This window comes from Gobius niger (assembly GCF_951799975.1).
Source record: "Gobius niger genome assembly, chromosome: 2".
NCBI classification, from domain to species: domain Eukaryota; kingdom Metazoa; phylum Chordata; class Actinopteri; order Gobiiformes; family Gobiidae; genus Gobius; species Gobius niger.
In genome coordinates, this window is record NC_136853.1 from 3,679,237 (window position 1) to 3,749,903 (window position 70,667).

The 70,667-nt window shown below is 44.3% G+C and overlaps 2 protein-coding genes across 4 annotated transcripts in view; both read right to left on the reverse strand.

The window, feature by feature from the left end:
* Nucleotides 1-11,042, reverse strand: part of LOC306959907 (uncharacterized protein) — a gene marked incomplete at both ends in the record, with an annotated part of 17,511 nt that extends 6,469 nt beyond the window's left edge. Inside the window, 4 exons of the mRNA XM_079552162.1 lie at nt 708-1,138; nt 10,255-10,452; nt 10,707-10,925; nt 11,027-11,042. Coding sequence (XP_079408288.1) covers nt 708-1,138; nt 10,255-10,452; nt 10,707-10,925; nt 11,027-11,042 — 864 coding nt within the window. The remainder of the gene's footprint in view (nt 1-707; nt 1,139-10,254; nt 10,453-10,706; nt 10,926-11,026) is intronic.
* A 9,310-nt stretch (nt 11,043-20,352) lies between these two features.
* On the reverse strand, nt 20,353-57,444 carry nap1l1 (nucleosome assembly protein 1-like 1). Of its 3 annotated transcripts, XM_079582854.1 has the most exons (16): nt 57,294-57,444; nt 48,543-48,576; nt 45,986-46,074; nt 45,027-45,129; nt 43,269-43,410; nt 40,359-40,451; nt 37,117-37,245; nt 35,685-35,756; nt 35,473-35,612; nt 33,992-34,137; nt 33,808-33,827; nt 33,128-33,250; nt 32,201-32,233; nt 32,070-32,120; nt 30,733-30,765; nt 20,353-26,780 (listed from the first exon to the last, which is right to left on the reverse strand). In XM_079582854.1, exons 1-15 carry the CDS (start codon nt 57,427-57,429, stop codon nt 30,760-30,762), a joined length of 1,317 nt encoding a protein of 438 aa, XP_079438980.1. In that variant the 5' UTR covers nt 57,430-57,444; the 3' UTR covers nt 20,353-26,780; nt 30,733-30,759. The 3 variants fall into 3 exon arrangements, with proteins under 3 accessions (XP_079438980.1, XP_079438979.1, XP_079438978.1); XM_079582853.1 differs by lacking the exon at nt 30,733-30,765 and having other exon boundaries at nt 40,371-40,451; XM_079582852.1 differs by lacking the exon at nt 30,733-30,765.
* Nucleotides 57,445-70,667: the final 13,223 nt, after the last annotated feature.

A 70,667-nucleotide genomic window follows, 5' to 3' on the forward strand; every position in this document is an offset into this window, starting at 1 on the left:
CTGGAGGACTTTAAAGACATGTGGCTGCCCTTTCTACGCCTTGTAAAAGACTTTGATTTGTAGAAAATCATTTTGTTGTAATTGAGTGAAGGGAGGGTTTTAGGGAGGGGGGAGGGTTTTTATTTTATTTTCTTGTGTTTGTGTATGTGTGTGTTAAAATTGAAAATTCCAATAAACATATTTGTAAAAAAAAACACAAAAAAAAACAGTGTGACCCGCTCCACACTTATAACACCAGACTAACCATATACATGTCTGTGTCCATACAATCATTTTAACCATTTTTCATTTAAAATAACTTATATTTGAGCAGCATCAGCTTCGTGGTTATCTAAGCTACGCAGCGGCGGAGTGATCTGCTAGAAAATAGTCCCTCAAAATGTGATCATTCATGTGATGCAGGTCAGTTATATTCCAAACATGACTCTATGGACACAGACATGTATATGGTTAGTCTGGTGTTATAAGTGATTTGCCTCAGGTGCTCTGTGGAGCGGGTCACACTGTTTTTAATGCAGGCTAGCTGATACCATAGACATGCACTAGCCTTGCATTAGCCTAGCGCCACGAAACTCTTCAAATATAAGAACTGCATGAATTACAATAAAAATTATCTCCAGAAATCAGCAACACTGTGGATAACGAGGACATGAGGCCCTATGTCAGAGACCCTGAACCCTCCCTTTAAGCCAGAGCTTGATATTTACTTTCTGCAGGGTTTGTGGACACGGCGGCGCCGGCTTCGCTGAGCGCGCTGCTCGGGGCCGGCGTCTCCTCAGAGGGGCTCGTCCTCCGCGGTTCAGGTTGTCCACTCTGGACTTGAGCTGGTTGAGCAGAGAGAAGTATCCGGAGCCGAGCTGCTCCCCCTCCTCGGTGCGGTCGGCGAAGGTCAGCAGGTAGTTGGAGACGATCATCTTGGCCACGTCCACACAGGCGGAGCGGGTGGGGTTGGCGCAGCGCTGCCTCATGGCGTCCACCACGGCGCGCACCATGGCACGGCGGTCTGCGGCGCTCGCCCGCTCGCCCCGCGACATGGCGAGAGAGAGGGAGGGGCTGATGTGGTCCCAGGGGATCTGGAAGGTCTGCACCCAGGAGTGAGGCACCCGCAGGGAGAAGGAGACGGGGGAAACCTGGAGATCTGACACACAGACAAACACGTGATGCCCTTCCATCTTTATCCTCCCGTTTACCTGAGGCCATGTTTTATTAACCTCTTACCACCCGCCAAAACATAATGCATTCTCTCCTCTTTTCTGCTGGATTTTTGTCTTTTTTTCTGCTGGATTTTTGTCTTTTTTCTGCTGGATTTTTGTCTTTTTTCTGCTGGATTTTTGTCTTTTTTTCTGCTGGATTTTTGTCTTTTTTTCTGCTGGATTTTTGTCTTTTTTCTGCTGGATTTTTGTCTTTTTTCTGCTGGATTTTTGTCATTTTTTTGCTGGATTTTTGTCTTTTTTCTGCTGGATTTTTGTCTTTTTTTCTGCTGGATTTTTGTCTTTTTTCTGCTGGATTTTCGTCTTTTTTCTGCTGGATTTTTGTCACTTTTTGCTGGATTTTTGTCATTTTTTTGCTGGATTTTTGTCTTTTTTCTGCTGGATTTTTGTCTTTTTTTCTGCTGGATTTTTGTCTTTTTTCTGCTGGATTTTTGTCATTTTTCTGCTGGATTTTTGTCTTTTTTCTGCTGGATTTTTGTCTTTTTTCTGCTGGATTTTTGTCATTTTTTTGCTGGATTTTTGTCATTTTTCTGCTGGATTTTTGTCATTTTTTTGCTGGATTTTTGTCTTTTTTTTGCTGGATTTTTGTCTTTTTCTGCTGGATTTTTGTCTTTTTTCTGCTGGATTTTTGTCTTTTTTCTGCTGGATTTTTGTCACTTTTTGCTGGATTTTTGTCATTTTTTGCTGGATTTTTGTCATTTTTTCTGCTGGATTTTTGTCTTTTTTTCTGCTGGATTTTTGTCTTTTTTCTGCTGGATATTTGTCTTTTTCTGCTGGATTTTTGTCTTTTTTCTGCTGGATTTTTGTCATTTTTTTGCTGGATTTTTGTCTTTTTTCTGCTGGATTTTTGTCATTTTTTTGCTGGATTTTTGTCTTTTTTTCTGCTGGATTTTTGTCTTTTTTCTGCTGGATTTTTGTCACTTTTTGCTGGATTTTTGTCATTTTTTTGCTGGATTTTTGTCTTTTTTCTGCTGGATTTTTGTCATTTTTTTGCTGGATTTTTGTCTTTTTTTCTGCTGGATTTTTGTCTTTTTTCTGCTGGATTTTTGTCTTTTTTCTGCTGGATTTTTGTCACTTTTTGCTGGATTTTTGTCATTTTTTTGCTGGATTTTTGTCTTTTTTCTGCTGGATTTTTGTCATTTTTTTGCTGAATTTTTGTCTTTTTTTCTGCTGGATTTTTGTCTTTTTTCTGCTGGATTTTTGTCTTTTTTCTGCTGGATTTTTGTCACTTTTTGCTGGATTTTTGTCATTTTTTTGCTGAATTTTTGTCTTTTTTCTGCTGGATTTTTGTCACTTTTTGCTGGATTTTTGTCTTTTGTCTGCTGGATTTTTGTCTTTTTTCTGCTGGATTTTTGTCTTTTTTCTGCTGGATCTTTGTCATTTTTTTGCTGGATTTTTTTCATTTTTTTGCTGGATTTTTGTCATTTTTTTGCTGGATTTTTGTCATTTTTCTGCTGGATTTTTGTCATTTTTCTGCTGGATTTTTGTCATTTTTTTTGCTGGATTTTTGTCATTTTTTTGCTGGATTTTTGTCATTTTTTTGCTGGATTTTTGTCATTTTTTTGCTGGATTTTTGTCATTTTTTTGCTGCCCTTTTGTCACCTTTTTGTTGAGTTTTTGTCATTTTTGTTGCTTTTTTTGGTCACTTTTTAGCACAGTTTACATAGTTTACATCCTGATTTTCTTTTTTGTCGCTGTTTTGAAGAAGCTTTTAGATTTGGAGAATTTGGAGAACAGGAGAAAACATGTTCAGGTGGGAGTTAAGAGGTTGCCCTTCCATCTTCATCCTCCCGTTTACCTGAGGCCACATGTTTTATTAACCTCTTACCACCCGCCAAAACATAATGCATTCTCTCCTCTTTTCTGCTGGATTTTTGTCTTTTTTTCTGCTGGATTTTTGTCTTTTTTCTGCTGGATTTTTGTCTTTTTTCTGCTGGATTTTTGTCACTTTTTTCTGGATTTTTGTCATTTTTTTGCTGGATTTTTGTCTTTTTTCTGCTGGATTTTTGTCACTTTTTGCTGGATTTTTGTCTTTTTTCTGCTGGATTTTTGTCTTTTTTCTGCTGGATCTTTGTCATTTTTTTGCTGGATTTTTGTCATTTTTTTGCTGGATTTTTGTCATTTTTCTGCTGGATTTTTGTCATTTTTCTGCTGGATTTTTGTCATTTTTCTGCTGGATTTTTGTCATTTTTTTTGCTGGATTTTTGTCACTTTTTGCTGGATTTTTGTCATTTTTTTGCTGGATTTTTGTCTTTTTTTATGCTGGATTTTTGTCTTTTTTCTGCTGGATTTTTGTCACTTTTTGCTGGATTTTTGTCATTTTTTATGCTGGATTTTTGTCTTTTTTCTGCTGGATTTTTGTCACTTTTTGCTGGATTTTTGTCATTTTTTTGCTGGATTTTTGTCTTTTTTCTGCTGGATTTTTGTCACTTTTTGCTGGATTTTTGTCTTTTTTCTGCTGGATTTTTGTCATTTTTCTGCTGGATCTTTGTCATTTTTTTGCTGGATTTTTGTCATTTTTCTGCTGGATTTTTGTCATTTTTCTGCTGGATTTTTGTCATTTTTCTGCTGGATTTTTGTCATTTTTCTGCTGGATTTTTGTCATTTTTTTTGCTGGATTTTTGTCATTTTTTTGCTGGATTTTTGTCATTTTTTTGCTGCCCTTTTGTCACCTTTTTGTTGAGTTTTTGTCACCTTTTTGTTGAGTTTTTGTCATTTTTGTTGCTTTTTTTGGTCACTTTTTAGCACAGTTTACATAGTTTACATCCTCATTTTCTTTTTTGTCGCTGTTTTGAAGAAGCTTTTACATTTGGAGAATTTGGAGAACAGGAGAAAACATGTTCAGGTGGGAGTTAAGAGGTTGCCCTTCCATCTTCATCCTCCCGTTTACCTGAGGCCACATGTTTTATTAACCTCTTACCACCCGCCAAAACATAATGCATTCTCTCCTCTTTTCTGCTGGATTTTTGTCTTTTTTTCTGCTGGATTTTTGTCTTTTTTCTGCTGGATTTTTGTCTTTTTTCTGCTGGATTTTTGTCACTTTTTTCTGGATTTTTGTCATTTTTTTGCTGGATTTTTGTCTTTTTTCTGCTGGATTTTTGTCACTTTTTGCTGGATTTTTGTCTTTTTTCTGCTGGATTTTTGTCTTTTTTCTGCTGGATCTTTGTCATTTTTTTGCTGGATTTTTGTCATTTTTTTGCTGGATTTTTGTCATTTTTCTGCTGGATTTTTGTCATTTTTCTGCTGGATTTTTGTCATTTTTCTGCTGGATTTTTGTCATTTTTTTTGCTGGATTTTTGTCACTTTTTGCTGGATTTTTGTCATTTTTTTGCTGGATTTTTGTCTTTTTTTATGCTGGATTTTTGTCTTTTTTCTGCTGGATTTTTGTCACTTTTTGCTGGATTTTTGTCATTTTTTATGCTGGATTTTTGTCTTTTTTCTGCTGGATTTTTGTCACTTTTTGCTGGATTTTTGTCATTTTTTTGCTGGATTTTTGTCTTTTTTCTGCTGGATTTTTGTCACTTTTTGCTGGATTTTTGTCTTTTTTCTGCTGGATTTTTGTCATTTTTCTGCTGGATCTTTGTCATTTTTTTGCTGGATTTTTGTCATTTTTCTGCTGGATTTTTGTCATTTTTCTGCTGGATTTTTGTCATTTTTCTGCTGGATTTTTGTCATTTTTCTGCTGGATTTTTGTCATTTTTTTTGCTGGATTTTTGTCATTTTTTTGCTGGATTTTTGTCATTTTTTTGCTGCCCTTTTGTCACCTTTTTGTTGAGTTTTTGTCACCTTTTTGTTGAGTTTTTGTCATTTTTGTTGCTTTTTTTGGTCACTTTTTAGCACAGTTTACATAGTTTACATCCTCATTTTCTTTTTTGTCGCTGTTTTGAAGAAGCTTTTACATTTGGAGAATTTGGAGAACAGGAGAAAACATGTTCAGGTGGGAGTTAAGAGGTTGCCCTTCCATCTTCATCCTCCCGTTTACCTGAGGCCACATGTTTTATTAACCTCTTACCACCCGCCAAAACATAATGCATTCTCTCCTCTTTTCTGCTGGATTTTTGTCTTTTTTTCTGCTGGATTTTTGTCTTTTTTCTGCTGGATTTTTGTCTTTTTTCTGCTGGATTTTTGTCACTTTTTTTCTGGATTTTTGTCATTTTTTTGCTGGATTTTTGTCTTTTTTCTGCTGGATTTTTGTCACTTTTTGCTGGATTTTTGTCTTTTTTCTGCTGGATTTTTGTCTTTTTTCTGCTGGATCTTTGTCATTTTTTTGCTGGATTTTTGTCATTTTTTTGCTGGATTTTTGTCATTTTTCTGCTGGATTTTTGTCATTTTTCTGCTGGATTTTTGTCATTTTTCTGCTGGATTTTTGTCATTTTTTTTGCTGGATTTTTGTCACTTTTTGCTGGATTTTTGTCATTTTTTTGCTGGATTTTTGTCTTTTTTTATGCTGGATTTTTGTCTTTTTTCTGCTGGATTTTTGTCACTTTTTGCTGGATTTTTGTCATTTTTTATGCTGGATTTTTGTCTTTTTTCTGCTGGATTTTTGTCACTTTTTGCTGGATTTTTGTCATTTTTTTGCTGGATTTTTGTCTTTTTTCTGCTGGATTTTTGTCACTTTTTGCTGGATTTTTGTCTTTTTTCTGCTGGATTTTTGTCATTTTTCTGCTGGATCTTTGTCATTTTTTTGCTGGATTTTTGTCATTTTTCTGCTGGATTTTTGTCATTTTTCTGCTGGATTTTTGTCATTTTTCTGCTGGATTTTTGTCATTTTTCTGCTGGATTTTTGTCATTTTTTTTGCTGGATTTTTGTCATTTTTTTGCTGGATTTTTGTCATTTTTTTGCTGCCCTTTTGTCACCTTTTTGTTGAGTTTTTGTCACCTTTTTGTTGAGTTTTTGTCATTTTTGTTGCTTTTTTTGGTCACTTTTTAGCACAGTTTACATAGTTTACATCCTCATTTTCTTTTTTGTCGCTGTTTTGAAGAAGCTTTTACATTTGGAGAATTTGGAGAACAGGAGAAAACATGTTCAGGTGGGAGTTAAGAGGTTGCCCTTCCATCTTCATCCTCCCGTTTACCTGAGGCCACATGTTTTATTAACCTCTTACCACCCGCCAAAACATAATGCATTCTCTCCTCTTTTCTGCTGGATTTTTGTCATTTTTCTGCTGGATTTTTGTCATTTTTCTGCTGGATTTTTGTCATTTTTCTGCTGGATTTTTGTCATTTTTTTTGCTGGATTTTTGTCACTTTTTGCTGGATTTTTGTCATTTTTTTGCTGGATTTTTGTCTTTTTTTATGCTGGATTTTTGTCTTTTTTCTGCTGGATTTTTGTCACTTTTTGCTGGATTTTTGTCATTTTTTATGCTGGATTTTTGTCTTTTTTCTGCTGGATTTTTGTCACTTTTTGCTGGATTTTTGTCATTTTTTTGCTGGATTTTTGTCTTTTTTCTGCTGGATTTTTGTCACTTTTTGCTGGATTTTTGTCTTTTTTCTGCTGGATTTTTGTCATTTTTCTGCTGGATCTTTGTCATTTTTTTGCTGGATTTTTGTCATTTTTCTGCTGGATTTTTGTCATTTTTCTGCTGGATTTTTGTCATTTTTCTGCTGGATTTTTGTCATTTTTCTGCTGGATTTTTGTCATTTTTTTTGCTGGATTTTTGTCATTTTTTTGCTGGATTTTTGTCATTTTTTTGCTGCCCTTTTGTCACCTTTTTGTTGAGTTTTTGTCACCTTTTTGTTGAGTTTTTGTCATTTTTGTTGCTTTTTTTGGTCACTTTTTAGCACAGTTTACATAGTTTACATCCTCATTTTCTTTTTTGTCGCTGTTTTGAAGAAGCTTTTACATTTGGAGAATTTGGAGAACAGGAGAAAACATGTTCAGGTGGGAGTTAAGAGGTTGCCCTTCCATCTTCATCCTCCCGTTTACCTGAGGCCACATGTTTTATTAACCTCTTACCACCCGCCAAAACATAATGCATTCTCTCCTCTTTTCTGCTGGATTTTTGTCTTTTTTTCTGCTGGATTTTTGTCTTTTTTCTGCTGGATTTTTGTCTTTTTTCTGCTGGATTTTTGTCACTTTTTTCTGGATTTTTGTCATTTTTTTGCTGGATTTTTGTCTTTTTTCTGCTGGATTTTTGTCACTTTTTGCTGGATTTTTGTCTTTTTTCTGCTGGATTTTTGTCTTTTTTCTGCTGGATCTTTGTCATTTTTTTGCTGGATTTTTGTCATTTTTTTGCTGGATTTTTGTCATTTTTCTGCTGGATTTTTGTCATTTTTCTGCTGGATTTTTGTCATTTTTCTGCTGGATTTTTGTCATTTTTTTTGCTGGATTTTTGTCACTTTTTGCTGGATTTTTGTCATTTTTTTGCTGGATTTTTGTCTTTTTTTATGCTGGATTTTTGTCTTTTTTCTGCTGGATTTTTGTCACTTTTTGCTGGATTTTTGTCATTTTTTATGCTGGATTTTTGTCTTTTTTCTGCTGGATTTTTGTCACTTTTTGCTGGATTTTTGTCATTTTTTTGCTGGATTTTTGTCTTTTTTCTGCTGGATTTTTGTCACTTTTTGCTGGATTTTTGTCTTTTTTCTGCTGGATTTTTGTCATTTTTCTGCTGGATCTTTGTCATTTTTTTGCTGGATTTTTGTCATTTTTCTGCTGGATTTTTGTCATTTTTCTGCTGGATTTTTGTCATTTTTCTGCTGGATTTTTGTCATTTTTCTGCTGGATTTTTGTCATTTTTTTTGCTGGATTTTTGTCATTTTTTTGCTGGATTTTTGTCATTTTTTTGCTGCCCTTTTGTCACCTTTTTGTTGAGTTTTTGTCACCTTTTTGTTGAGTTTTTGTCATTTTTGTTGCTTTTTTTGGTCACTTTTTAGCACAGTTTACATAGTTTACATCCTCATTTTCTTTTTTGTCGCTGTTTTGAAGAAGCTTTTACATTTGGAGAATTTGGAGAACAGGAGAAAACATGTTCAGGTGGGAGTTAAGAGGTTGCCCTTCCATCTTCATCCTCCCGTTTACCTGAGGCCACATGTTTTATTAACCTCTTACCACCCGCCAAAACATAATGCATTCTCTCCTCTTTTCTGCTGGATTTTTGTCTTTTTTTCTGCTGGATTTTTGTCTTTTTTCTGCTGGATTTTTGTCTTTTTTCTGCTGGATTTTTGTCACTTTTTTCTGGATTTTTGTCATTTTTTTGCTGGATTTTTGTCTTTTTTCTGCTGGATTTTTGTCACTTTTTGCTGGATTTTTGTCTTTTTTCTGCTGGATTTTTGTCTTTTTTCTGCTGGATCTTTGTCATTTTTTTGCTGGATTTTTGTCATTTTTTTGCTGGATTTTTGTCATTTTTCTGCTGGATTTTTGTCATTTTTCTGCTGGATTTTTGTCATTTTTCTGCTGGATTTTTGTCATTTTTTTTGCTGGATTTTTGTCACTTTTTGCTGGATTTTTGTCATTTTTTTGCTGGATTTTTGTCTTTTTTTATGCTGGATTTTTGTCTTTTTTCTGCTGGATTTTTGTCACTTTTTGCTGGATTTTTGTCATTTTTTATGCTGGATTTTTGTCTTTTTTCTGCTGGATTTTTGTCACTTTTTGCTGGATTTTTGTCATTTTTTTGCTGGATTTTTGTCTTTTTTCTGCTGGATTTTTGTCACTTTTTGCTGGATTTTTGTCTTTTTTCTGCTGGATTTTTGTCATTTTTCTGCTGGATCTTTGTCATTTTTTTGCTGGATTTTTGTCATTTTTCTGCTGGATTTTTGTCATTTTTCTGCTGGATTTTTGTCATTTTTCTGCTGGATTTTTGTCATTTTTCTGCTGGATTTTTGTCATTTTTTTTGCTGGATTTTTGTCATTTTTTTGCTGGATTTTTGTCATTTTTTTGCTGCCCTTTTGTCACCTTTTTGTTGAGTTTTTGTCACCTTTTTGTTGAGTTTTTGTCATTTTTGTTGCTTTTTTTGGTCACTTTTTAGCACAGTTTACATAGTTTACATCCTCATTTTCTTTTTTGTCGCTGTTTTGAAGAAGCTTTTACATTTGGAGAATTTGGAGAACAGGAGAAAACATGTTCAGGTGGGAGTTAAGAGGTTGCCCTTCCATCTTCATCCTCCCGTTTACCTGAGGCCACATGTTTTATTAACCTCTTACCACCCGCCAAAACATAATGCATTCTCTCCTCTTTTCTGCTGGATTTTTGTCTTTTTTTCTGCTGGATTTTTGTCTTTTTTCTGCTGGATTTTTGTCTTTTTTCTGCTGGATTTTTGTCACTTTTTTCTGGATTTTTGTCATTTTTTTGCTGGATTTTTGTCTTTTTTCTGCTGGATTTTTGTCACTTTTTGCTGGATTTTTGTCTTTTTTCTGCTGGATTTTTGTCTTTTTTCTGCTGGATCTTTGTCATTTTTTTGCTGGATTTTTGTCATTTTTTTGCTGGATTTTTGTCATTTTTCTGCTGGATTTTTGTCATTTTTCTGCTGGATTTTTGTCATTTTTCTGCTGGATTTTTGTCATTTTTTTTGCTGGATTTTTGTCACTTTTTGCTGGATTTTTGTCATTTTTTTGCTGGATTTTTGTCTTTTTTCTGCTGGATTTTTGTCACTTTTTGCTGGATTTTTGTCTTTTTTCTGCTGGATTTTTGTCATTTTTCTGCTGGATCTTTGTCATTTTTTTGCTGGATTTTTGTCATTTTTCTGCTGGATTTTTGTCATTTTTCTGCTGGATTTTTGTCATTTTTCTGCTGGATTTTTGTCATTTTTCTGCTGGATTTTTGTCATTTTTTTTGCTGGATTTTTGTCATTTTTTTGCTGGATTTTTGTCATTTTTTTGCTGCCCTTTTGTCACCTTTTTGTTGAGTTTTTGTCACCTTTTTGTTGAGTTTTTGTCATTTTTGTTGCTTTTTTTGGTCACTTTTTAGCACAGTTTACATAGTTTACATCCTCATTTTCTTTTTTGTCGCTGTTTTGAAGAAGCTTTTACATTTGGAGAATTTGGAGAACAGGAGAAAACATGTTCAGGTGGGAGTTAAGAGGTTAACCACAGAAGTCTGTCCCGTACCACTCCGCGGTGAGGAGAAGCCGTCGTCCTCGTGGTTCCTGAAGGCAGCACCGTCCACGTGTAAACTCCCGGGGTCGTGTTCCCGGTCGCAGCCCCGAGGGTCCCGAGGGTCCTGAGGGTCCTGAGGGTCTTCAGGGTCCGGGACCAGGAGCATGAGCGGGTCATAATCCAGGACCAGGTCAGAGTCCAGCTCCATCTCTGTCCCAGACGTGAAAGGGTTAAAATCACAGGTTATGGATAAACGAACACCTCGTTCCTCTGACGTCCCACAAATCAATCATTGAACCTGACCTGGGCTGAGGATGTCACCATTTCACATTCGGTCGATAATCGATTATTCACGATTATCGACCTAATGAAGGGATACTTAAAGCCGCCCTAAGCGATGTAGTTGCATTGTTCCGTCAGTAGGTGGAGCCGTGAACCTGCTCTAACCCTGAGCCTGGTCTTACCGTTCTCTGGGGAAGTTTCCGCTTTGATAAAAAGTCCGTCCTGCTGCGGGTCCGGGGTTCGGGTTTGCACCGGGGTCAGAAGAACCGGATTCAGGAATTGCTCTCGGTCCTGGACTGGACTGTGGACTCGGATCTGGAGTGGATTCTGGACCGAGGACTGGCCTCGGACCTGCTCCTCGGTCTTCACGGAGACCGTGCAGAGAGATGACCCTTCAGTCCCTGGTTTAAAAAGAAGACACTGTTCAAACGGAGCTGTGACTGTGACTCCTTCAGGCGTCAGCACACGGTCATGTATGTTAAGTTTACATACATGACCGTACATTGTAAACCCAACATAGTAACGTCTCATTCTCTCAGTACTTGTTTGTAAACGTGTGCACAGGACACGATAAAGTCTCAATGTGAACTTCACCTGGAAAACTCAGGAAGGAATAATGTTATCAATGTAAAGTCATTTTGTGCTTTTATTATTTGATTATTGATTTAATCCAACTTTTAAATCAAAATTTAAAGTCTAAGAGTTTAATGGCCGGAGCCCCATAACCCAGAGCTAGCACTAATTTTGTAAAGTGGTTCAGGATAATTGAGAAATGACCTAAAAGTGCTTGAAAAATTAACACTTTGAGGCCGAGCTGTTTCGGGGATTTATCTGCAGAGTCGACAATCCAGACCGTTTTTCATGATATTTGTAGCACCACAGAGTATTCTATGTTAGAGCTGTGGACACAGGCTGTGGCTCGATTTAAAGCTGAGACTCTCAGATCTCTGTAGGTGAAAACAGTTTAATTCTACGTGCCTCGGTTCCTGAGAAATCTAAGCTAAACAGAGGCTGGTTTTGATGCCGTGTTTTATGAAACTCTCCTTTCTGATTAACTCCTCTCTCCTCTACAGACACTAACGTTATGTGAAGAGGTAAATGCTTAAATAACTTCGATTCAAGTAAATTTTTCCACAACAACATTGTTACACGTTCTGAAACACGCGTGTTCTCTTTTTATGGCGTGTGCATTTAAACAGCCTGGTTCTGGATTGAAGACTTTAACAGGATGTTTCTCAGTCGTCCTTGGGCCGATTTTAACCATTTAAAAACTCAGAGAAATATTAAAATCTCAACTGTTTCGATCTATCCATAAGAAGTCGCTCTGCTTTGTCACCACGCCCCCTCAGACTAACACCACGCCCCCTCAGACTAACACCACGCCCCCTCAGACTAACACCACGCCCCCTCAGACTAACACCACGCCCCCTCAGACTAACACCACGCCCCCTCAGACTAACACCACGCCCCCTCAGACTAACACCACGCCCCCTCAGACTAACACCACGCCCCCTCAGACTAACACCACGCCCCCTCAGACTAACACCACGCCCCCTCAGACTAACACCAAGCCCCCTTAGACTAAAAAAGAAGTAAAGAAACATAATAATATATAAAATGTCCAGATGTGACTTTTCACAAGTTTTTGATCCTCACATATTTCTAGTATAGTTATGTCTTTTTGCGCAAAAAAAAAAAAAAAAACGTTTTCCGTTTTTGGCACTCAATGTGTTAAGTATTATGAAGTTCAAATTCATTTATCAAAGTATTTTGCCACAGACTTGTATGTGCACCTTACTTTTAGCGGCGATATTAAGTAGAGTCATTTGCTGACGGTCCCTAAATCTGACCGGACAGTGAAGAAGAGCGTGAGCCGCTTCCCCGCGCGTGTCTGGCGGCCTCACAGCCGCCGCAGCTCCCGCTCTGAACATCTGGAACTTCACTGCGGTGGAGCAGCCTTCAACCCCGAGGCAAGAGGAGGAACAGCCCGGGTCTGCGGCTCCATCCTCTGGACCAGCTCACGGCAGACTTTACCACTGACGTCACTGCGCTGCTCCGTGAAAGTCACGTAGGATATTATCGTAACCCACCTCGGGTCCAGGTCCTGGGGTCTGAGCGGGACGAGTGGACGCTCTCTGCGGGGCTCGGAACACTCCTCTCTGCCGGGTGTGGGGCTCCTCTCTCGGTCAGCAGGTCCAGGCTGAGGTCGCTCCTCTCTGCCGGGTGTGGGGCTCTTCTCTCGGTCAGCAGGTCCAGGCTGAGGTCGCTCCTCTCTGCCGGGTGTGGGGCTCTTCTCTCGGTCAGCAGGTCCAGGCTGGGGTCGCTCCTCTCTGCCGGGTGTGGGGCTCCTCTCTCGGTCAGCAGGTCCAGGCTGGGGTCGCTCCTCTCTGCCGGGTGTGGGGCTCTTCTCTCGGTCAGCAGGTCCAGGCTGGGGTCGCTCCTCTCTGCCGGGTGTGGGGCTCCTCTCTCGGTCAGCAGGTCCAGGCCGGGGTCGCTCCTCTCTGCCGGGTGTGGGGCTCTTCTCTCGGTCAGGAGGTCCAGGCTGGGGTCGCTCCTCTCTGCCGGGTGTGGGGCTCCTCTCTCGGTCAGCAGGTCCAGGCTGGGGTCGCTCCTCTCTGCCGGGTGTGGGGCTCTTCTCTCGGTCAGCAGGTCCAGGCTGGGTTCGCTCCTCTCTGCCGGGTGTGGGGCTCTTCTCTCGGTCAGCAGGTCCAGGCTGGGGTCGCTCCTCTCTGCCGGGTGTGGGGCTCCTCTCTCGGTCAGCAGGTCCAGGCTGGGGTCGCTCCTCTCTGCCGGGTGTGGGGCTCTTCTCTCGGTCAGCAGGTCCAGGCTGGGGTCGCTCCTCTCTGCCCGGTGTGGGGCTCCTCTCTCGGTCAGCAGGTCCAGGCTGGGGTCGCTCCTCTCTGCCGGGTGTGGGGCTCCTCTCTCGGTCAGGAGGTTCAGGCTGGGGTCGCTCCTCTCTGCCGGGTGTGGGGCTCTTCTCTCGGTCAGCAGGTCCAGGCTGAGGTCGCTCCTCTCTGCCGGGTGTGGGGCTCTTCTCTCGGTCAGCAGGTCCAGGCTGGGGTCGCTCCTCTCTGCCCGGTATGGAGCTCCTCTCTCGGTCAGCAGGTCCAGGCTGGGGTCGCTCCTCTCTGCCGGGTGTGGGGCTCCTCTCTCGGTCAGCAGGTCCAGGCTGGGGTCGCTCCTCTCTGCCCGGTATGGAGCTCCTCTCTCGGTCAGCAGGTCCAGGCTGGGGTCGCTCCTCTCTGCCGGGTGTGGGGCTCTTCTCTCGGTCAGCAGGTCCAGGCTGGGGTCGCTCCTCTCTGCCGGGTGTGGGGTTCCTCTCTCGGTCAGGAGGTCCAGGCTGGGTTCGCTCCTCTCTGCCGGGTGTGGGGCTCTTCTCTCGGTCAGCAGGTCCAGGCTGGGGTCGCTCCTCTCTGCCGGGTGTGGGGTTCCTCTCTCGGTCAGGAGGTCCAGGCTGGGTTCGCTCCTCTCTGCCCGGTGTGGGGCTCCTCTCTCGGTCAGCAGGTCCAGGCTGGGGTCGCTCCTCTCTGCCCGGTATGGAGCTCCTCTCTCGGTCAGCAGGTCCAGGCTGGGGTCGCTCCTCTCTGCCGGGTGTGGGGTTCCTCTCTCGGTCAGGAGGTCCAGGCTGGGTTCGCTCCTCTCTGCCGGGTGTGGGGCTCTTCTCTCGGTCAGCAGGTCCAGGCTGGGGTCGCTCCTCTCTGCCGGGTGTGGGGCTCCTCTCTCGGTCAGCAGGTCCAGGCTGGGGTCGCTCCTCTCTGCCGGGTGTGGGGCTCTTCTCTCGGTCAGCAGGTCCAGGCTGGGGTCGCTCCTCTCTGCCCGGTGTGGGGCTCTTCTCTCGGTCAGCAGGTCCAGGCTGGGGTCGCTCCTCTCTGCCGGGTGTGGGGCTCTTCTCTCGGTCAGCAGGTCCAGGCTGGGGTCGCTCCTCTCTGCCGGGTGTGGGGCTCTTCTCTCGGTCAGCAGGTCCAGGCTGGGGTCGCTCCTCTCTGCCGGGTGTGGGGTTCCTCTCTCGGTCAGGAGGTCCAGGCTGGGTTCGCTCCTCTCTGCCGGGTGTGGGGCTCTTCTCTCGGTCAGCAGGTCCAGGCTGGGGTCGCTCCTCTCTGCCGGGTGTGGGGCTCCTCTCTCGGTCAGCAGGTCCAGGCTGGGGTCGCTCCTCTCTGCCGGGTGTGGGGCTCTTCTCTCGGTCAGCAGGTCCAGGCTGGGGTCGCTCCTCTCTGCCCGGTGTGGGGCTCCTCTCTCGGTCAGCAGGTCCAGGCTGGGGTCGCTCCTCTCTGCCGGGTGTGGGGCTCCTCTCTCGGTCAGGAGGTTCAGGCTGGGGTCGCTCCTCTCTGCCGGGTGTGGGGCTCTTCTCTCGGTCAGCAGGTCCAGGCTGAGGTCGCTCCTCTCTGCCGGGTGTGGGGCTCTTCTCTCGGTCAGCAGGTCCAGGCTGGGGTCGCTCCTCTCTGCCCGGTATGGAGCTCCTCTCTCGGTCAGCAGGTCCAGGCTGGGGTCGCTCCTCTCTGCCGGGTGTGGGGCTCTTCTCTCGGTCAGGAGGTCCAGGCTGGGGTCGCTCCTCTCTGCCGGGTGTGGGGCTCCTCTCTCGGTCAGCAGGTCCAGGCTCAGGTCGCTCCTCTCTGCCGGGTGTGGGGTTCCTCTCTCGGTCAGGAGGTCCAGGCTGGGTTCGCTCCTCTCTGCCGGGTGTGGGGCTCCTCTCTCGGTCAGCAGGTCCAGGCTGGGGTCGCTCCTCTCTGCCGGGTGTGGGGCTCCTCTCTCGGTCAGCAGGTCCAGGCTGGGGTCGCTCCTCTCTGCCGGGTGTGGGGCTCTTCTCTCGGTCAGCAGGTCCAGGCTGGGGTCGCTCCTCTCTGCCGGGTGTGGGGCTCCTCTCTCGGTCAGCAGGTCCAGGCTGGGGTCGCTCCTCTCTGCCGGGTGTGGGGCTCCTCTCTCGGTCAGCAGGTCCAGGCTGGGGTCGCTCCTCTCTGCCGGGTGTGGGGCTCCTCTCTCGGTCAGGAGGTTCAGGCTGGGGTCGCTCCTCTCTGCCGGGTGTGGGGCTCTTCTCTCGGTCAGCAGGTCCAGGCTGAGGTCGCTCCTCTCTGCCGGGTGTGGGGCTCTTCTCTCGGTCAGCAGGTCCAGGCTGGGGTCGCTCCTCTCTGCCCGGTATGGAGCTCCTCTCTCGGTCAGCAGGTCCAGGCTGGGGTCGCTCCTCTCTGCCGGGTGTGGGGCTCTTCTCTCGGTCAGGAGGTCCAGGCTGGGGTCGCTCCTCTCTGCCGGGTGTGGGGCTCCTCTCTCGGTCAGCAGGTCCAGGCTCAGGTCGCTCCTCTCTGCCGGGTGTGGGGTTCCTCTCTCGGTCAGGAGGTCCAGGCTGGGTTCGCTCCTCTCTGCCGGGTGTGGGGCTCTTCTCTCGGTCAGCAGGTCCAGGCTGGGGTCGCTCCTCTCTGCCGGGTGTGGGGCTCCTCTCTCGGTCAGCAGGTCCAGGCTGGGGTCGCTCCTCTCTGCCGGGTGTGGGGCTCTTCTCTCGGTCAGCAGGTCCAGGCTGGGGTCGCTCCTCTCTGCCGGGTGTGGGGCTCCTCTCTCGGTTAGCAGGTCCAGGCTGGGGTCGCTCCTCTCTGCCGGGTGTGGGGCTCTTCTCTCGGTCAGCAGGTCCAGGCTGGGGTCGCTCCTCTCTGCCGGGTGTGGGGCTCTTCTCTCGGTCAGCAGGTCCAGGCTGAGGTCGCTCCTCTCTGCCGGGTGTGGGGCTCCTCTCTCGGTCAGCAGGTCCAGGCTGGGGTCGCTCCTCTCTGCCGGGTGTGGGGCTCTTCTCTCGGTCAGCAGGTCCAGGCTCAGGTCGCTCCTCTCTGCCGGGTGTGGGGCTCTTCTCTCGGTCAGCAGGTCCAGGCTCAGGTCGCTCCTCTCTGCCGGGTGTGGGGCTCTTCTCTCGGTCAGCAGGTCCAGGCTGGGGTCGCTCCTCTCTGCCGGGTGTGGGGCTCTTCTCTCGGTCAGCATGTCCAGGCTGAGGTCGCTCCTCTCTGCCGGGTGTGGGGCTCTTCTCTCGGTCAGCAGGTCCAGGCTGGGGTCGCTCCTCTCTGCCGGGTGTGGGGCTCCTCTCTCGGTCAGGAGGTCCAGGCTGGGGTCGCTCCTCTCTGCCGGGTGTGGGGCTCCTCTCTCGGTCAGCAGGTCCAGCAGTCTGCGCTGGCGGGCGATCTCCTGGTCGTACTCCGTGAAGGTTTTCTGCAGGTTCCCGAAGAGCTCGTCCAGGGCCGCGCTCAGATGCTGCTGGACCAGAGCCCGCAGGCCCCGGAGGTTCAGCGCCGCCGCCATTTGTGAAGAAAACGCGGGGGAAGAGTTTCCCAAGAGTCGCCAAAATCAAAACAATAACACAGGAAGCGCCGGAGAGGAACCGGAAACACTTGCGTTTCCCCAGTGAGGCGCGGAGAGCACTACCGCCCCCTACCGTGACACCGAGGGAGGGGCTCAACAGCAAATCATTATATTCATATCTGGAACATTTAGAAGAATATTCTACAAAAACACATCAATAACTGACACAGGAAATGCAGGACTATGACTCTCGTAGAGACCGTACACAGACGCTAGGGGGCGCACAAGGCGTTCAGCAAAAACATATACATCAGAGAAAAGGAAAATAAGAGCTTTTTCTTTAACCTTTAACCCCCGCGCCAGTTCAGCTTTACCCAAATCTAAAAGGTTACAGACCTGTTGGTGAAGGTGAACATTTTTACTGATTTTTTCCACTAAACAAACAGCTTATTTTTTTAAACTAAACATGAAATCCCAAAATCCCCTCTGAAAAAGTCTTGGAAACTCATTTATCAATAAAAAAAAAAACTTGATTAAAATGTAGCTCAGTCCAAAAACATGAACTGACAGGAAACTTGAAATATATTCGTTTCTCACATTTATGTCGTTTCAAATTGATTTGTGTGAATTTAAAACACGTCTCTGTTCACCTGCAGCGTCTAGTGTCTTCCTTTGATATTAGGAAAGTAACTTCTAAATACCTACAAATGAGAAAGTAACTTTACCAGAATACAGTTACTCAAAATGAGTATTTTAAATACGTGTATTAGTTACTCAATATGTGGCGTTCACGATTTAGAATGTGATGTCATAATCTCAGATGGAGGGCGGGGCCAATACAACTCTATAGGAGAAATACAGTTTTTGTAAGAAATCTCCAAAACTAAAATGTACAAACGTTTTTCCTCATCAGTGTTTGATCGTGATTGGATTCACAAACCTGTGAGATTATCTTTATGTCTGAAAGTCCTTTCTATTGGACAACATCACCGTCATGTTTTCGTATTTTGTCTCCACTTTTTAACATTTTTCTGAGAAAATAATTGGACATTAGTTCATATGTGCTGACAGAGCAGACAATGAACTTTGTGACAGTTTTTGTTTCACGTGTCAAAAAACAGACATAAAAATATGTATTTTGTCAGTGACCACAGTTACCATAGTTACCGTCAGTTGCTCCACCTCCATTTTAAACTATGGGTTCTTTAGAATGTGGTGATGTCACGTGAACGCAGCCTATTGGTGGGTTGCAGGTGACATCACAGCGTTCTAAAGGCCTGTACTATTGTATGGAGGAAAAATTATTTTTATTTTGAGGAAATGTTTGGTCTGTTTTTCCCATCATCAGCATCACACTTTCACAAGTCGTACCTAAAAAGAAAAAATGTGAATTACAAAAATATCATTAATATCAGTCTCTGGGTCCATGATCTCTCTGTAAAAGACCAAACATTTCCTCAAAATAAAAAAATCCTCTGTATAATATAAAGGCCTTTAGAATGTTGTGATGTCACCTGTAACCCAGCAACAGCCTCATTTGAAAGCTAAGATCGACAAACTCATCTAAATGGAGCTTTTTCCTCTTGTTTTCACTTTTCTGTTGCTTTTTTGATATGGTCATGTTTTGTCGCCCATTTTTACCAAGAAGCTTTTTAGATTTGGGTAAAGCCAAACTGGAGGAAATGTGCTCAGTTAAGGCGCAGGTTCAGAGGCTAAATCCAACTGATTGAGTTTTTGTGTAGATTTGTCATTTTACTTTTCTTTCTCTCATCAGTTTCTATGCAGGACCTTTTTAAAGGTTTATGCACAACAATGACATTTGCAGATTCACCTCAAAACTAAAGGAACTGAGTGACGTTCGTCTCACAAACGACTATGAAACCTTTTCCAAAAGTGCTTCTGATTTCGTGACAGTTCCTGGACTTTTATTCTCCTCGGTGAAAGAGGATTCGTCTCCTCCAGAAGTAACTCCGAGTCATAAAACTCCATGTTCTTTAGAGCTGTAGAAGTCACCTCGACACCCTCAGAAGCTGTAGCAATTATGGAACCTTTTTCAATCTTAATTAGAAGTCATCCTCAAACCATGAAAGGAACATTATTGCCTTCTCTACTTTAACAGCTAGAAGGCGAATACCATTAGAGTGGAAATCATCAACCCTCGCATTGGTATAGGGACCTCCTGCTCTTTCTCCACCTGGAAAACATTAAGTATGATCTAAGAGGCCGACCTTCACAATCTGATGCCACATGATGAACCAGACAAAAGCCTTGAAAACCTTGTAATTGTGATGGTCGTGTCGGGAAAGTGATGTTATTGCAAAGTTTCACCATTTCAACCGGAGATATTCCATTTTAATGAAGGACAAATTGTAGGTGAAGGTTTTGTTGTTTTTTTCTCTCACTCACCGAACATAAGACTTGAATAACAAAACATCAGCGTCTGTAGTAACCGTAATACTAAAAGTAAAAAAAGAAATTCCAGACATTTATAAATCCCGTGCTTTTTTTGTTATTTATTTCTCTGTTTTTGTGGAGTTTGTCGATCCATGTCTGATGAAGACTTTAATGATGTGGCGATGTAATGCTATGATCACTTCATATTGTGATACAATGCTGGATCTTTTTATTTTTTCCTTTTTTGCGATATACTGTGCAGCCCTAATGGCATTGTACGCCAGACTGATTTAGGGTCTGATTTCAGATGGAGGGCTAGTGTTAAACAGTGGAGAGAAGTTCTCATGATGTTGTTTATTGGACCGCACTTTTTTTTTTTTTTTTTTTCAGGGGGGTCAATGTTTGTTTTGTTGGGGAGGGGGGGGAATCAAAGACCTTTGTTGTAACTTGTCCTGACTTGTCAATAAACTAAAAGTAAAAAAACTAAATAAAAAAACTCCATGTTGGAGAAATCAAATCAAATGCAGCCGTTTCTTTGTCACCGTTTAATCCAAAGCTCAGTTTCCTCATTTTAATAAAAATCACGTGACAATTATCACTGCGGCACATGGAGGGGAAATAAGCCCTTCCCTGTTTTATTAATGAGTGTATGTAATGCATATAAGGTGGGGGGGCTAAAGGAACAGGCCACCGTTTTTACATACTGAGATATGTTCTTACCTCACTTTAGACGTGTTAATATATCCCCGTCTGGTCTTTGTCCGTGCGCTCACACATCCGCAGCCTCTCCCACATGTCACATTGCTCCAAAAAAGCTCACGATAGAAGCTACCAAGCTCTTCCACGTGTTCCCTATTTAAATAAAGTTACGTGAAGTGTTTTCATGCCAAGTATATTTACACAGAAATGTAGCATGTCGATTTTATAAGCAAATAAAAAGGGGGACTATATTGTGAGGCGTAATGATACAGGAGCACAGCGTCCGCGCAGTAACTCCTAAAGACTTCCCCGCTCACTTCCGTCAATAACCTTTACCTAACCTTTTAACTCGACTAAAGTGAGGTAAGAGCATATCTCAGTATGTAAAAACGGTGGCCTGTTCCTTTAAGCATAAAAACACAAAAGTGAAGAATCCAAAGCGTCACAAACAAACTCAGGAGCCGCTGGTGTCCATGTTTACGGAGTTTATTGATGAACACACACAGTTATTGAGTACAACAGTATTTAGGAGCCGAGCATTTCGCTTGGACAACAGCTGCTGAGGGGGGGCCCGGACACAGCGCCCCCTACGGGTCAGTTTGTATCCCCAAAACATCACCTCGATGCTCCGCAGTATCACGAGTACCCTGTGGACGAATGCAGGCAGATCCAACACTGCAGGGCTGCACAACATCCAACACCTGTCAACACCTGGGCACGCCTGGGCACACCTGTGCACACATGGGCACAGCTGTGCACGCCTGGGCACAGCTGTGCACGCCTGGGCACAGCTGGGCACAGCTGGCTCTGTATGAGGAGCTGCACTGCAAAAACGTGCAAATCCAACGGCCCAAAGGCTGGGATTACAACACCTTATTTTGAGTAGTTCTGACTAAACCATTGATTTAGTGTTGTGTAAAAGCAAACAAGGGGAGACACCACTGTGGGCATCGTTACCAAGGCAACACCAGAGGGGCCCTGGTGCAGAGTCGAAGCAGCCGACGCCCACATCACTGACTTCAAAGTTTGTCATGTTTAAAAAATGATCTTGCATCAGTAGAATAAATGTTAGCATGTTGCATCTAAGTAATACAGAAGTTTTCCAGAACAGCCACTTTAACTGATGACAGAGCAGTGGTGAAGCCAGGGGACCAAGGGGCCCCAGGCAGGAATGTCGGTAGGGGGCCCTCTAGTGGCCAGTTCTCTGCATAAGTTTTCCTCAGAACAGAAGCTTCTTTAGGTCATAATGACAGTTACAAGAAACTGGTTTCACTTTAGAAATCAGTAATTCAGTCAGCAGTAATGTGGTGGAGCCGTGAGTAACTTTAGGAACCAGGACTCACTAAAGCAGCAGGATGAACAGCGCCACGGGGCAGTGGTGGAGAGATGATGTAACTGCATCACCAAAATCATTATGAAGACTGTGTATCAAGCATTTACTACAGGCTTCAGATTAACAGGTTTGGTCATGGGGGCCCTTGACTGCTGGGGGCCCCAGGCAGCTGCCCGCCTTTCCTTATGGTGAACTACGCCTCTGACTGAGGCTCGGTGGGAACATTTTTGTGTAGGTAGCGCCAGTGCGAGCCGGAGGTGCAGCTCCGGGGAGTTGAGACCTGTGCTAATCACTCATCCTCACGAGGAGCAGTGAGGATGAGGGAGTTTGATCAAAGGCGCTAAACTGGTCACTGTGGTCCAGTTTGTGACGATGGAAAACTTCAGGCTTAAGAAAACCTGTCAAACAAAACTTAAATATTAGTACAATTATTTCCTCACTTAGCACCTGATTTTGCTTGAAAATGAGAAACGTATTAAAAATATCTTTGGCCTAAATAATCCAGTCAAAACTACTCAAAATATTTGTTTTCCCGCTGTACCGAGTCCTCGCTTACGCCATGTTTCAATCTTTCCAATCGATGTCACTTTATTAGAAAATTGTCAAATACGTTTAAAGGAACAGGTCAGTTTTTCCATGAGGTCCAGACGAGGTCATTCGTATCGTCTCAGCTCAGGTCAGATCTCAGAGTAAAAGTCGTGACCTGTTCCTTTAAAGGCACGGGTGGATATCGCGCAGCCCGACACAAAGGCAGCAGTTTGACATGTATTGCTCAAGACATGCTTTGACTCGAAACTCGCTCTTTCACAGTGATCGAGTCCACAGGGAAATGGGTTGAGGTACTTTTCTTTTTCTGTAGGAACCTTAGGAAATAAACAGGGTCGTCTGTGCTACAGCGAGAACATCCACCTGAGAATGGACCTGTGACGACTTTTCACATGCAAATATTCCTCGCGATGCAGGAAGTAGTGGAAAAAACTGCGCATGCTAAAGAGATTTCTGCAATTAAGTCAATGTTATCCCAGAAACCTCAAGATTAGCTCATTCTGATATATTTAATAGGATTTTTTGATGCTCGAAAGCCAATTCTAAATTCAAGAGCTCGATTTCTATCCATTTTAAAATTAGCTTCAATGTTTAACAGCAAGGTGGACATTTTTACTTTAAATACAGAGACAGAAACAAACAAACTCACCCGACCCTGTACATTTTAAGCCTCTCTTTCCTCATTTAGGCCCATTGTGCTTCCCGTAGACGCGGAGTAAAACGAATGCGCTTCTTAAAATAATCGTTACATTGAACAAACCGAAGGAATCGAGATTCTGCCGCGAGCGAGACGACGACACATTTACACCATCGGACGAAGTGCCACAGAAAACGGACGTACAAGAGCGTCTGAGCGTCCAGGGAATGGCCATCGTCCGTCTCAGAGTCCGATCTGAGCTACAGGGCGTCCAGTTTATCAGACCAACCCCGAAAACAAGTCACGTTCAGCTCTGGATTGTCCGAGTCCATCTAGTGTCAATAAGTTAAACAAAAGGGAGATTTTAAACTTGGGATGCACCGATCCAACACTGATATGACATCAGAGCCGATACTGGAAAAAAATATATTGGTATCGGCTACAAATACTGAACCGATACTAGTTTCGGCTCACTCATTGTAAAGGGTCCCGAGTCGTGTGTGACCCTTAATGGCCGCTCTGTCTCCTCTTACGCAGCCTGTGCCTTAAAAGGGCAAAAAGGCGGGAAGCCCTGTGCTCACGGAGGGGGCGGGGCCTCCACAGAGCTCCAGAGCTTGATTGACAGGCTCTGGAGCCAGTCAATGCACTGAAACACTTCCACATTTCAGGCTGATAAACAAAAACCAGTGTGGTCACGTGGGTCACATGGGTCACAGCGATTTTTAGAAACAGAAACACTCTTTGGAGCCAGGATTTTGTTGTTGGGATGTTTTGAAGTCCCATTAGAATCAATGCTGCAAGTGTCTCTTGAGTCGCCCCCTGGCCACCGGGGGGTGGTATTACAGCAATGTCAGCTCCTGCCATGAGGACCATAGAGAAGCATGTTCCTCACCCATTGCTCTCACTGCTTTAACCTCTTACCACCCGCCTGAACCAAGTGCATTCTGTCCTCTTTGGCCATTATATAGGTCTGTGTAACACCTCATTTGAAAGCTAAGACCAACAAAACTGATCTTTTTCCTCGCGTTGTTGCTGTGTTGTGTCACCTTTTGTTTTGTTTTTTCTTTTTGGTCAAATTTGAGTTTGTTGAGTTTTTGTCACTTTTTTCTTTTTGTCATTTTTTTGTTGCGTTTACATCCTTGTTTTCTCATTTGTGGCTGTTTTGGTGCTTTTTCCCCCTAGAAGCTTTGATTAGGGTAAAGCCAAACTGGAGAAAATGGGATCCGTTCAGGTGGGAGTTAAGAGGTTAGACACATTTCACTAAAGCCGAGTGAATATGGACATGCTGTTTGTCATTTTGAAGCTCAGAACCTGGAGAATCCAATCGCTACGTTAGCTTGAACCTCCGCACATGTTTGATCGCTGCTGTGTCAAACAGCATGCTAACGCTAGCGGCACGAATCAAGGCTGGGTCAGAAATGGGCCACTGCTGCAGCGGCCAAGTGTATTTTAGTTTATGCGGTTAAAGAATAACTGATGTTATTTGTGCATAAGTTCTAATCATATTAATGTGACCTGAAAAGCCCGTCTTATTCCCCAGGATGTTTAGTGTAGAAAAGTCCAGGGACCCTTGATGTTTTTCCATTAGTTTATTAATAGACAGAATTGATCTGTAACATGACAAGAAAAAGATCTTAAAATGAAGGATAATCGGATATCGGTCGATACTCAAACCCCCAGTATCGGAAGCAAAACAGCTGGATCGGTGCATCTCTAGTTTAGAAACTTTGAAATTTGGTGCTAACAGAAACAAACTTTCATTTCCAAGACCCGCTTTTCGTTTGTGCCATAACTGTGGGTTTGTTTTTAAAAAGGTGGAATGTCGTAGAGTTTGGAAAAGAAGCTACGCGTGACCAAATCTGAGCACCGTGTAAAGATCCTTTTTTACAGTGATGCAAATGCTACAAACGCTGCTCCACTGATTGAGAATCTGATCAAGAAACGTCGCGTATTTCTGTAGAATTGGATAAATCAAAGCATTTCTCATGGAAGAGCCTCCTTACTTTTTCTTTTTAGCAACATTTCTCGTTTGTGGTGAGCGTCCAAACTCTCAACCCCACAAAGAAATAAAAACTGGACATCGGAATTCCTGTAAACGTCAACGCAGGATTGTGGAATGAGAGATTCGGGAGAGACTTATGGAAAGTGTCACGTTTTCCCAGCAGCAGCAGCATTCAAACAAACAGCTGTTGTCTAAGATCAGAAAAAGAACAAAAAGACCTCACAAAAATCCAAACTAGTTTTTTTTTAGCAGTGATAGTAGGTTCATGCTTTTCGCCCCCGCACAGCAAAACCAGATCCCTGTGCGGGTTGAAAGGGCTTGGATTCAGTTTGTACACGAGGGAAACACAAGGACAGGTTTCACTGATATGTTGGACCATTTCTTCTGATACTTGGACACTTTAGATCAGTAAATGTGAGGCCAGGTAATTACACTTCAAGGTTAATTAATGTGTAACAAAAGGTGTACGTGGCTTCTTAATAAAGTACATTTTAACGCCACAAATGCAGAAACAAAACGTATGAGCAGAAAGAAGCTGTAGCTGAACATGTTTTAGTCCAGGGGTTCCCAAACTTTTTAGGCTGGGACCCCAAAAATAGACGCGTAAACAAGGGACCAGCATTGTGTGAAGTTAATGCCTCTTGTGTTACTTTAGGGCAGAAAAAAAACATTTTAAATGTCAGGTTAATAAGTGTTTAACCTCTAAACAGAGCGCATTTCCCCCAGTTCGGCTTTACCCAAATCTAAAAGCTTTACTGGAGAGGCCAGTGCAACTTTTCTCATATTGCTTTTCTTTTATTCCCAATGTTAATTTTTCCCTACACTTTTTCCACATTTGCTTTGCTTTTTTTCCACACATTTTTGTTGCTCTTTTGTGGCTTTTTTGTGACATTTTCTTCAGGTGGGGGTTAAGAGGTTAAACAATCTTAATTGAATGGATTTCACACATTATACTCAAAAATATACTAAACAGGAGCCTGAGCAGGACTCATTTTAACACCAGTTTGAACCCAATTTGATGCTTGATGACATTTAAAGTGATGTTCTGTAAGTTGGGTCTGAAACTTGACAAAAGTAATGTTAAATCAGGATGTTTGTGTTGGTTTCAGACACTAATCAGAATCCCCGGGATACCGCTTTGACCAATGAGACGAGCTTTCCCTGTGAACCGGCCTGTGAGGACCCATCAGGAGAGGGGGGAGGAGCTTGATCACTTTTGAAAACTGATCCTGCTGTCCTGAGTGGCTTTTTTCTGGTTTAAGAGGGGAGGAATTTGATTTAGTTTCCCTCTTAGCTCTCCTCACTTTGCAAACACAGGCCATCACTTTAAGGCCTTTTTGGGGCACAATTTAATGACTTAAAGCAGGACTAAGCAACTCTTCCCCCTAGAGGCCATAAGTGCAACTGCATGTTGGTTATTTTTCCCTTCAAACTTGGCTGTAAATACTGTTTAAGTGGTGCTAGCCCAAAGTTAGCTTTGCCCGTTAGCCTGCTAGCTTCTTCATGATTCCATCAGTGTGTATTGGTGACTCCGACCCGGTGGCGGGGAAGTTGCACTTGTGGTTTTCTGGCCAGAGACACCGGGGCAGATGCATTTGTTAAAGTAGTTTTTGAATAATTGGAGAAAGTTTAGATTTTTTTCCAAATTGTTTTCAAACATGACCATATTTGGGCGATTCCAGGAGATGCCGTCTGTATTTATTGCTTTAATGCCCTGTAATGTACACCTTTATTACTCTTTGTACACAGTTATTAACCTTTTAAGTTACCTGTACTCACATGTAAAGGTAACAAACACTTGGAACTTGCCGTGATCTAAAGTGTCACCTAATGGTTTTACTGCTTAGAGACGATTTACCCGATCCTCCTAAAATGGAGGATTTATCTGGTAACATTCAATTTAAACTGGCAAATTTGTCGTCCAGGATTGGTCACAAAAAAGGTAACAATGATCTTTTTCCACCCAATTGTTTTGCCAATTTAAAAAAAAAGGGACAAAACACAAAATATTTCAAATTCAAGCCATTTCAACTCCGGCAGACGTGTTTCTGCTGTGCATTCTGTATTGTACATATACGAGAGGAACATATCTAGATAGAATAATAAAATACTATATACGAGCCTTTGCTCCCAATAATGTTACCATGAATTTTTCGTATAACAAAAATCTCAAAACGATTTCTTTTTTTATTAACTTCAAATTCTCTACCAAGAAAAATACAAAACATTATAAGGCGTAAGTAACTATTTTTTTTAAGTTGTTTTTTTTTTTTTCTTTACATATCGTTTGTTTTGAGAAGCTGTTACAGTGCAGTAGATCCTCGAAGGCAGCGGACGCTTCACTGCTGCTTGCATTCAGCCGGGGGGGCATCTTTCTGCAAAACAGGAGAGGAGAGTGAGGACACGGGGGGTAAAACCACACCATCAATAGGTCGAGTTCACCGGGTTCTCGCTGGAGCTCAGAGTGTTCTTATATCGTTTAAACTCCATCACATTACAGATCATGGAGATCAATGATTCACATTGGTAAAAATATGATTTATATTAAGAATGGATCTCCTCTTTCATGCCATGTGCGTAATGACAACTTAAAATAAGCAGACATTTTTATACTGACATGAAAAGCAAGATGTTAAGGGAGGAAACTAAAAATCTCCACTTCTTAAGCTCTTATAAAGCCAGCCAACAGAACTGGGGTTTTCACTTAAACAGCTAAAATAAACCTCTTACCTAAGCGTGACACAGAAATTCATTCCTTTCATCAATTCCCTCTATAGACGACGCGTTTGACACATTTGCCTGAACATTACATTGTTTAAATGTTTGACGAAGCCCCGTGAGGCGACTCCAGTTGTGATATTGGGCCAAACAAAATGGTGGATTGAATAGTTCAGTGTTTGGAATTGCTCGTGTAGCTCCACATGAGTAAACGCAGATGCATCGTTAATGGTAATCTGACGCAAATTCAATCTATAGCCGGTAATTCTCTATAACGTGAACCCAACCTATTGACAAGCAGCAAAATGTATTTGGACAAAGAAGCACACGGTAAATAAAGCAGTGACAGACAGTTTGACAAACGTGTAGGAAATCACTTCTATGGGACGTTTTAATCTATAGTTTCAGTGTTTGTCTCTAAAAAAATTTAAAAAAAGCAATGCTTGATGGCTCTGCAAAACTCAACTCCTGAAATGTCTAGAAAAATATAAATAATTTTACACATTTGTGTCTTTTTGGGATAAGGATATTGCCTCGTGTAATATTGCAATAGGGATGGGACTCTCACATTCTGTAAACGGATACAAAAAACATTGCACACACGACCCGTAACTTCTTCAAAAGTAAAAGCTGCACATCTCAGTACGGCAAAGACGTCACAAACCAATAAAACAGAAACGGCTTCAACATACAGAAACATACACGATGCAAATGCAGATAATTAGTCCAAACTCCGACAGCAAACCAGTGCGGGTTAGCGTTAGCTTAGCACAGCAGCCACAGCGCAGGGGCGTCCAACAAAACACGGACAGGAGTGGACAGGAGTGGACAGAGGGGAATGAAGGGCGTCAAACAGGGCTCTCCGCCAACACTGGCAACTCCGAGGGAAGTCGGGCGTTTGGTTAGAAAATCAGATCGTTTGAGTCTGTTCAGTCCTTGGACTCTGTTCCTGGGTCGTGTCTCAGGCCTGACTTTACAGTGAGTGATGCCAACTCTCCATAGGAATGAAAACTTAATGCTTCTACCACATACTGCTTAAATACTTCAGTTCTGTCTGAGTGTTTTGGCCTTAAAGCTAAAGGCAAACGTTCATTTTAAACAAATGGTAAAATAGCACCACCATGTGGACTCATTTCTACACTGCTGTTAATTTGTTTTTTTTAGTTTACACAAAAATGGATAGGAAGGTACAGGAAGCATGTTAGCGGAATGGTCAGGGGCGCGTAGGGGAATAGTCCGGGGTGCGTAGGGGAATAGTCCGGGGCGCGTAGGGGAATAGTCCGGGGTGCGTAGGGGAATAGTCCGGGGTGCGTAGGGGAATAGTCCGGGGTGCGTAGGGGAATAGTCCGGGGCGCGTAGGGGAATAGTCCGGGGTGCGTAGGGGAATAGCCCGGGGCGCATAGGGGACTGGGTCAGGGGTGCGTAGGGGAATAGCCCGGGGTGCGTAGGGGAATAGTCCGGGGCGCGTAGGGGAATAGTCCGGGGCGCGTAGGGGAATAGTCCGGGGTGCGTAGGGGAATAGCCCGGGGCGCGTAGGGGAATAGTCCGGGGTGCGTAGGGGAATAGCCCGGGGCGCATAGGGGACTGGGTCAGGGGTGCGTAGGGGAATAGTCCGGGGTGCGTAGGGGAATAGTCCGGGGTGCGTAGGGGAATAGTCCGGGGTGCGTAGGGGAATAGTCCGGGGCGCGTAGGGGAATAGTCCGGGGTGCGTAGGGGAATAGCCCGGGGCGCGTAGGGGAATAGTCCGGGGTGCGTAGGGGAATAGCCCGGGGCGCATAGGGGACTGGGTCAGGGGTGCGTAGGGGAATAGCCCAGGGCGCGTAGGGGAATAGCGCAGGGCGCGTAGGGGACTGGGTCAGGGGTGCGTAGGGGAATGGTCAGGGGTGCGTAGGGGAATAGCCCGGGGTGCGTAGGGGAATAGTCCGGGGTGCGTAGGGGAATAGCCCGGGGTGCATAGGGGACTGGGTCAGGGGTGCGTAGGGGAATAGCCCAGGGCGCGTAGGGGAATAGCGCAGGGCGCGTAGGGGACTGGGTCAGGGGTGCGTAGGGGAATGGTCAGGGGTGCGTAGGGGAATAGCCCGGGGTGCGTAGGGGACTGGGTCAGGGGTGCGTAGGGGAATAGCCCAGGGCGCGTAGGGGACTGGGTCAGGGGTGCGTAGGGGAATGGTCAGGGGTGCGTAGGGGAATAGCCCGGGGTGCGTAGGGGAATAGCCCGGGGTGCGTAGGGGACTGGGTCAGGGGTGCGTAGGGGAATAGCCCAGGGCGCGTAGGGGACTGGGTCAGGGGTGCGTAGGGGAATGGTCAGGGGTGCGTAGGGGAATAGCCCGGGGTGCATAGGGGACTGGGTCAGGGGTGCGTAGGGGACTGGGTCAGGGGTGCGTAGGGGAATGGTCAGGGGTGCGTAGGGGAATGGTCAGGGGTGCGTAGGGGACTGGGTCAGGGGTGCGTAGGGGAATGGTCAGGGGTGCGTAGGGGAATAGCCCAGGGCGCGTAGGGGACTGGGTCAGGGGTGCGTAGGGGAATGGTCAGGGGTGCGTAGGGGAATGGTCAGGGGTGCGTAGGGGACTGGGTCAGGGGTGCGTAGGGGAATGGTCAGGGGTGCGTAGGGGAATAGCCCAGGGCGCGTAGGGGACTGGGTCAGGGGTGCGTAGGGGAATGGTCAGGGGTGTGTAGGGGAATAGCCCGGGGTGCGTAGGGGACTGGGTCAGGGGTGCGTAGGGGAATGGTCAGGGGTGCGTAGGGGAATAGCCCGGGGTGCGTAGGGGACTGGGTCAGGGGTGCGTAGGGGAATAGCCCAGGGCGCGTAGGGGACTGGGTCAGGGGTGCGTAGGGGAATGGTCAGGGGTGCGTAGGGGAATGGTCAGGGGTGCGTAGGGGAATAGCCCGGGGTGCGTAGGGGAATAGCCCGGGGTGCATAGGGGACTGGGTCAGGGGTGCGTAGGGGACTGGGTCAGGGGTGCGTAGGGGAATGGTCAGGGGTGCGTAGGGGAATGGTCAGGGGTGCGTAGGGGAATAGCCCAGGGCGCGTAGGGGACTGGGTCAGGGGTGCGTAGGGGAATGGTCAGGGGTGCGTAGGGGAATAGCCCAGGGCGCGTAGGGGACTGGGTCAGGGGTGCGTAGGGGAATGGTCAGGGGTGCGTAGGGGAATGGTCAGGGGTGCGTAGGGGAATAGCCCAGGGCGCGTAGGGGACTGGGTCAGGGGTGCGTAGGGGAATGGTCAGGGGTGTGTAGGGGAATAGTCCGGGGCGCGTAGGGGAATGGTCAGGGGTGCGTAGGGGAATGGTCAGGGGTGCGTAGGGGAATAGTCCGGGGCGCGTAGGGGAATAATCGTCAAACTTAACTAGCATCTAGCGATTCACTTATTTGCCAATTGTGGCTTTGCGTTTTCCTCAGTAAAAATCATTTGACAAAACTGACGAAACAGCCAAACATTTTAAGTTTTATACTTTGAACCTGTCCATAAAGGATCTTTCTTCTGAGGACAACTGAAGTGACCGGTAAAGATCTGCACTTCTAGATCCAGATGTTTCGGTTTTTAGGGTCATGACGGTGCCAGTTTTGGGGGAGAGCCCCGTGTTTGGAAATGGGGCGGAGGAGAGCCGTACCTACCAGGAGAGGGTTAATGCTAGAGTCCCCTTACACCTGGTGAGAGATTTAGAAAGGAGCTGACAAAAGGATGCCAAAGTGACTGAGAAACATTCACAAGTGCAAATTAAAAATGTTAAAACTTTTTAAAAGATGATTTCCACATCAGGCCATGCTCAGATTATGTTAGAGATGATTTCAAATGCTCATTCTGTGACAGTTTCAAAACTAAAAAATAATCAAAGAAAATCTGCTTGGTAAAAGGTGTTAAAAGTCAATCCTGATTCGCATCTGTTATGTTGACCCTATTTCAAATGTGTCATCTGAAAAAAATGTAAATAAAATCATGCATGTCAGCGCAGCATTGTGGGAATTACCCAAATGCATCACATTTTGTGATTAAATGTATATTTGTTTGTTTAAAAATAGAAATTCAGCTCAGAAGTACATCCAAACATTTGACTTTGCTGATCGACGATTGAGAGTTTCCTCTTCAGCAGAGGGAGATACTGGAGTCACTTGTTAGGGATGTTCCTGCCATAAGGACCATTAATGTTTTTGCAAGAGAAGTGAGGAGAGTCAGACCAGAGGGCTGCACAGCAAGTCCAAATTTAGTTACGCCATATTTGTGTCAACCTGTGTTGCTATAGTATTGTTTTGTACGACTATTGAAATATGAACTGCTAAACTAAAACAACCGAACTTCTGCATTTCAGAACATGTTTGGGTAAAACCTGCCCTGTAGTTTATAGACCTCTGACAGAAGAAAAAAGTTGCTGTTTTATTCTTGTAAAATCAGACTTCTTGGTAACATGACAAACACTTAGCGTTTATAATTCAGTGTTAATGTTAAACGCTAATGTTTCCAAAGTCATTGAGCATGTGAACTGAATCTCCATTTTAACACAAATTGCCACCTTAATCGCAATAGAACAATCGAGCACAATCGAGAGTAAGCAGAAGGTTAGGGTTGAGGATTCAAGTTTAAGTCAACAATCTGGTTTTACATAAGAGGCTTTCTCCGCTGAATGTAAAATAATAATAAAGCAGCGTACAGCCGTGAATGTCGTTTTGTTTGAACGCCAAATGAATGGTGTTTTCTGGATGAAGCAGAAGCAAACCAAAGCAGAGCAGGATGAGATGCATCTGTACTTTCTGTATGTTGAGCGTGAGCTGTTCTCCACCTGCAGCCCCGGCACAGAGTCAATGCACAAAGGGAAGCCAGCCAGTTTGACACAAGCCGTTTAAGCCAAAGTTTAAGGAAAAAGGAAAAAGTCTGCTTTAACAGTATGTCTGCATCTTGGGCGAACAAATGTGGAGGAGAGCGCGATGGAGAAGCGGTTTTAGACTCTGAGACTGACCTTGGGAACATAGTCTGGGTCGTTTTCCTCGTCCGCCTCCTCCTCGCCCTCCTGCAAAAAAAAACAAAAAAACAAATCTAAGCAACACATTTAGAGCCACAGCTTGGTTTGAATCAAGAGCGGCGTCTCACCTCGTCGTCCGCTTCCTCGCCCTCTTCATCGTACTAAAAAGAAAATGGAAACATGAGAATTAAATCAGTTCATTTCAGACTCGTCCATCACCGTCCGCACGTTATATCACACGCCGCCGCCCGTGGGTTTACGAGGGGATAATCTGTCGTTTTGAGCAGCATTATTGTGGCAAACGTGAAGAAATGATTTTGTTTTTGGAGACTTCCATGGCTCAGCATCTCTTTAGTGGAGAAAAACTGACCCCAGATCAGCAAAGATTGTCTGTGTGGGGAAACGCATGCGTCCCGATTGGTCAACAGTGTCATGTGATCACAGTTCAGAGCTGCAGGTTCGAGTCCTGAACTTGTCTATAGTTCTGTCAAATGGAAATAAAAGTCGGCGACTCGAAGAAGCAGAACGTATTTCAGGGGATTTAATAAGAAAGAACATCAGCCCTGAGACGGAGGAGACGAGAAGAGAAGCAGCTGAAGAGAAGTTCGACTCCAAACTCAGTAAGAGCCGCTAAACTCTGGATGAAACGTGTCTGGAAAAAGGTGGTTCTTGTGAACTTTTGGTGATGACCAGAGTCCAGACATGACCCTCCCACACGACGAGACACCGACTTCAACTACAGCCACGACTCGAGACTCACTGCGACAGAATTTAAGCTAAACTGGGCAAAAAAACAAACCGTGTCGTGTGTGCTCAGCTTAAGTGGGCTAAACCATGTGCCAAAGTAATGATCTCATGCTCAAAATGCTCAAAACTAGAACTATGATATTTGATCTGGTCTTCTCACTGCTGACAGATGCCAGATTAAAAAAGTGTTTAAAGTTGTTTGCAGAAAAAAAAATGAATCAAATGTTCCCTTGTTAAAATAAAGAGCAAATCCATTCCAACCCCCACACGGCCCTCACTAAACAGATCATGAATCTAACTGGACTCACATCATCGTCATCGTCCTCGATGGCTTCTCCTGTGAAGTAGAGAACTGCTCGGGGAACGATGCGCTCGCGGATGAAGTGTCCGATCTCAAAATCCGCCGCCAGGATCGCCTCAGAGTCCTCGTCCTGGGAACGAAGCAGGAAGTGGGTTAGATCCTTCACCGATACAAGCACCGGTTTGTGTGGGATAACATATCGTTTTGTGTATTCTGTGTTCATATTCTAGAATTCTGTTTCAGTCGGAGCAGGTGCTGATTAAACTACAGGAGAAACAGTTTAGTAAAGAAATGTCCAAATGTTTTCTATGATCATTGACAGTGATTCACAAACGTTTCATTGTTTTTATGGCTGAAACATCACTTGTTTTCAATATTGTCTTCACTTTTGGAAACCGTTATGAGGAAATTAGGCCATAGTTCATGTGTGCTGAAGAGACAGCGTTGAACTTTGTGACGGTTTTTGTTTCATGTGAACTGACCCAGGAATTAGTGAGAAATAGACTAAACATTTTGACAGTTGCTATGGTTACGCAGTAGAATTTTGGCATCAAATCATAAAGGTTACTACACAAACTAGCTCCTGCTCCATTTTTGCGAGGGTTCCGGTACCAGAACCTAAGCTACATTGGTTATCCAATGTAATAAAGCAGGTTTTGGTAGAGCTATAAATGATACACCACTCACCAGCTCTCCATTTTCTGGGACTGTGAAAAGACAAAAAAGCAAATACGAATGTTAGATGGAAAAGGTCTCAAAATGTGTAGCCACGGTAAATACGATAATGTAAGCGTTTATTTGTAGTTCAGTTATATTTACTTAGTCTGAACCCGTATGCTCGTGTACATGTACAGTCAGTCGCTGGACTTACCGTCTGGGGGGGTGAAGTAGTTGAAAAAGGAGTCGTTGGGCACCGTTTTGGTCACCGTCCGCACGGTGCCGCGGCCCTTGTGTTTCTGCTTCTTCTTGATTGTTTTCAATGTGACGTTCTTGCCCTTTGTCCACTCGATCGTGCACCTGGGAAAGTAAAGGGGGGTAAGAAAATCTTTCCTTTATTTTCCTTTATAGTAGAGCCTGTTCTACAAGTAAGGCCCGTCCGAAATGAGCAGATCGGTAAGAGGTCTAACGCCAAACCAGATGTGCGTCAGCGTCCGCCATGATAAGAAGCGTCCGAATTGGTCTGTCAGTTAGCATTGAGGCTTCTTTCCCTAAATCCTTCCTAACTGTCATAGCCACTTTAGCATAGGGACCTCTGAAGCTAACTAACCGGTGATTAGGAGCTATGTGCCATCCCATAAGCCACTGCTCCAGTTATCGTTGTGAACATAATAGAAATAAAATATCAATGAATGAATCTTCCCAGTAGTCGTAAGGCTCGGATTATGAAGTCATTTGTTCATTGTCAATTATATCGTTACATTTCTTTCTTACATCATGATTTTATCACACTGCCCTACTTGGAACCTCAATATCAGCTCTGCCTCACAATAAAATCTTAGCTTTTGAGGTTTGAATTGTTGAAATGCCACGTACATATTTTTTACTGCAAATTTAATATATCACAAGAAGCCTGAGAGCCACTATATTGGTCTGAGGGCCACATTGGCCCCCAGGCCGCACTTAAGCCACCCCTGGTTTAAGACTTGACATAGCTGAGACCAAAGCTCATCTCATGGAGACCTACTTTTGCTCAGCCCAGGTCCAGCAGTGCAGCCAAACCTCCTATAATTGTCCGTGACACAGGAATTTTATAAAAATTTACCACATTGTAAAATGAGTTGTAGCTTTGACTGTTTGACAACTTAGTCATTTCAAAAAGCTTCAGCTGCATTTGCATGAGCCCGAAGTGAGGCAGGTGGATTCACACAGACTTCAAACCTCCAGAGCCAGAGTGAAAACGCAGAGTCAGGACTTTGTTGTGGATCGGGCTCCTGGGCACCGACCAAAAAGCTCCAGTAGGGGGCGGTATTGAAAACCTTTTTTTTTCCTGTGCCAATTTCCTGCACTTTTTGTCTCCAGACGTCAATAAATGATCCGCAGTGAGGCCAAAAAAGTAACCTGAACTAATAACTAACTATAACTAGTCTTCATTATTAGAGATGGCAGAGCTGTGGTCTGAGCCAGGACTAACGCAGGACATAGACCTGTTAAAAACCAGGGCTAAACCAGGACTGAATAAGAGTTCTTAGACAAAAGAGAAAAGCAATAACAAACACCAGATTGGCATTACAATCCATTTCTATCAGTTTTGTAGGTCTTAGCTTTCAAATGAGGCATTCCTCTGGCCTACAGGCTGTGAGATTTCAGATTTGAAGTTCTGGAATATGGCCCACAGTGTGGTGTTGCTCTCACCCTGTGCAGCTCATGATCTCCGGCCCGTCGAAAGAGAAGGGGTCGCTCTCGTCCGGCTCAGACCTCATTTTGTACGTCTTCGTCAGGACTGTGTTCGAGAAGAAGTCGTTGGGGTCAAAGTGGAACTCTAACGTGAAACTCTGCGGAGGAGGAGGAGGCGGGACATTAGGTCGGGGATGAAGAGGCGATGAAACGAACGTGGCTCCACTTACCATCGGCTGTCCTGGATCTGAAAACTTCACCTTGATGTCTTGTAAATGTTTAAGGATGGGTTCATCGTGTTCCTGAAACGGAGAACAACATTTTAACACTATATTTAACAGGTAGTACATCACAATTTTAATGTTGTCACGTGATAAAAAATATATATATTTAAGCACATTTAAGCACAAAGTTTCCCATTACCCAGAGTGTTGCTGATATCTGGAGACATAATTAATGCAGTCCTTATATTTGAAGAGTTTAGTCGTTCTAGGCTAGTGCATGTCTATGGTAACTAGTAGCCTGCATTAAAAACAGTCTGGACCAAGCACAGTGCACCTGAGGCAAATCACTTATACCAGACTACCCACATAAATGCATCACATGAATTACAGCATTTTGAGGGACTATTTTCTAGGAAATCACTCCGCCGCTGCGTAGCTTGTGTCGACTTGTCGTTCAATAAATAACGGATAAACGATACTTTTTGGGCTTGATATTTGAAGTCTGTACATTAGCATTTCCCTCCCGTTTCTTTGCAAAACTTTGATTTCTAAGTGAAGCAAATTGAGCTACATTACATTTCATGTTTACTGTAGCTTGTGTGGTATTTTAGGATGTGATTACGCACTTCAAGAACAAACGTCTAAGTTCAAGAGTTGACAGTATCCAGTATCGTTAGTTAAAAATATCGTTTATCGCGATACTTTCCTGCCTCAATATATCGAACTTCAAATTTGTTATTGTGATAGGCCTACTTACAACCAGGAGGCTGATGCTGATCAAATATAAGTTATTTTAAATGCAAAATGGTTGTATTTAAAAAAAATATTCAGTCAAACATTTATATGGTAACTAGTAATGCAGGCTACTAGTTACCATAGACATGCACTAGCCTAGCACCAGCACGACTAAGCTCTTCAAATATAAGAACTGCATGAATTAAAAGAAAAAAAATCTCTCCAGAAAATCAGCAACACTCTGGAGAACTAGGAAATGTGGCCCTATGTCAAAACACAATGCATTGTGTGCATTAACACAAAATGTAACAAAGTGCCGTTACTGGAAACCAAAAGGAATGCAGGATCAAAATACCTCCAAACGCAAGTATTGAAAGTACTGCGATACTTGAGATTTTCTCCATGAGCTTCACGAAGTCACTGTTAAACCATTTCAGGGACGACTTTATGAAGCTCATGGAGAAAATGCCAAGAAAATGGAAGCCAATCCCTTTTTCAATGTATAGTGTTGAAAATACTATATCCACACTTTAAATCTGTATAAATACGGGACCGGTGCAGTGTTTCAGGGCTAATATTCCCTGTATCAGTACTTTAAAAAGACTGTAAATGACTGCTGTATTGTCTGGTTTGCCTCTGGTCCAGCAGGGGGCAGCGCAGCCCCGTGTTGGAGTCAGACATGACCCAGTAAAAAGGTTCAGACCTGGAGCATGTCGCTGAGCAGATCCACGTTTTTAAAAACCGTGAGCCAGAACTCGGGGATTCCTTTGGGGTCCTCCTTCTCCTCGTCCTTTTTCTCCTCCTCCAACTTGGCCTTCTCCTTCATCTCCTCCTGAAAGCACAAAAAAAAACACACATTTATCTTTATGTAAGCAGAAAGAGATCAAGTCCCACCCGTACAGTATGTGTTAATGGCTATGTTTTGTTATTTGGGACTGAAGTGATTAATTAAAATCATTTCCATTATATTGGGAAACCAGCGGGTGCAGTCATTCATGTTGTAGCTCCGAGGCCCATAAACGCTAAGAAATGCACACACACACACATTCATCCAGTCGCTCCACAGCAGGGGCTCCAGCTCATTTGGACCGGGGGTCAAAAATACAAACTGTGTTGGTCGGTGGTGGTACGAGTAAATTATGATTTTGCAATTTATTATTTGCTATAATAAGCATTAAAACTGCATTTTGCACAGACGGGGAGAAGATGAAAACTCTACACGGCAAGGCCCTGTCCGGGAACTGAACCCGGGACCTTCTTGCTGGGCAGCGCGAGTTAGGTAAAGCTCTGACCCACAGCCTGGAGTAAAGCTGCGTTAGGAGGAACACTGCTGTGGGGAACACGGATCATCTTCTAACTGCAGACTTTGTCTTATTATGATACAATATTTCGTTTATCCGTCGTCTGTTCATCACTATTCACATGGTGTCTCCTGTCCCCCCCCCCCTCGGGAGTGCCTGTCTAGATTGAACGGAGGAACCCTGCATACTGGAATCTAAGGACTGGACGGTCTGCGATCTTGACCCGTCTGCTGAGGGACCCCCATCGGCCCTGGGTCTCCTGCCTGTCCGTCCATGGGAGTGGATCTCTCCTCCTGTGGTTCATTGATTGAAATAAAACTGTTGTATAGTGCACCTTTAAATTAAGATAAAACCAACTTTTGATGTAAAATAAGTTAGTCATATTTGACTTTGCAGCTGTATGGGGATTAGCTGGCTGCCTTGGCTTTCTATCCCGGTGGCTCCTATGAAATCAAATTGATCCTGAAGCATCAGGGTATTTAGGGTTTCGGAATGGAATGTATAGCAGGGAAAACCATTGATCCTGGAGCGTCCGACAGGCCATCGGGGGAGGAAGTACAGGCGCTGTGCTAACCACCCAAGCATGAAAGGTCAAATACGTGTTAATATCAAAACATTTTTAGATAAAAAGTGGCATAGTGCACCTTTATGTGTAAATATCTTGCCCAATGGACGGATTTCTTGAAATTACACTTTATTTTAAGAAAACGTCACTCATTTCGAGATGATCGAATATATTTTCCGATATATTTCGATATTTTGCAGGGCGATACGATACCAATACTTTTAATTCCGATCGATACTTTTGATGAGGTCATGCATATTAATGAGGCAGCAGTGCGCCACTGTTTTCAGTCAATAGAAGCCAACAATGATCAAGAATTCAGTCAGACCAGCAGGGGGCAGCACTGCAGCTTTAAGCACTTGGACCAAACACTGTCACACAAATTATTTACTTTTAATGATTTAATCTTTTATTTTTTATTATAAAGAAGATTAACATGGGGTTGTTTTTTTCCTTTTGAAACAGGACTGTGGTTTATTTAAATGTAAATATATTATAAACATCGTACATGAAAAGAACATGAAGTGTTAAAGGGGAAATAACATGTAGTATGTTAGTTTATGTTATGTTTTTTAAATCGTGATGTATCGTAGTTTATTTCTGTGCAATATATTGATTATCACAGTATCGGCGTGAGATAATCGTTAGCGTAAGCCAGTGGTCGGCAACGTCAGGCCCGGGGGCCAAATCCGGCCCTCCATCATGAAGCCTCTGGCCCTCAAGATGATTTTGAGGAATATTATTACCCAAATCAGAGATCAAATGCCTGTCAAAAACCTCTTACCCCCCCCCACTCTAACCAAGAGCATTATCTCCATTTCAACTTTACTCAAATCTAAAAGCTTCTCGACTGGTGAGCTTGGCCAGTGTACCACCTCATTTGAAAGCCTGCAAAACTGATCCTAACTTTTGTTACATTGTCGCAGCGTTTATAACATTTGATGCTTTTGTCATGTTTTTGTCCATTTTTTGTGTCTGTTTGGTTGCATTTTCTTCACTTTTTGTCCCTTTTCTGTAGGATTTCGTTGTTCTCGTCATGTTTTTGTTGCTTTGATGTTGCTTTTTCATTACTCTTAACCTTTGCCGCATTTTTTATCACTTTTGTTGCATTTCATCCTCCCTATTTTGACGCTTTATTCAAGAAGCTTTTAGATTTGAGTGAAGCCGAATGGAGAAAATGTGCTCGGTTCAGGCGGGGGTTAAGAAGTTAAAATGCTCTTGAAATGTGAAAAACAGTCAATCCCTTTAACATTTCTGAAGACCTATTTAGGTCAGACATGTGTTAGCCTGGCATCCAGATTAATCTCTCCTGTTTATTAATGAATAAACAGGAGACTAGTCTGGCGACCCTGTCGTAGAAAAGCTACTGCTGGAGGCGGGACTAATGTGGGACGACCGAAGCGCAGCAGCCAATGAGAACAAAGCGGATGTAACGACAGAAACAGCTACAAGAAAGTTGTCGTCATTGGGACGTTAACAATGGCGCTCCTGCCACACGGAGTTCGGTAAATGACTTCTGTCGTTTATGTCAGAAAAACTGAAGAACACAAGCAAACCGGAGCATTAGTGAAGTGGAAGCTTGTGTTGAAAAACTACAAAACAAAGGCGCAACAACGTGACGTTCAGGGAGCTGCTCTGATTGGTCGGTAGGCTCCATATCGCTGCGTCACTTCCTTTGAAAGCGCGAGTGTTGCCAGAGCCTCTTCTGTAAAGAAGCGGAGTCTGGTTGGCGAGACTAATGTGTAGCACTGTTATTTGTAGAAAGTGATGCGACAATTGGAGGGTCCGGCCCTTGGTCGAGCAAACTTGCCTCCCCCTGGCGTAAGCCATGTATCGCGTATCGAATCGTGAGATACCCAGAGGTTCCCACCTCTACAGTGTAGGTCTTAGCTTTCAAATGAGGCGTTACACTGGCCTATAGGCTGTAAGCTCCAGAAGCTTTAGATTTGGGTAAAGCCGAACAGGAGATGTGTTTGTGTCTCGTAACACACCGACCACTACAGCCTGTGTGATTTGCCCCGGGGCAGAGTGTGGGTCGTGTGTGGGTCGTGTGTCGCGTTGGTCATACGTCACCTGTACCTGTTTACTTACTGTCAGCTCTTCCTCTTCGTCCGCCTTCCACTCGCACTCCTCGTCTGTGGGCTCGTACGCCGCCTTCACGATCTCGCTCCTCTGGAAAAGCAGAATCACAGGGTCAGGACAGGCGGCAGAAGTGTGACAAACAAACCCGTGTTTATGTGGAAACAAATATGGCGGCGCGAGGAGACAGAACTGTCAAACTCAAATCCCAGACACAAAACCCTTTCCAGCTCATTCATTCACAAATTCACAACTCCAATCCAAATATGGTCATTTTGTTTCTGGGACGAGCCGTTACAGTAGCAGCGGCTAAAGAGGGAAATATACCTCACATCCATTATGAGACTTTGGGGCTCGTTTTCTCAAAATGAGGCAAAGCAGGGTTTATTTACAGTCAAAACAAGAGTGCAGATCAAATACTTTCGGGCGTCACGTGTGCCCGTCTCACATCCTCATGAAGACTGTTCCAGAGTTTAGCCTTAGCGTGTTTAGTCCTGGCTCTGGGACACACCAGGAGGCCCCTCCCTGAAGTTCTCAGGGTCTGAGATGGTTCATACGGCTGTAACATGTCAGAGATGGACTTTGGTGCCAACCATGAAAAGACTTGTAACAAGCAGAGCTGTTTTAAAGTCTATTGAGACCGGAGCACTGGACTAATATGGTCGTATTTCCTGGTTCTGTCCAACAGTCGTCTAACCATGGATAAGTCTTTCAGAGTCCTGTGATTTTAGCCACATTAAAGCAATGACGTCAGCAGCTTTTTAGCATCATTGATTACTCGTAGATTTCTAACCTCATTTTTTGTTTTAGAGACTGATGACACTTTCTCTTTGTCTGTGGCCAAAAACAGTTTAGTCTTAGTTTAATTGGAGTTAAAGTTGGAAGTTCTGTTCGATGCAGTGACAGCATCTACAGGCCCTGCCGTCAGTGGCACATAGATCTTAAACATCTCCTCTTTTGTAGCTCCTGAAGACTTCAAAATGTTAAGTACTAGAACGTTTGAATTTCTTTTTTATTTCAATATGCGACTCTTGCCTTATTTATTGAGCTTTGAACTGCAAAAAAACAAGGGGAAAATTTGAATTTCTGCTGGTAAATAAAAAAATCCAAATCCCTCATTGCAACCAACGAACTAAAGCCATACATTTAAACTTGGCTTTATCCATTATTTAAGTGTAGTAGCTGAAAATAGGCAACTTTTGTATATGAAAACATAAAATGACAACACTCCATATCATTAATCTACAGCAAAGGTTTCAAATTGATGTCACTCGGGTCTATTCTGTCTCGCCTTAATCTTTAATCTGGTATTTTAGGCACAAAACAAAGTTTGACCATTTGTGGCGACAAACTGCAAAATGCAGGAAGCGAGATTTCAGTTAACGGTTTGGCCACGTCCACTTCTAAGCGGCTTTTGTCGTCTGTCTGGATTAAAAAGTTGCCGTGTTTAACGCAGATGCAGCAGATATGAGGCGTGTGGGCGGCGGCGGAGGAGAACGCGGCGCAGGTCAGTTCTGATGCGTCACGGTGCAATAGCGCTGATTTGATTAGTGTGAGTTCAGGAGTCGCATCCTTGAGATGTGGAGCGTAAACACGAGTGGGAGAGAGGCGGCGCCGCGTGGAAAGGGTTTCTGAGAACAGCAAACAGCTGGTACTCACAACAAAAACAAAAATGACATAACGTAATGCTGTAATCCGGATGGATGAATGTGTTTCAGCAACGGAAGAACGCGCAGGAGGGCAACACATCGTCGACATTAAGATATCCACTTCACTGGGTCATGGGGGCGGCTGTGGGAGTCCCTATGGCTCCTCCTGCAGGTGGTGGGTCCACAGGACGGCCTCATGGTTCTAACCGGGCCTGTTGGTCTCTCATAAGGGGCTTCAGAACCGCTCTGTCTGGCCAGTCACCTGTAGGACCTGTTTGCCCTGGGAGACCCTACAGGGGCACGAAGCCCCCGACAGAGCTCTCCCAGGATCATTCAGGTCCTCAAACCCCTCCACCACGTTAAGGTGGCGGTTCCAGGAGGGAACATTAATTACAAATAAACGGCTGCTAAACTAAAATGTATTTCATGTGTAAACACAATCTAAATGAAAGATCGTTTGCAAAAAATATCGCTTCATTATCGTTATAAAAGGCCTTCAAATTATTATGAAATAAACTTTTCAGCATCGCCCACACTATTTAAATATACATGTGGAGCGGAGGGAGCTGTGCAGGAGGAGGGAGGAGCCAACCAGTGCAGGACACCACGCTCTGAAACAGGGTCAAACCAGGAGGCGAAGCACCGTTCCAGAGGATCACTGAAGGCGAAGGCTGGACAATTAATGGAACTATAATCTAAATCAGGATTTTAATGAGGGCCGATCTCAATAAGCACGTGGTGTATTTTAATGAAGAGAATTGGCCAGTCCGGTCTTATTCTGAAAAACAATTCCAGACGCTGCTGTTTTGTGTAATTGTAAGTTTGAACGTCTTTTATACGTATGAATGCGATGTCTACCTGCATTTCTTTATGTACGTTAAGTTGTAAACTCTGAAGTCGTGACCATGCACTTCTGACACTCTTCATTTCCACTTTTTTGCGTCTCCTTTACAGACAGTGTGTTCACGTTGAGCGATAAACGTTTTTGAGACCCAGTCCAACAACCGGTTACGTTTGTTTTATTAAATTTAGCCGTTTTTGAAAGAAAATTGACAAATGTGGAACGTGATTATTGTAAAGTGACTGGATTCACAAACCGGCCTCGTTCATCTTAAAGCCCCTTCTGGCCAACATCGAGCTAATGTTTTTGAACATGGCTTTTGGATCCTACGTGCGGGCTGAAGACTGTTTTTGCCTCATATGTCCGTCAGACCTGGTTCATATTGGCTGTGTCCGGTGTGGTCTGTGGGGGCGGGCTCACCTTGTCGAACAGCGGCTGGTACAGGGCGGCGTACTTTCTCTCCAGCTCGTGGACCTCCTCGTAAAACTTGGCCTCGATGTGAGCGCACTTCACCTGCAGGTTCTTCAGCGCGTTCACGCGGCGCTTCACCACCTTCGGTAAACTGCAACACAACAATCATTCATGGAGTTTAATGAAACGATCACAACAGTAATCGACCAGAGTGTAGGGAAGCAGTGGACTGGGCAATACTAAAGGAAAACTCAAATGTACAACACGGAACCCTTAACGTTTCAGAGCGTCAAAATAAATGTTTCATTCACCCTCAGCTTCTGTTACCGGCAAACCCCGAGACCGTACAGTTCAAAAAAAGAAAGTGTTTAATTGTTTTTCGTTTTGTTCTTGATACGTTTGAACATCAAAATAAACACTTGAACCGTTTCAGGAACAGTGAAGTTGTTCCTGAGACTGGCCTTTAATTGCATAAAAGTCAAATGGACATTAATGTTTTACTGCTCGATGCTAGTGCTAGTGTGTTTGTACTTGTGTGTTTCAGCCCGACACAGGGCAGTGCTGTTTAAACTCAGAGGCACCGCTGAAATACACAGCTGGTCCAGTTTCACTGTTACTGCAGAACTAATGGGCACATTTTCCAACTTCCATTTAAAAATATTTAAGATCAAAGTAACAAAGTCAGGGGTCGGATTAGGCTTAAATCCTGTAATATTAAGTAATAAAAAGTTTAAACACACGGAACTAGCACTGGGAACATGTGTAGGAACTGTCGATATATTAGTAGATATATTAGTATTTTACAATATCTGCTGCAGATTAAAGGCCGATAATCCCCAGAACCAAACTGTTTATTAAAGCAGTACTAAGTAACTCTTCCCCCTAGAGGCCATAAGCGCAACTGCAGGTGTCGTAGCAAGTTATGATTTTTTAACTTATTAATTGTCTTGGAGAGTAAATACTACGCTGACAGGAAAGGCGAAGGGAGAGAGGGTTACTGTGCATCCAATTATACAACGGAAATAATTTTTTTCACTCAAACTTGGCTGTAAATACTGTTTAAAGTGACGTTAGCCACAGTTAGCTTTGCCCGTTAGCATGTTAGCTTCTTCTTCGTGATTCCATTAGTGTGTATTGCTTTCTCCGGACCAGTGGCAGACAAGTTGCAAACATGGTTTTCTGGCCAGAGACACCAGGGGGCGATGAAAGACCCTCCAATCATCCCATAAACACTTGTATCACCCCCACAGGGACTACGGGAAGGATTTATTAAGGTAAACACATTACTTAGTACTGCTTTAAAGAGCTCAGAGCTTTATCATGAACCTCCCACAGCCCTAAGGCGAGCAGAGAAACTCGTCACAAGTTTGTTCGCCTACTTTTGCTTACAAGTTCTTTGTTTAGGAATCAGCTGATTTTGGTCTTTCAAACAAGCTCCCTCTGAAGAACCTACTATAATAATTATAATAATAATAAAGCATCGGTTTTCTATAGCGCTTTTCTGGACACTTTACTTTGCATTATTCATTCACTCCATACTTGATGGTAGTAAGCTACTACTGTAGCCACAGCTGCCCTGGGGTAGACTGAGGGAAGCGAGGCAACCAGTCTGCGCCCTGCTGTCACAGGCAGACAGTTCCGATTAGAAGCAAGATTATAGACAAGACGTATTTTAAAACTCAGCATCTGTGGATCAACATCCCCAAAGTCTCCACTGGCCTCAGAGGGTTTAAATGAGAGGTGGTTTTTTGTACAGGACTGTCTCACCTCTCGATGTACCCTGACGGAGAGCCGTTGAGTCCGTCCAGTCTCTCCTGAAGCGCAGCCAGGATCTGTGGGTTCTGCATCATCTGAACGGTGAGCTGACGGGCTGAGGACAGAAACAAAACATTCATTCAAAATGTTCTCACTGTCGGCAACAGCCCAAGGACAACCAATCCCCGCTTTAGCATTTGAGCTGATGACGCAGACGGTAAACTCTTATCTACATTTGGAGCTGTAATATTGACAGATCCATTGTGTCAGTGTTTGGTCCAAGTGCTTAAAGCTGCAGTGCTGCCCCCTGCTGTCCTGACTGAATTCTACATCACTGTTTTCAGTCAATAGAGGCCAACAATGGAGCACTGCAGCCTCATTATCATGCATGACGTTGCTCATTAATATGCATGTGTCATCAAAAGTATCGATATCGGAATAAAAAGAATCTCATCGTCTCGCAAAATATCGCGATATATGAGAAAATCGATATATTGTCACACTCCTAAGTTGTCCCTGAAGAGCGGACACTAAGGGGAGATTTGAGTGGTCGGGGAAAGGCGAGTACCCGGAGGAAACCTACGCAGACACGGGGAGAACACGCAAACTCCAGCACATTTATCAAACTCCTTCTCCGGCAAAGTCAGTCCAGAACCACCCGCGGCCTTCCCCGTGTGATGCGAGTGATGCAGCTCCCTCATACATTTAGAATCTCCGACTGGGGCTGCTCCCTCAGTGCGGTCGCAGACAGATGAGCCGCCCGCCACCGCCGCGTCTTTAAAAGGCTAATCAAAACCGGCTAAAAATAGACCCGGCCGTATCAGCCAAACACAATGAGCAGGGAATACGTTTAGAAAAGAGCGAGCGTTCGGGCGGCACTGGAGGCGTGTCAGACAGCTAATGAAACAGATGAATTGGATTTATTTATCTGCAAGACGTCTCGGACTCTCCTGCAGCCTGGTGACTCTTACCTTTGCTGTTGACGTCTTCTCCGGTCTCTTCCTCCTCCACTTCCTCCACGTCCTCCATGTCGGCCGGGTCCATCTCCGCCTGCTCTTTGCTGCAGAAAACGGACACGACATATTAACGTTAACGTGAAGGCTTGCAGCTGAAAAAACCTTTTATTACAATAACTTCTTAACCTCTTAAGTCCCACCTGAACCGAGCACATTTTCTCCAGTTTGGCTTTGCCCAAATCTAAAAGCTTCTAGAAAATAAGCGCCAAAATAGAAATGAAAACGAGATGTAAAACAAACAAAAAAGTTACAATGACGCCATAGAACACTTACAAGAAAGTGGCAAAAACTGGTAAAAAAAAAAAAAGGATTAAAATATGTTTTAAAAAAAAGCAGAAAAAAAATGGTCAAAAAAGACAAAAATAGTCAAAAAAGCAGGGAAAAAAATAGTCAAAAAAGCAGAAAAAAATGGTCAAAAAAGCAGAAAAATGTTTTCAAAAAAGCAGAAAAAAATGGTCAAAAAAGCAAGAAAAAAATGGTCAAAAAAGCAGGAAAATGTTTTCAAAAAAGCAGAAAAAAATGGTCAAAAAAGCAAGAAAAAAAATGGTCAAAAAAGCAACTAAAACCCAACAAAAAGCTGGAATTGCAACAAAAATGTGACATGAATAGAGCAAAGAAAGTGTCACCGTGACGACGCAGTCTTGCTTACAGATGAGGCATTAAGGCCTATAGACTGAACTCTCCAGCCAAGAAGCTTTCAGATTTGGGGAAAGCTGAACATTATAGGGAGTTAAGAGGTTAACTTGGTAAAACCAAATAAATATATTGAGTGTTCAGATATAATGTATATTTAAGAGGGGATTTTGTTTTTCCTTGGTATGGAAATGTGCATCAAGAATAGAGTTTTATTCAAGCATCGCGACAACACGAGTAGAGTTCTGAAAACTACAGGGTCGGCGGGTTTTTATATGAACATGTCGTGAAGCGGCGGCGTTTGGCTTCACAAGTTAAAAGGTTTGTAAAACATTTATCTTGAGCATTTCTCAGCCTGACGATTAAAGAGCAAAATGAAAAAAGGCAGTTGCAGCCCTGATGAAAACGATTTCATATTTGGGGGTTTGCATCCAGTCAAAAGTACACTCCACTAGAACACGGTATGGACGGGTCTGTTCCAGGTCTGTTCCAGGTCTGCTCCAGTCGACGGTGAAGAAAACAAAGGCTTCTGGGAGGCGCCGTGGCCTTGTGCTGATGCCCTGAAACTGGACTCCTCACTGCAGCAGAGATCGATGCTCCGGTCACGAGCCGGGACCAAGCCTGACTTTGGCCTTACTGGGCCCACTTTTCATACTTAACTTTTCTTTACAAAAACTGAGACACTGTTCAATTACTAGAATATTGATATAAACAAAGAAGTAAAAACAGGAAGTTTCAGTTTTGTCTGGAAGTCTAGAGGAGGGCAGGCTGATGAGCTGAGCCAGTTCACCAAAGGCTAAAATCTGGAATTTTTCTTTCTGGAATTAGTTTGGACAAGAACGATTAACTTGACTGGGTCTAAATGAATAGAATAGAATAGATGGCTATGTGGTCCCTAACAAGATTTTCACTGTCATTTTGTTCAGCCCGTTTTACAATTTTTTTGATATGGATCATCTGCATCATAAACGCTTATATCTTCAATGTTCATCCATGATGTGCCGCGCACCTCAACTGCACGAGGAAACAAACGCACACCACCATTTCATAAGCATCAGCGAGATGATACGAGATGAGATTTTGACATAATTTGAGAATATCGGATTTACACTAAAGAATTCTCCACTGAGCCGACTTTACTACAGACGACACTCCCTAAACCAGAGTCTGAGCTGGATTTAACCAGAGCTAAATGTTGTTAGTGCTGCAGAGTCTGCAGTGTTTACAACATACAGGCTAATGTTGCTAATGTTGCTAATGTTGCTAACTCGCGGCTAACAGTTCTGATGATTCTTACGCCGTTTAATGCCCAGGAGCTGAACTAACCCAGCGACTAAAAAGTCCTCAGAAAATCCTAAATAAAGACATACAGCGTGTTTATATAAAATGCTGAAGCTGCTGGATAAGTTACTATAAACACACGAGGAAATCCAGTAAAGGAGAAAAGAGACTGTTAATCTGCAGTAATAAGTAACATCTCAATACTATAGTTAAATAAAAATACACATATGAATAAAGCACAAGCATTGGGGAGTTTTAGGACATGAGCTGTTCTGTCTGTGATCGACAGACATAAAAATGAAAAATAATATTGAATGAACAATAAAAAAGCCCCTTTAAGCCGTCTACGATGAGTATATCGGATGCAGCTTCATTTAATAAAAAGGAAAAATCCACAATAATCTACTTGGGGCCGATTGTGCTTTTCGGTTTATACTCATGCTCTCATTTCAGGATCCTGAACGTGTCAGTTTTTGTGTCGTGTGGACGGGCCTGGAGTTAAAGAGATCATGACCGATAAACTACAGGCTGTTGAGAACGTCAGCGTCACCCGTCAAGAAGAGACACTGTACAATTAGAGGAAAAGGCTGAGACTCACTTGTCCATGTCTGCCATCTTCACCGAGTCAAGTGCTGCAGGAGAGAACAGAAGGAGGATTAGAAACAAAAACTATGGCTACACAATGTTAAGTTACCTTGTGATTAAAGCTATGGAAAAATAAAGCAAAACGTGGACTTAACGACTCAGAAGACCTCTATGGACGTACAATATTCAAGGACCGTGACGTCGCCCGGCATGGCGCAGCCGGGGCCCCACCCTGGAGCCAGACCTGGGGTTGGGGCCCGAACGCGAGCGTCTGGTGGCCGGGTCTCTGCCCACGGGGCCCGGCCGGGCACAGCCCGAAGGGACGACGTGGGCCCGCCCTCCTGTGGACCCACCACCCGCAGAGGGATCCGTAGGGGTCGGGTGCGGAGAGGACTGGGTGGCAGTCAGAGGCAGGTGCCTCGACGACCTGGTCCGCATGCACAGCTTCTGGCGTTCGGGACATGGAACGTCACCTCGCTGGGGGGGAAGGAGCCTGAGCTTGTGCGGGAGGTTGAGAGATACCGGCTAGATATAGTCGGGCTCACCTCCACGCACAGCTTGGGTTCCGGATCCCAACTCCTGGAGAGAGGCTGGACTCTCCATTTTTCTGGAGTTGCCCGCGGGGAGAGGCGGCGGGCTGGGGTGGGTTTGCTCATATCCCCCCAGCTCAGCCGCCACGTGTTGGAGTTCACCCCGGTGGACGAGAGGGTCGCGTCCCTACGCCTTCGGGTCGGGGACAGGTCTCTCACCGTTGTTTCGGCCTACGGGCCCAACATCGGTGCAGAGTACCCGGCCTTCTTGGAGTCCCTGGGAGGGGTACTAGATGGTGCTCCGACTGGGGACTCCATTGTTCTACTGGGGGACTTCAACGCCCACGTGGGTAACGACAGTGAGACCTGGGAGGGGGTGATTGGGAAGAACGGCCTCCCCGATCTGAACCCGAGTGGTGTTCTGTTATTGGACTTCTGTGCTAGTCACAGTTTGTCCATAACGAACACCATGTTCGAGCACAAGGGTGTCCATAAGTGCACGTGGCACCAGGACACCCTAGGCAGGAGGTCGATGATCGACTTTGTAGTTGTGTCGTCTGACCTCCGGCCGCGTGTCTCGGACACTCGGGTGAAGAGAGGGGCGGAGCTGTCAACTGATCACCACCTGGTGGTGAGCTGGATCCGCTGGCAGGGGAGGAAGCCGGTCAGACCTGGCAGGCCCAAGCGTGTTGTGAGGGTCTGCTGGGAACGACTGGCGGATCCCTCTGTCAGTGGGGTCTTCAACTCCCACCTCTGGAAGAGCTTCACCCAGATTCCGGGGGAGGCGGGGGACATGGAGTCAGAGTGGACTCTGTTCTCCTCCTCCATTGTCGATGCGGCTGCTCGTAGTTGTGGCCGTAAGGTCTCTGGTGCCTGTCGCGGCGGCAATCCCCGAACCCGGTGGTGGCGCCCGGAAGTAAGGGATGCCGTCAAGCTGAAGAAGGAGTCCTACCTGGCCTTGTTGGCTTGTGGGACTCCTGAGGCAGCTGAGAGGTACCGGCAGGCCAAGCGTGCTGCAGCTCGTGCGGTCGCGGAGGCTAAAACTCGGGTCTGGGAGGAGTTCGGGGAGGCCATGGAGGAAGACTATCGGTCGGCCTCGAAGAGATTCTGGCAAACCATCCGGCGCCTCAGGAGGGGGAAGCAGTGCTTCACCAACACTGTGTACAGTGCGGGTGGGGGGCTGCTGACCTCGACTGGGGATGTCGTCGGGCGGTGGAAGGAGTACTTCGAGGACCTCCTCAATCCCGTCGTCACGTCTTCCAATGAGGAAGCAGAGGCTGAGGACTCGGAGGTGGGCTCGCCCATCACCGGGGCTGAAGTCACCAAGGTGGTGAGAAAGCTCCTTGGTGGCAAGGCTCCGGGGGTGGATGAGATTCGCCCTGAGTACCTTAAGTCTCTGGATGTTGTAGGACTGTCTTGGTTGACACGTCTCTGCAACATCGCGTGGCGGTCGGGGACAGTGCCCCTGGATTGGCAGACTGGGGTGGTGGTCCCTCTCTTTAAGAAGGGGGATCGGAGGGTGTGTTCCAATTACAGAGGAATCACCCTCCTTAGCCTCCCCGGTAAGGTCTATTCCGGGGTGCTGGAGAGGAGGATCCGGCCGATAGTTGAACCTCGGATCCAGGAGGAACAATGCGGTTTTCGTCCTGGTCGTGGCACACTGGACCAACTCTATACCCTTCATCGGGTACTCGAGGGTTCGTGGGAGTTCGCCCAACCAGTCCACATTTGTTTTGTGGATCTGGAGAAAGCGTTCGACCGCGTCCCTCGTGGTGCCCTGTGGGGGGTGCTCCGGGAGTATGGGGTCCGGGGCCCTCTGCTAAGGGCTGTCCGTTCCCTGTATGACCGCAGCAGGAGCTTGGTTCGCATTGCCGGCAGTAAGTCAGACCTGTTCCCGGTGCGTGTTGGTCTCCGCCAGGGCTGCCCTTTGTCACCGGTTCTGTTCATTATTTTTATGGACAGAATTTCTAGGCGCAGCCAGGGGCCGGAGGGTGTCCGGTTTGGGAGCCTCAGAGTCTCATCTCTGCTGTTTGCGGACGATGTTGTTCTGATGGCTTCAACGAACCAGGACCTCCAGCACGCACTGGGGCGGTTTGCAGCCGAGTGTGTAGCGGCCGGGATGAGGATCAGCACCTCCAAATCCGAGGCCATGGTTCTCCACCGGAAAAAGGTGGCTTCCCCTCTTCAGGTCGGTGGGGAGTCCTTGCCTCAAGTGGAGGAGTTCAAGTATCTCAGGGTCTTGTTCACGAGTGAGGGACGGATGGAGCGTGAGATCGACAGACGGATCGGTGCGGCGTCAGCAGTGATGCGGTCGCTGTATCGGTCTGTCGTGGTGAAGAGGGAGCTGAGTCGGGGCAAAGCTCTCGATTTACCGATCGATCTACGTTCCCACCCTCACCTATGGTCATGAGATTTGGGTCATGACCGAAAGGACAAGATCGCGAATACAAGCGGCCGAAATGAGTTTCCTTCGCAGGGTGGCTGGGCGCACCCTCCGAGATCGGGTGAGGAGCTCAGTTACCCGGGAGGAGCTCGGAGTAGAGTCGCTGCTCCTTCACGTCGAAAGGAGCCAGCTGAGGTGGCTCGGGCATCTGTTTCGGATGCCTCCTGGTCGCCTCCCGCGGGAGGTGTTCCAGGCATGTCCTAGTGGGACAAGGCCTCGTGGAAGGCCCAGGACACGGTGGTGGGACTATGTCTCCGAGCTGGCCTGGTGTCGCCTCGGGGTCCCCCCAGAACAGCTGGAGGAGGTGTGTGTGGATCGGGAAGTTTGGGCATCTCTGCTGAGACTGCTGCCCCCGCGACCCGGCCCCGGATAAAGCGGAAGAAAATGGATGGATGGATGGAACTATGGCTACACAATGTTAAGTTACCTTGTGATTAAAGCTATGGAAAAATAAAGCAAAACGTGGACTTAACGACTCGTTTCCATCCGGATTAACCCCTTTAATTGAGCACATTTTCTCCAGTTCAGTCCTGAAGCTTTTAGATTTGGATAAAACTGGAGCTTCTAGGCCAGTGTGACACCTTATTTGAAAGCTAAGTTTGACATTTACCAAATCTAAAAGCTTCTTAAAAACAAAAAACATTAAAAAAGCGACAAAGACCAGGATGAAAAAGCAAATCCACAACAAAAACGCTTAAAAAAAATGTGTCAAGCGCGGCGACGATGCGCATCACGATACTCGGGGCCGATCTGATACGCGTCGCGATCACGATAAACGCCTGTAGCAGAGTCATTCACTCAGACACGTCTTTTATTCAGCTCTCAGCTCTTTTCCTGTAACATGGCTGTAAACCTGTCGATCATACAGTAGCATGAGGAATATCGAGATCGACCAAAGTAGAGTGCGATTTCGATTTGATTTTGATAAATCGCCCAGACATAGACTGATGTCACTAAAGTATTGCAGTATAATCTCCAAATGTAGCCTGGTTTCACCGTACTCATTTCATACAAGGCTCTGGACCTTCACAACTGAGCCCCGTTATCAGGTGGGAGGGGGGAACTCCTGTCAAACGATTGGATCTGATTTTCACTAGAGTTTGGTCACAACCCTGCCATAACCCTGCCATAACCCTGCCATAACCCTGCCATAACCCTGCCATAACCCTGCCATAACCCTGCCATAACCCTGCCATAACCCTGCCATAACCCTGCCATAACCCTGCCATAACTCCGCCATAACTCCGCCATAACTCCGCCATAACTCCGCCATAACCCTGCCATAACTCTGCCATAACCCTGCCATAACCCTGCCATAACCCTGCCATAACCCTGCCATAACCCTGCCATAACCCTGCCATAACCCTGCCATAACCCTGCCATAACTCCGCCATAACTCTGCCATAACTCTGCCATAACTCTGCCATAACTCCGCCATAACTCCGCCATAACTCTGCCATAACTCTGCCATAACTCTGCCATAACTCTGCCATAACTCCGCCATAACTCCGCCATAACTCTGCCATAACTCTGCCATAACTCTGCCATAACTCCGCCATAACTCCGCCATAACTCCGCCATAACTCCGCCATAACTCCGCCATAACTCCGCCATAACTCCGCCATAACTCCGCCATAACTCTGCCATAACTCTGCCATAACTCTGCCATAACTCTGCCATAACTCTGCCATAACTCTGCCATAACTCTGCCATAACTCTGCAGAAAATATTGGGTGATGGAACATCGGCGTCGTGAGAAGTCACATAAACGCAAAATCACCAATAGTGCCTAATATAACCGCTAGTCTCCCACTGGAAAGCACTGCACTTAAAACACGTCAAAAATTGTAACACTTTCTACAGCCTGATATTCCTCCTGTGACAACACTGTTATGATTAAAGAACCCAGACTGTCTATTCTTTTTAACGGTCTATGCTAATTACCAAGTCTGTGCAAAAATATGTCGAGGGGAAACGTGTCAAACTCAGCCATAAGAACATTTCTGATCCGTGCGTCACAAGTTTTTAATAGGGTGGGACGATACACTTTTGTCACGATCCAATACAGTAAGTAATTATAACATGTTTATTCTAAAAAGGGACTACACAGAGTTTAAAAATGTTAAAACTATGTATTTTCCTCACCCTACATGGTCCAGTGATGTCCTATTGTGTCGAATGAGCCCAGACCCGTTCACCGCAAGTATTGAAAGTATTGCAGCAAAAAGCATTGTTATACAAGCCCGATCTGATATTTAGTCCCAGCCCTAGTTTTACAGCTGCACATGGTTCTTTTGGGACTCTTCCTTTGGCAACGTTATGCAATGATCATGAAAGATTTGTCCTGCACATTCAATATCGACACATGGGAACATTCATGGGCTGTCCTGAATGTTCCGATCATTTCTCCCGCCATCCCGCCTCAGTGACATTTCTGTTTGGACAGCGAGACATCTTAAAGAACCGTTTGATCGGAGTGTTTGAAGGCGCTGCTCGTCGCCGCCTGTCGTGCAGAGGCTCCAGTGTCTCACACGGAGCTGCTGAGTCACTCCGGGAGCAGCTGGAACAAAGTGGCTAAACTGACACCAAACGCACAAATGTGAAAGTTAAACGGAAGGTCTGAATATCTGAGGAAGGGCTGCAGCTCATCGCAATCCAACAGCAGTTTTAAAGGGTCGCTACTAGCAAACTAAAACATTTAAAAATTAAACATTGAGGAAAAATGGAAAAAAAAAAAATTGGAAGGGGGTTAAGAGAGGAAACTGGTGAAAAATTTCAAAGTAGACAATCAAGCTCCTCCCCCTCCCCTCCTGATTGGACCTGACAGACATGTCCCGCCCAGGCGGCCAATTACACGCAAGCTAGAACATTTATGAGACAGCTACACTTAGACTATCGCTTTAAAAAGAAAAAGTGTAAAACTAATTTTAGTTTTAGATGTAATGGTGGATTCAGGTCAAGAGTTGTTCAGCAAAAAGAAAAAAGGGGGGGGGGACTGTTATAATAATGCACGAGATAGTGAAGGCGAGTAACATGAAACAAAGTATACTTATATTGTACAATTTCCATTTTTTTTTTTTGCCAATTTGTCAAAACTAATATTTTCCCTATTTTTTCCTCCATATTTCACCCCACCTTTCTGATTTTACCCATTTTCCCTTTTTTTTTTTTTTACAATTTTTTTTACCCTTTTTTGACTCATTTTTTTTCACCAACTTTTTTCCATTTCCCCCCAAACGTCACCCCCATTGTTTCTGAATTTTTGTCCTTTCCCCCCAATAATTTGCCACAATTTTAAGTTTTTTCCAAAAATATTCCCATGTTTTCCACACATTTAAGACAGTGGAGGTGAATATTCTAAACATTATCAAACTTTTTGAAAAAGTGTCACTATAGCAACGAAAACGAGGATGAAAAACGCAACAAAATGTGACTAAGAAGCAAAACATGACAAAAAAAATTGGTGAAACAAAGACAAAAGAAACGGGAAAAGCAACAAAAATATGACCAAAAAAAACAAAAAGTCATGTTTTTGTAGGCCTTAGTTTTCAAATGTGTTGCTATGGCCTGTAAACTCCAGTCAAGAAGCTTTTAGATTTGGGTAAAGCTGAGCTGGAGAACAGGCACTCTTAAGGCGGGGGTTAAAAACAAGCAGAGTTGGAATCTGTCTTAGACTTTTTAAACTTTTCAGCCCCGACAAAATGTATACGTACTTCACAGTATTGAAGTAGTTTTTTGTACTATGATATACAGGCACACTGCGATACTTTTGGGATTATATTGTTGCCGGCGTTATATAATGCTCCTAATGACCTGCGAGACACAGAAAATACTATTTTTTTTCTGTGGGGACTCCGAGTGGACGCACATTTATTACTTTTTTGTTCACGTTTGTCGTTTTGTTGCATTGCCATCCAAGTTTTTGTCTCATTTGTCACTATTTATGTTTTCTTCAAGACGTTAGATTTGGGTGAAGCCGACCTGGAGAAAATGTGCTCGGTTCAAGCGGGGGTTAAGAGGCTAACTGACCTCTTCACCCCCGCCTTTCACTGAGCAAATTTGCTCCAGTTCAGTTTTTCCTCAACTGGAGTTTAGCCTGTAGGCCTTGAAAGCTAAGAACTATCAAACCTTTGTCACATTGTGTAGGTTTTTTTCGGTCATGTTTATCATTTTGTTGCTTTTTGACGCTTATTTTTCTCCCGTCTTTGTCACTTTTTAGTTGTGCTTTTCATATTGTGTCATCGTTGCCCTTTTATTGCTTTAGTAACATGTTTATCACGTTTTAGTCGCGTTTGTCGCTTTATTATTGTTGCTTTTCTGACATGTTTTCGCTGCACTTTTGTTGCTTGTTTGTCGCCTTTTTTTGCTTTTTCATCCTCATTTTCATCTGTTTTGACACTTTGTTCAAGAAGCTTTTTGATTTGGGAAACGGTACAAAATGTGCTCGGTCCAGGTTGGGGTTTAGGAGTTTAAAAAGAGTACTTGTGGGTGTAAATTCATCTAAAAAGTAACAAAACATCATCTCCTCCATTCTTCTCTCCTCCAGGGCAACGCAACACCGGGTAACCGAAACGCGCAAAAAGCTAGCTTGACATTTCGAAGTTTACGCGCAGTGCAACAATAGCCCCCAGAGGTTGAACATGCGGGACAGTCCCCTTTCCTCCCTCTTTTCTGCCCTCCGACCACGTGTTGCCTGCTCCATTCTGCCCCACGCAGCACCCTAGGGACACACACGATCCGAGACAGCTCACATCATGCGCTGCTGGGACCCTCCCTGCAGCTAGCACGACTAGCATCTCCACCCAGGTCTCCGCATCCAACCTGTTGCTAAAACGTGTAATGTCTGCCCCCACATACGCAAAAACATGGCTCCAAAAAAAACAAAAAAAAAGCTCCAAGTCACAGATTAGCCCGGCCCTTTTTTTTCTTTTTTGTAAGCAGCCTTCTCCTGTCAGTGCGTGTGGGAAAGGCTAACCGAGGCTAGCTCGTGAGCTTTTTTCCCCCGAAAGTGTGAGGAAGAATTTACAGACACGCCGCTTTAAAGGTGGGCATTTTAAACCCGGTAACAAGTGCCCCCGTGGCGGCAGACACTTGTCGTTTCCCGTGGGGCTAAAGCAGCCACGCTAGCTACTTGAAATAAAGAGTTTACATCCGCTAGCATGAACGCACAACATTGTAGAAGGAAAAAAAAATAGGTCAAGACAAAATCGAGCACTTGGCAAGACACGTGTTATCACAAAAGCCTATGAAATACACACAAGTCTGCGATTTCATCCTGTGGCGATTCTTCAATCAATTGCGATTAACGGATAAGCGACGATGCGGCGACAGCGCGCGTGCCGCGTTGCCGTTGGTTTTAACTGAAGGGCCGTACGCTGATTTTTTATTTATTTATTTCTGACACATCGGTTATGGTTCGTAGTGTTGATACTCCCAGATCTTGTGCAGTCACGTTTTGTCCTAGTTCAGACCCTCAAGCTGAACTAGTCCCGGTTTGTCAAATTTAGTCCCATATTTCTTTATTTTAAGGCGTGTTCGTGCGATTGTGTTGAGGCGCCGCGGTTCGGGTTCGGTTCCGTCCTCGCATCCTCCGTGGAAATAACCAAACACGGACCGCGACGGAGCCTCAATGGCCGCGATGTTCCCACGACTAGCTTTAGCAACACAGTCCGCCTCGTTAAACCGCCGCCTCATGTGAAGAAAACGGCAACATCTCGACACTTGCGCCGCGCTGACATGACGGAAATCCGCGACGCACGGGTGTCCGTGTACGCGTCCCGCCGGGGCTTACCGTCGCTGTGAGGCCGGGGGGATGAGGCAGGAGAGGCGGTGTGGCGGTGGTAGACGTGCGGGTCCTGAAAAGCAAAGAGAGGCCAGTCCGCTCTGATGGCGGTAAAAGGGATCCACAGCCCGCCGCCTGCGCTCATATACCGCCCACCTCCGCGCGTCAGGCTCTGGCGGAGAGACGCCGAGCGCGGCGGGGGCGGGGCCACGGGGATCAGGAAGAGGGAAATAACACTGGAAATAAGGTTTTTATTGTCACATTTTCATTGTTTTTTCATTTTCATTGCATTGTACACTTTTGTCAAGTAATTGTTGCAATTTTGTCACGATTTTGTCTTTTTTTTGTCACGTTTTTTTACATTTTTGTTCCATTTTTGTTCCATTTTAATTTATTTTTTAATTGCATTTTTGTTGCTTTTTGTCATGTTTTTTTGCTTTTTTGTTACATTTTTATTGCATTTTTGTCATGTTTTTGGTCATGTTTTTTTACATTTTTGTTACATTTATGTTCCATTTTTGTTCCATTTTAATTTATGTTTTGTCGCTTTTTTGTTGCATTTTTGTCACGTTTTTGTTGCATTTTTGTCACGTTTCTGTCACAACATAGCAGGTTGTTTACATTTCCATTACACTATAGCTCCCTGTAAATTGTAAAAAGTGCAGAAAGCAGTGCTTCAGAAAAGCTATACATAAAAAAAGATGTACAAGCTTCCTCTTCCATTGTTTGTAAAAAAAAAAAAAAAAAAAAAAATCTTAATGTTAACCTCTTAACCTTATTTTCTCCAGGTCTGCATTAACCAAATCTAAAATCTCTTTACAGCCTTGGCCAACGAAACGCCTCATTTGAAAGGCCTATTAAACTCATCAAAGCTTCTCCTCATTGTCACGTTTTCGCCCTTTTTTGTTGCTTTTTTGTTCACATTTTGTAGCTTGATCACAGTTACAAGAAACGAAAGCGGCAAAACTAGACATAAGAACAATGGAAATGTGATGAAAAATGTGGCAAAAAGACAAAAACGATGGAAAACGTGATAACAAAGACAAGGAAGAAGCTTAGATGAGTTTTATAGGCCTTAGCTTTCAAATGAAGTGTTGCACTGGCCTATAGTCTGGAAGCTCCAGTCAAGAAGCTTTTAGATTTTGGTAAAACTGGAGAAAATGTGCTTGGTTAAGGTGGGTTTTATAATATTAACAACAAACATATAGCCCTTTTTGTTCATTTGTTTATTTGGTCAGAACATGTTAATGAACATACATCTCATGCATGTAAATCATCGTTCCCACTAAAAACATGTGGCCTTAGGGCGCACGGCGCTCACGGACGGAGATTAGGCCATGGCTGCAATCCGGACCGGCGTGTTTAAAAGTATGTCTCATGTGTTCATTAACCTCTTATCCCCCACTTAAAGCGAGCCCATTTTCTTCAGCTCAGCTTTGCCCAAATCTGAAAGCTTCTCGACTTTAGAGCAACAGTGTAATACCTCATTTGAAAGCTAAGGCCTACAAATGCGATCCTAACTGTTATGTCACGTTGTCACCACCTCAAGCGTTTTTACACAAATCTAAAAGCCTCTTGAAAAAAGCGTCAAAATAGTGTCAAAAAACGAGACGTAAATGAGGAGCACCACGACACCACAAAACAGGCATAAAAAATGTAGGAAAAAGCAACAAAAACGCAGCTAAAAGGGTCAAAAAGACCGCAGAGCAGGCGACAAAAACGTGACAGAAAAACTGCAAAAGTTTGCTTTATACATTCGTTTTCAATGACATCACGCTTAGTTCCGGCGGCCATTTTGAATACCGAGGTTACATTATGCAGGACGATAACATGTAACAATATATCTACTTAGGATGAAAATGAAAGACAACTGACAGTGGCATTTTTATGTACTTTTATGTGAAGAAATCAGCAAATCTCTGTCTGTGGAGCTACAGCAGGATTTAGTAAAGATCTGCTTCACTCTGAAGACTAAACTAACCCATCAAAGAGGAAACAGAAAAAAACTTTCTCAGTGATTTTTACAGTTTGTCTTGTCAACAGAGTCTGAGTCTGAGTCAGTGTTTAAGCTGCTCAAGACGTTAGCATGCTACCGGTTAGCAACCAAATCAATTGTCAATGGCTTCAACATGATATGTGTATGTGACATACATGTGTGTCTCACATGTATGACACTGAGGAGATACTACAGTAACAGCTCTGACCTCTGTCACATGTTGTATCCAAGGTCAGATGTTTGTGGTTCAGGGTTTTCTCTTGGGGAGGTCAAAGCAGAGCTGTTGAAGCTAGATGCTAACCGGTAGCATGCTAACATCGTTAAACACTGACTTGCTTGTTTCTTCACATAGTGCACTCTCAGGAGCCATGTTTTAATCAATCAATGGAAATGTGATAAAAAATGTGGCAAAAAGACGAAAACGCGATGAAAAACGTGATAACAAAGACAAGGAAGAAGCTTAGATGAGTTTTATAGGCCTTAGCTTTCAAATGAAGTGTTGCACTGGCCTATAGTCTGGAAGCTCCAGTCAAGAAGCTTTTAGATTTTGGTAAAACTGGAGAAAATGTGCTTGGTTAAGGTGGGTTTTCATCCTGTGTAGAGATATTGTTGCATGTTGTAGTACTGTATAAAAGTCACATGACTGAAAACCAGGTATAGGCTGTAAGCTCCAGTCGAGAAGCTTTTAGATTTGGGTAAAGAATGTGCTCTGTTAAGGCAGGGGTAAGAGGTTAATCAATGTGACATTACACTTGCTGTCATCAGTAAACAATAGCAGACTTGAACCCGGGCCACAGATCCTGGTCAGGTTCTAGCTTTGTTCGATTGTTTTTATGTGGTGCATTATAAAGGTGCCCGATTACGGCTCCCTGGTGTCGGCTAACAATGGCAGCGAGACCGTTACATCAGAGCAGTGTTTTTCTGGAGACACAGAAACAGCTTCAGACCGAGTGGAGCGTGTTGATGAGTCATCAGCGGCTTTTAGGTAAACAATACAAGGCCCTATAGGCTGTTTAGTGGGACGAGGCTGCCCACCCCCTAATAACAAACAAGAATGAAATAATGATATGAAGCCGTTCCACAATAAAGGACTGGCCGCTTCATTCATGTTTTCTGATGAGTAACACTCCTCTGACTCATAAGCGGAGAGTGAATTAACAGCTTCAGCCTCAGCGTTGGCACTGCCTGGATGATGTCTGGAGGGAGGTCAGACGCGTGTTACCCAGAGAAGAGGCGTCCCACGTGGGCCTGGAGCGGCGGTCAGGGTGGATGGAAATAGACAGATGAAGCAGCGATGGAGGCAGCTGCTAAACCTGTGCCAAGTGGGTGAGAGGAGCGTTGGATCAGAGGAGACCAGAAACTGTTCGTCAGTGAAGGAATGAATGGACACTTCCAGTGTGAGGATGCGAAAACAGAGCTGTGCAAAGTTGTTTCTATCAGTCTCAGATCATTTACAGTTATTTAAAGTCCAAGGGCCCGATCTTGTTTTTCTACTACTTTCGACTATAGCGCCACTGTTCTCGCTTTGTAGGAGCGCACTTTCAGATCTAGCAGAACCAGTCGTGGCGTAATAAGTGGACTTGTGTGAAGTTAGCCCCCCCATAGTGTCCGATTTGCTTCAAAATGGTGCCATTCGTTTGTGCTTCGTTTGTGCTTCGTTTGTGCGCACTTCGTTTTTGAGGTATTGATCATTGATTGGTAATTGGCTCTTGTCTTGGTCCTGGTCTGATCTTTGTTCAGGTCTTGGTCTGGTCTTGGTTCTTAGTCTTGATCTTGGTTCGGGTCTTGGTCTAGTCTTGGTCTGGTCTTGGTTCGGGTTTTGCTCTGGTCTTGGTTCGGGTTTTGGTCTGGTCTTGGTTCGGGTTTTGGTCTGGTCTTGGTTCGGGTCTTGGTCTGGTCTTGGTTTGGGTCTTGGTCTGGTTCTTAGTTGTGGTCTTAGTCCGGTCTTGGCATGGGTCTTGGTCTGATCTTGTTTCGGGTCTTGGTCTTTGCTTAGTTTAGTTTGGGTCGTGGTTCGGATCTTGGTTTGGGTCTTGGTTTTAGTCTGGGTCTTTGTTTGGGTCATGGTTTTAGTCTGGGTCATGATTCGGGTCTTGGTCTGGGTCTTGGTTTTAGTCTGGGTCTTTGGGTCTTGGTTTTAGTCTGGGTCATGGTTCGGGTCTTGGTCTGGGTCTTGGTTTTAGTCTGGGTCTTTGTTTGGGTCTTGGTTTTAGTCTGGGTCATGGTTCGGGTCTTGGTCCGGGTCTTGGTTTTAGTCTGGGTCTTTGTTTGGGTCATGGTTTTAGTCTGGGTCATGGTTCGGGTCTTGGTTTGGGTCATGGTTTTAGTCTGGGTCATGGTTCGAGTCTTGGTTTGGGTCTTGGTTTTAGTCTGGGTCATGGTTCGGGTCTTGGTTTGGGTCTTGGTTTTAGTCTGGGTCTTTGGGTCTTGGTTTTAGTCTGGGTCATGGTTCGGGTCTTGGTTTGGGTCTTGGTTTTAGTCTGGGTCATGGTTCGGGTCTTGGTTTGGGTCTTGGTTTTAGTCTGGGTCTTTGGGTCTTGGTTTTAGTCTGGGTCATGGTTCGGGTCTTGGTTTGGGTCTTGGTTTTAGTCTGGGTCATGGTTCGGGTCTTGGTTTGGGTCTTGGTTTTAGTCTGGGTCTTTGGGTCTTGGTTTTAGTCTGGGTCATGGTTCGGGTCTTGGTTTGGGTCTTGGTTTTAGTCTGGGTCATGGTTCGGGTCTTGGTTTGGGTCTTGGTTTTAGTCTGGGTCTTTGTTTGGGTCTTGGTTTTAGTCTGGGTCATGGTTCGGGTCATGGTTCGGGTCTTTGTTTGGGTCTTGGTTTTAGTCTGGGTCATGGTTTTAGTCTGGGTCATGGTTCGGATCTTGGTCTGGGTCTTGGTTTTAGTCTGGGTCTTTGTTTGAGTCATGGTTTTAGTCTGGGTCATGGTTCGGATCTTGGTCTGGGTCTTGGTTTTAGTCTGGGTCTTTGTTTGAGTCATGGTTTTAGTCTGGGTCATGGTTCGGATCTTGGTCTGGGTCTTGGTTTTAGTCTGGGTCTTTGTTGGGTCATGGTTTGAGTCTGGGTCATGGTTCGGGTCTTGGTTCGGGTCTTGGTTTTAGTCTGGGTCTTTGTTGGGTCATGGTTTGAGTCTGGGTCATGGTTCGGGTCTTGGTTCGGGTCTTGGAAAAGTTGAAAACTGCTGAAAATCAGGAAAAAGACAGAAGTTTAATAAAAGATAAAGAAACATGAAAACCAATTATTGATGCGGAAGGATCCACAATCAATCAATATCTCAAAAACGAAGTGCGCACAAACGAAGCACAAACGAAGCACAAACGAAGCACAAACGAAGCACAAACGAAGCACAAACGAAGCACAAACAAATGACACCATTTTGAAGCAAATCGGACACTGTGGGGGGGCTAACTTCACACAAGTAATAAGTGGGCTGGACAGACTCCTGTTGGGTTTTTCCTCCAACCAGACTCCGAGGGAGAGGGGCGGTGGGGGAGTGGAGGTGAACACGCACTTGCACCTACTTAGTTTACTGATGTACTTTTACTGGAGACCAAAGGAAGAAAACAAGGCAGAGCGATGTAAAGAGGAAAATAATGTGAAGGCTTCCACAGAGCAGCAGTGCTTGTAATGAACCAGTCGACCTCTTTTTTGAATAAGCGACGCCCTCTCTCCACATAGTGCTAAACCAGTCATAACGCCCGTCCCGCGCTGCGTTTGGAGTTGCAATCTCCTCACGCCAGATGGAAGATCTGGTCCTAAATGTTTTTATCAAATGTGTAAAAAAAAACACCAGGTCTTGCATTTTGATGTAAAGCAAATAATAATACATATTTTTCTTTGTAGAGCCCCTCCTTCCCTGATCTTAGCAACTCATCAGTCTGGTATCCTCCCACGTCGACCAATGAGACGAGCTTTTCCTGTGAACCGGCCTGTCAGGTCCAATCAGGAGAGAGGGGGAGGAGCTTGATCGTTTACTTTGGAAAACTAACACACACTAAAGGTACATACACACGCCTAATGCGGACGCCAACGCAGCAGCTGTGGTTTCAAATGCCTTTCCCGAGCCCAGGCATTCGGATCAGAGGAATCGTACGCTTCAATAAACTGAAAACTCGGACGTAATAAAGAACGCACTTGATTACAAACACGTTTAAAGGGGATTTTATCATGACATGAGGCTGGACGGACAGATACTGCACACTCAAACTACACATATTGAAATAAAATCTGGGAGAGGCAGGAGGGAGGAAAGTGGTTTGTTTAGTGTCATGTGTCAGAGAAAGGCAGTAAAACTATTCCACTGTCACCAAAGCACAAGAGAAGAATCAGGAAACGATTTTCATTCAGATCTTTTGTTGTTGTTTGTTTTACAGAATTGCACAGCTGTGGCTCCTCCTGAAGTGAACACATGAGAGCGACTGATCACAACCGTTTTAAGCGACCAAATAGAAGCGGCAGTGCGACTCGAGCGGTTAGGTGTGCACGTGCCTTTAAAGCAGGGGTCGGCAAGTTTGCTCGGTGGAGCCGGGTTTCTTCATCGTCAAAAGACCAAGGGCCGGACCCTCCAATTAAAGCAATTGAAGTAAAGCATCACTTTCTACATGTGCCAGTGTTGTACATCAGACACACTGGAAAAATGTCCATCGTAAATTAGATAAATTATTAAAATTTGCTTGAATAAAGTTTTTTTTATGTTAAATTTGAGTCTGTTTTAACTAATCTAAGATCAGATAAAAACACCAATGCCAATGGAACAAATAGAAATCCCCCAAATTAACTTTTACTGTAAAAATGTTTTATTTTTCACTGGAAATTATACAAAATAATCTGAATTAAGTAAAAACTTGTGCTTTTTCCATTTGCAAGAATAGGTTTGATCTGCTTTAAGGCCAGACCAAATCCACTCACTCTTTAGATTTAATCTCTTAATTCAAGTAGATTTAAGTCATTTCTTAGTATTCTTAGAGTATTCTTTTAGGATTATGGCCTAAAAGGTGCTCTGCTAAGACATTTTAAGGAATTGACAGTATTTTTAACATTTCTAGAGTATTTTAACAGGCATTTGATCTCTGATTTGGGTCATAATATTTCTCAAAATCATCTCGAGGGCCAGAGTTTGATGATGGAGGGCCGGTTTTGGCCCCCGGGCCTGACGTTGCCTACCCCTGCTTTAAGGGCTTTCTGCTTAAAGGTGCACTATGCAACTTTTTATCCAACAAAAAAAAAGTTGATATTAATACGTATTTGACCTGTCAGTTACACAGCAAGGCCTGAAGGTGCATTGGTTCAAACAGTTACACATAAGTATAAACAATGATGTAAATGTCCAGTCATCACACAGATCAGAGAGGAGGCGGGTTCAGAGATGGACGAGCTGTGTCTGAAATGTGAAGATCAACCCAAGAACAAAAGAGCTGGTGAAGATGCTGAACCTGGTCAGAGTTTGTCATTATCCAGAGTGAAACAAGTCAGACAGAAGCTCTTCCTCCAAACGAAACATCCAAAAAGCCAGATTAGAGTTTGCAAATGCACACAAGGATAAAGACTATTTGATGGAGACATATCCTGTGGTCTGACGGGGAAATAAAGCTTTTTTTGGCCATAATGACCACGGTCACGTTTGGAGGAAAAAGCCTGAGAACACCATCCCAACTGTGAAGCACTGGGGGGGCAGCATCATGCTGTGGGGCTGTTGTGCTGTGGGAGGGGCTGGTGCACTTCACTAAATAGACGACATCATGAAGAAAGAACTCTATGTGGAAATATTGGAGCAACATCTCAAGACATCAGCCATGAAGTTAAAGCTTAAGGAAAACAAAGTCAGTGTTTCGAAGTTCATCACAAAGTCCAGATTTCAGTCCAGGTGAAAATGTATGAGCAGAGCTGAAAAGGCATAGGCACGCAAGGTGGCCTAATGTGGCTCAGTGACACCAGTTCTGTTTGGAGGAATGGACCAAAACTCAACCAACTATTATGAGAAGCTTGTAGAAGGAAATCCAAACTTTTGACCCAAAATATATAGTTAAAAGGCAATGCTACCAAATATTAATGAAATGTATGTAAACTAATTCTATCTCTCATTCTTCTTAGCCTGGCTAACACCAGACTAAAATCAGAAGTGATATTTAGTCTGGGGACCACCAATTCATTTTCTCGTAGGAGAGGTGTGGTTTACGATCGTCCATACTCGTTTATTGGGCGATACGAAAAAAAAAAAAAAAAGTCTCATGCGTCTGCACGTAGCCATGGCCAATCGTATCATCGTATGAGATGACGTATGACGTACCCGCTGTAAACTTTTGAGCTAAATTATTTAGAACAAGGTCTAAAGCTTGATCAAAAAATACCATCGTGTCTGCTGCTGTCACGTTGGATCCGTAAATAAACTTTTTTTTTATTATCCGTAAATAAACTACAAGCTTCCATATATCGAATAGCGCGTCATCGTCTTGCCGGCCCTCCTCGCTCTGTGATTGGTTCCCAAATCCACCGGAGATTTCGGCCATGGTCCCCAGGCTGTTGTGCAGTTCGAAATAATTCGAGCGCACACAGCAGCATGGCGTTAGCCAGGTTACATTCTTCTGGTATTTAGCGAAAATAAATATTTTTCAATATTCTAATTGACTTAATTCTGGTTTCATGTCAGACAGTGAGAAAAAATGCAAATGTGTCTTTTTATAAAGTGTGTGTGTAAACAATGGATCCAAAAAAAAAAAAAAAAAATCTGAAATAAAATAGATCCTGAAGCATCAAAGGAGCCGCCGGGATGAAAAGTAAAGGCACTAAGGTCACTGCCCCATCAGCCACTGGGTCCCTGAAAGGTCAAATACACACAATATGTTTTTAATACAAAAAGCTACATAGTGCAAATATAAAGATGGGAGGAATTTGATCGTTTACTTTAAATTTCACTCTACCTCTATCTATCTATCTAATCTCTATCTATACTCACTTTGCAAACTTACAGACTATCACTTTAACCCGAAAGGTCCCACTGAGATTAACCCCTTAACTCCCACCTGAACCGATTACATTTTCTCCAGTTTGGCTTTACCCCAGTCCAAAAGCTTCTGGAAAAAAGCTGTGAAAATAGCAACAAAACTGAGACGAAAACAATGATGGAAATGTGAGAAAAAGTGAGAAAACATTGACAAAAAAGTGACGAAAAATTGATGAAAAAGTGGCAAAAATGTCACAAAAATGTCACAAGAAATTGACAAAAAATTGTTGAAAAAAGTACAAAACATTTACAAAAAAATGACAGAAATGTGACAAAAAAATGACAAAAATATGACAAAAAAGTGATTAAAAAATGGTCAAAAAATGACAAAAATGTGATAAAAATTTGATGAAAAAATGACAGAAATGTGATAAAAAATGACTAAAAAATGACTAAAAAATGACTAAAATGTGACAAAAAAGTGATTAAAAATGGTCAAAAAAATGACAAAAATGTGACAACAAATGACTAAAAAAATGCCAAAAAAGTTACAATAATGAGTTGAATACCCAACAAAAAAAATGATGGAAAAAAAATCTGATGACGTGAGGAAAAAGATCCTCTCAGTTCAGGCGGGAGTTAAGAGGTTAAGAATGCTCTTTTTGTATTACGCTTTTCCACCTGCATTAGGAACTCAAACACAGTGAATCAAACCTGGGACCTTTTAGCAAAGTTTTTTACCAGAATAAATGTAACAATCCCTGACATTTTATTGTGATGTTAAAGTCTTCGGGCACAGGAAGTGACATAAGCGGAGGTACTGATGCCGTATTACTCTCTTGTTCTTCTTTGGCGTCAGGCTTGTAATCATGATCTGACACTGAAATATAATAAGGCTATAGAGCTATGTTCAGCTGCTCATGGTCGCTCACGCTCATTGTGGATCCAGACTTTGTTTACGGCCCTGCGTGTGAGAGAACGGAGGCTTCAGACAGCGCTGGAGAATGAAGCCTTCCAGACCCGTGCATTATTAACACAGCAGGAGGAGCCGAGTCAGAGGGAGATACTCACGCGTGAAACAGAGGAGCTTTTACATGAGACTTCTTCACTGTAAACGTGTTAGAGTGACTGAGAGCGGTGAAGATCTGCCCAAGTCTGCGAGATCGTAGGCGGTGCCCTGCAACATGGCGCCCAAGGCAAGATTAAACATGGTCTTGACCCAAATAGAATTCTATAGTTTGTGTTTTTCTATTCCTGGTGGACCCACTTTGGATATTATATAAAAGGCTAGTTTTTTATCTGGCTTATATCATAGAGCTTTAGGGAGCGCATGTGTGGAACACTTTCTGTTTCAAAGCTGTGTCCCATAATCTGAGATGTTGTTGATGGCAGGAACATGGACCTCATGAGGTTCAAAAATTAAAGCATAGTTTGCCTAGGTTGCCTATGCCCAGTGTGTGTCAACTCATTGCAGTGTGGAAGTAAAAACTTTTCTTTCTTTTTTTAAAAATTCCTATATTATGGGAAACATCTGTTTGATGTCATAATTATAGTTTTATTTCAGTGTTAAATGAATTAAAATGAGATAATAATTAATGATACAGACTAGGGTGCATCATACGCCCCATATTTTTTTAAACTTCATTGGATCATTTTGTCCCTAGTCTAGCTTTGTTATATATATATAAAAAAGAAAATGTATGGCAAAGTTTGGTGAAGTTTGAAGTACATTTAGGTGGTCCACCATTCAAATCAATGTTTTGTCAAAATATCGAAAATTTGCAATTTAGCGCATATTTCCAGGCCCGAGGTATCAGACCCGGTCTGGAGCTATTAGGACTGGAGGTCTTAGCCCTGGAGGTAAAAGCTTACAGCACCTGGTATTCTCAGACGGTCTCCAATCCAAGCACTAACCAGGCCTGACCCTGCTTAGCTTCCAACATCAAAAAATGGTCTGGATTGTTGGCACTCAATGTGTTACAGTCAAAATGTGCTGAATCTAACAGCCCTGTAATAACAGTTTGTGAAGGTTTAACTAAATATTTCGCAAAAACTCACAAACTTCACAAACAACTTGAATAAACAAGCGAAGAATAGTCATTTAATCAAATTCAAAACCATTGTAAAATATGAAATAAGTAAAGAGATCAACAGCACAAAACATTCAGCTAAATGAATATCGCATGTGCTTCATAATGCAGATCTTGCTTATTGACGTGGACGCCCTAAACAATGTTGGAATTAGACAAAAATTGGTAAAAATTCTTGTGTTTTAAAAGGAATGTTTTAAAACTGGGGACATCATCATTGGTTGACATTGGGGCGTTTGATGCACCCTAATACAGACGGCATCTCGCCATAGAAGGGGGCGTGGCCTCGCCGAGGGGCAAAATAGAATCTTTAGGGAAACACAATTTTTCACTCTTTTCTGGTGGAATATAAACTTATTTATCACGCATGAATCAAGTCAAGTCTAAATCAGGTCTATGGAAGAAAAAAACGGCAGTTGTTGTTAGCGCTAACTTTAGCATGCAGCTTGATGATGTAACACGAAGCATCATGTTAGCATTCTCTGTTATTTATGTATTTATTTATATAATTCAGCATTTGTTTAAGTATTTTTTGAATAAATAGAGAAAGTTTAGATTTTTTTCCAAATTGTTTTCCCCCTTAACTGTTTTCAAACATGACCATATATGGGCAAGTCCAGAGATAGATAGATACAGACGGCATCTCTGGAATCGCCCATATATGGTCATGTTTGAAAACAGTTAAGGGGGAAAACATTTTGAAAAAATCTAAACTTTCTCTAATTATTCAAAAACTTCTTCAACAAACGCTAAATTATGAATATAGTTTTGTACTAAATAAAGATACAAAGATGGTTCAACAGCCCATAAATACATAAATAATGGAGAATGCTAACTTGATGCTTCATGTTAGCATCAGGCTAATGCCAACTGTTAGCTAGCGCTAGCTACAACTGCCGTGTTCTCACTTCTATAGAACAATCTGCTGTGAGAAAATATCCATATGGACCTGATTTACACTTGACTTTATTTATGTGATAAATGAGTTCATATTCCACCAGAAAATGGTTAAAAAGAGGGAAAATTGTGTTTCTCTAAAGATTCTATTTTCCCCCTCAGCGAAGCCACGCCCCCTTCTATGATGAGATGCCGTCTGTATCTATGACTGACAGCGTTCCGTCATGGCAACAGAGTAAATTGACTGGAAGTATTGGATTTTTTACAATGTTTAAGGTTTTATCTAGATTTTAAAATAAAGTTCATACCAGTACCGTAAATACTCATTACCAGGTCTTTTTTTACTGTGTATTTTACAGACTTGTCAGGCGCAGGTTTAGGGGCGGGGCTCCGGTTTCTCCTTTCTGAGGCTGAACATCGTGATCAAATGCAAACTGCGCTCCAGTTGTGTGGGTCCAGATCCGTTTCCCCCACAGCGCGTGAGCATGAATATTCCACCGAGGCCGGTTTCCATCCGCCGGGGGGGTTTGGCCAAACGGGGGTGAGACATGGCAGAAGTTGGTCTAGTTTGGCGTGTTCAGTATACGATGAGTTTGCATCCTCTGACTCGGCATCTCCGCGGCGGTAAATGGAGCTGAGGGAGACGCTGCCAAATTTAAATATTCATGACCCGCTCTGCTTCCTCTAACCCTTCCGTCCTCAGAAACAGATTCACACGGGCACAGATGAGAAGGAATCCTCGCGCTTTGGAAAGGCCGACAGTCTGCAGTATGGGGTCTGGGGTTGTATGCTTTTATTTTGTTAACTTCCTTGTGAGTTGGAATATGACGACGCACAAAGGAAGACACTAAATAAAGACAGAGAAATGTAAAGACAAACAGAAAAGGGCTACGGAAAAGGTTCAAAACAACTTGCTTTTAGCTTCAGATTCAGGCGTCCAGGAGCAAACAGAACATCCAATCAGGGGCAGGCCGGGTGTTTAATGGTTTGACCGGCCCATGGATTTACACAGTTATAGCTCAGCTGTAGTGCACTGGCGTCCTTAACCTGAGATAGCAGGTTCAAATACCAACTACAGGCAATCACACAGTAAAGGTCCTATATCATGCAAAATTGACTTTTTGGAGCCTTTTAACCATAAGCTATTTCCTTATCAAAACACCTCCAGAGTGGTTTTTTGGCTTCATTCACGCAGTTCTCAGAAATCCTCCTGAATCCTGCTCTCTGAGCAGCTGCGCCGCCCTCTGCTGGTGAACCACTGAGTTGCTCAGTTGTGTCGTCAGAGCGGAACGGAAGTGCTCGGCGTCTGTAATGTAATGTCTTAATTCTATGCTTACGGCCTGATTTTAATTTGTAAAACAGCTTTTACATTATTTCTGTCTTAAGAAATAAATAAAACATATATTTAAAAAAGGAAGTGCCTGACGTGTCATGTTTGCTTTGAAAGTTGTGAAGAAGGAG

What these genes read in the sequence shown, in the direction of transcription:
- nap1l1 (XM_079582852.1), bottom strand. Translation starts at nt 57,429, where the DNA reads ATGAGCGCAGGCGGCGGGCTGTGGATCCCTTTTACCGCCATCAGAGCG. An exon ending in GAGATCATGAGCTGCACAGG is followed by an intron (nt 34,138 to 35,472) that starts GTGAGAGCAACA and finishes TTACTTTCCCAG; the next exon opens with GTGCACGATCGAGTGGACAA. An exon ending in CTACTTCACCCCCCCAGACG is followed by an intron (nt 33,828 to 33,991) that starts GTAAGTCCAGCG and finishes GTCTTTTCACAG; the next exon opens with TCCCAGAAAATGGAGAGCTG.